At 45.6% G+C, this 72,089-nt stretch overlaps 1 pseudogene; it reads right to left on the reverse strand.

The window, feature by feature from the left end:
• Nucleotides 1-10,183: 10,183 nt before the first annotated feature.
• LOC120639828 lies at nucleotides 10,184-21,588 on the reverse strand (annotated as a pseudogene).
• Between the last annotated feature and the right edge of the window lie 50,501 nt (nucleotides 21,589-72,089).

Below are 72,089 nucleotides of genomic sequence, written 5' to 3' on the forward strand. Positions count from 1 at the left end.
GTCCCAAAGCTGCAGAGCAAGTGGGAAGGCCCGTTCGTCATCACGGAGATGCTTTGACCAGGTAGTTGCAAGCTTGCGACACCAGAAGGTGATGTGCTCCGGCACACATGGAACGTCGACATGCTTCACAAATTTCATGTGTAATTTAAAGTTTGAACTATCATGTATCCCGAATGCTACTAATAGCAACGTTTGTTATGATGCATCTTTTTTTTGAGACTCGTCCCAAAGGGTCGCTCCCTTTGGGACACAGCAGATACGAGACAAACGCAAGGGCGTCGACCCTTGGCTCAGCAGGCCGAAGGCATCGGCTTGCCCGAAGCCTAATCAAAAAGGCTAAAACCCCTGTAAGACGAGCATAGGCCTTCGGCCGCCCTTGCAGGATGCCGGGCCTAAGGGCACCGAGGACCTTCGTAAGACGAGCACAGGCAGTTGGCCTCCCTCACAAAAGGAACAGGCGATACCTAAGGGTGCCTTACCCATAAGACGAGCAAGGGTCGATGGGTCCTCGTTCGCAGGATGCCGGACCTCAAGAAGGTTCCGAAGAAAAATTTCCGAAGGCACCCTTCGGAAAGATACCATCGAAGCAACCTTATTTCAAAAAAAAAAGAAAAAGATGAGAAGCTCGCTCAATCAGAAGAAAATAATAACAGATCAAGAAGGCGGTTCTATTGAATCAGAAGAATCAGAGTTACAAGCGTATAATACATGTTCGGGAAAATCCCATTCAACAGCAGCTATTTTGCGGTGCCCCCGAGCAATAGATGCCCAAAGAGCCTCGTCTGCACCCTCAGGGAGGGGGCCACTAGAAGGACCCCCCGAAGAAGAACCCACTTCAGAGCGTCGAGAGCCGAACGCAATGCCTCGCCAGGGGTCTTCATCGGGTTCCAAATCTGGCATGCCTTGTCGAAAGGCCAAAGGCCGATCGCCACAAGGAACCCCTGAACCGACACCTTCGTTGGTGGGAGGATCCTCAAGGGGCTCCTCTTTTACAATCCTAGGCATCACTCCACCAAAGCGGCATCGAAATCGCCGCTGAGCCTTAACATCTTCGGTTACCTGCCTAAAAGAAATGTCAGCCTCCGCTCGAAGCCTCCGAAGGCGAGTCACGTGTTCAGGAAGAAAATCTCCTAGAACGCCTTCGGGATTCACCTTTTTCCATCGGGAGAAGGCATTTCCACGGATAAAAACGGACTCATCCGTGCTTCCGACAGCAGAGCCGGGAACCCATATGTTGATAGGGAGCACATCAAGAACCTCCACGCCTTCGGGAACGGAATTGGTTTATTCCGAGTTCGACACCGAAGCACCACCAAAACCCCCGTTGTTTTGGCCTTTGGAACTAGGTATTCCATCTTTTTCTTGTGAAGCAAAAGAAGAATCCTAGAAAACAAAACCTCAACAACTTAAAAAAGAGACAGAGCATAGCACCGGAGACCAAGCATTCATAGATGCCCCAAAAGTCCGTTCCATTAAGAACCATTCAGTTACAAAAGATAGCCTCAAAAGACCTAGTTACAAGCTACACCCTAAAACTAACCTACAACTAACCCGATGCCGAGCCCAATAAAAGGTGACTTAGTGTCAAACCTGGGCATCGGCGCCGGCCGGAGGAACAGCCGAAGCTGGCGCCCGAAGAGCAGAACGCTTCTGACACTCAACCGTCGCACGCCAAACGACCGCCCCTCCATGCGCCCTCCAAAAGCCAGAATGAAAAGCCTTGGAGGTCGCCAAGCCCGCCTTTGTCAGCTCGTTCATGTCTTGTTCTCCGCCCGGAAGCACAAAGGCGGAAGCGTTCTCGGGAAGAGAAGAGCCGTGCCGCTTGAGAAGGCCGAAGGCGACCCTCCAGCACTCCCGAGCGCAATAACCTCCGAAGACATCGGCCGCCTGCCGAACACAGCTACCGACGGCCCGAAGCCATTGGAGCCTGGACTCTGTGTCCGATGCCGGAGCCGAAGGAACCGCACCAACCGCTTGAAGACCATCCGTAAGAGAGTAAACAGCAAGACGAGCCAAATCTGCCAAGCTTTGTTCTTTCACCACCACCTTCTTTATGGTTTCGCGGGCATCAGCCAGCTGCTTCTCCGCCTTGCCAAAGGCAGCCCGAACCCGCTCCAGCTCCTCTTCGGCCTTCTGCCATGCCACCTTCTCAGGATCTAACAAAAGCCGGGTAGCGGTAAGCTCAGAGTTGGCCTCTTCACGGTCCTGGCGCTCCTGTAAAATCTGAGCTTGGCATAAGCGCAGGTCCTCTTCGGCCTGGCTACAACGACCCTCGGCGAGCTCTAGCCTCCGCTTCTCCTCAGCCAACTGAACCTTAAGGTTCTCAACACACGAAGAATCAGCTGCATTCGATTGGGCCGCCTTCAGGTCTTCGCTGAGGCTTCGGCAGGAAGACTGGAGTTCTTCAATGGTTTTGTGTGCTCGCTCCAGTTCCTCTTCGCGACTCCGAAGCCTCTCCAAACGATAGTTCCGGAGCATCCCACCTTAGAGAGAAAAATCATCAAAAACAACAGAAAAATAGAATCCCAAGACAAAAGGTAAAAACTTACCACAACAGAAAACTTGGCCTCAGCATTGCCAAGTTTGTCAGCTGACAGCTGGTTCAATAATGCCGAAACACCAGCATCAAAAGAACCTCGGCCGTCATACCTCACCTCCCTTTGAACCTCGTCCCGAAGCTTAAAATCCTCTAAGATCCAAGGAGTAGAAGGCAGATCACTCGGGAAGCGGAGGACCTTCCCGTCACGAGGAACCGCAGCGGACGAACCAGCTATCAAAACAAACAGTAAGGCAAATGACGGCAAAGACCGAATGGTAAAATATTACAAGGCGACTCACGGATATCCTCGGGTAAAACACCAACGGCTCCTTCGGCAACGTATTTCCCAGCAACAGCTTCGGCCTGGTTCTCGCCAAGGCATCCTTCGACCGAAGGAATCTCCCCTCCGGGGAACGGGTCAACAAGACAACCATCTTCCAAATCCTCGTCATCACTAAAACCTCGTACAACAAAAGGTGAAAAAGATGTGCCCGCCCCAATCAAGGGCACAGAAGCCGAAGCCCCAGGTTCTCTTGCGACAGCGCCTTCGGCAACATCAGCAACATCACTTGCAAAAGGCAAGGCATCCTCCTGCCTAGTCAGCACCACTTCTTCCCTCACGCCAACAGGATCTGGAAGGGCATCGTTCATGATATGTACATAAGCATTCTCGTCAGCTTCGCCCGAACCACCAGCTCCCGAAGCGCCACCTTCCGGAACCCCTACCGCAGGACTCGCATCCTCATCACTGACAACGTCATCAAGCCAATAATCGATAGCCCTAGCCTTTTTCGTGGTAGGAGCAGCATCGCGGTTAGCCGCCCTCTTTTTAACTCTTGCCCGAAACTCAGGATATGGCAGAACCTCCACTCCAAAGGCTTCATAAACCCGGTTGCGCCTAGGACCCTTGATCAACTGCCACCATTCGGTATCCTCTTGTTCAGTACGAGGACCTAGCATCCTGGACACCTCTTGATCAACTTCCTCAATCGAAGGCACTGAAAAACGAGACATAAAAAATCGAACGATCAAATAAATACCTTAAAAATATAAAGAAGGGAAAACAAGACAAAGGGAATAGGAGCTTACAGAGAAAGCCTTCGGGCCAACCAGTTGATTCGAACATAGCCAACTCATTCGCATCAAGAGTCCGATCAGGGAAAGGAACTTGAAGGGCCATTCGGCGGCCAGAGGAAAAATGCCTGCAGCACGGAACTCAGCAAAAAGCTCCCGCACGCCAAGGTTCCTCTGCACTCGGCGGAGTACCTTCCCGGCCGTGTCAGCTGCCTCCTTCTTTTCTAGCTTCAGCATGCGAAGGAAGTTAATTGGCCGAACGCCTCTATGAAGACGAGAAGATTCTGGCACCTCATGTTAGAACCAACGCTTCCACCATTGCTTCCCGGAATGGTTCTTGTACGCCCGAACGGGCTGTTCCCTGCGGTTCCGGTTGTCAAAGTAACAGCTGCCAAATTGGAGCTCCTTTTCTTCACCCCCTTCGATCACTATCTTTGGCTTCTTAATACAAAAATGAGTCAAAGTAAAACCCATGGCAGTAACAGAATAATGCTCCGAGTACAAAGACCAAATGTACGACTCTAACCGAATGAAGGCATTCAGAGAAAGGTGGCAAAGATCGACTTCAAAGTTAAAAAGAATCCTCTCTAGTAAGACATTGAAGGGGAGTCGAAGGCCTACTTCAAAATAATCTGTGAAAACCACGATCTGGTTGTTGCGGGGATGGGGTATCACCTCCGAAGGATCAGGCGCAGCAGCTCTTTCCCGGACAATCAAGCCGCGTTCGGCTAAGTCATCAAGAACGCTGTTCGTCACAGCGCTTCTCCCCAGCCTAAAAGTAGGAGGCGGGTTCTCTTTCGTCCTTTTAGGAGCCATGACTGAAGAATCAAGCTCAACAGAAAAGAAGACAGCTTTGATCGAGAGCCTTCATATGAGAGCCTTCGAGCGCGCGTGGGATGAGTGGAGAAATGAAAGCACAACAAACAAATGAAACAGCCGCGCCGTTTCGAAAAATAGGCCGCATTAAAAAGGAATCTGGAACAAAGATTTTTTCACGCGGATCTTAAGAAATGGACAAAACAATATAAAATGATCAAATAAAATTTCCGCCCTTTGAAAACCTCCCCTTCGGGTGCCCGGGGGGGGGGAAGCGGGACCCGGAGACCGTTCCTTTTGGGTCGCAGCTTCGGCCCCCTGAAGGGAAGTCCCAAACTGCGAGGGGCTACTGTTGGAGGAAAGGCCTCCGTACCCTGCTTCACACACCCTGGTAAGGTTTTTTAAGGCAATCGCCTGGGCTGAAGCCCGCTGGCGGCCGAACCATAGGTTCGGCCGAAGGCGCCCATCGAGAAGAAGACGGCGTCGGTCCTGGCACAACAGTCGCCTGGGCCGAAGCCCGCTGGCGGCCGAACCATAGGTTCGGCCGAATGCGCCCTTCGGGAAGAAGACAGCATCGGCCTCGGCCTCAGCGTAGCGATCGCCTAGGCCGAAGCCCGCTGGCGGCCGAACCATAGGTTCGGCCGAAGGCGCCCATCGGCAAGAAGACGGCTTCGGCCTCGGCGGCAGTGGTCACCTGGGCCGAAGTCTGCCCGTGACCGAACCATGGGTATGGCCGAAGGCTCCCTTCGGCGAGAGGATGGCTTCGGCTGGTAATATCAACACGTGTAAAGTAGGGTTGGAAATGTCCACTGTACCGCTGACTTTAGTACGGAAAGGTGTAAAAGGGGGGTTGTCGGAGGACATTATGCTTAGGCCACCTTTTTAGGGCTATAAATAGGGCACTGCCCTCTGTTGTAAACGAGATTAGAAGAATATACAGTGACAACTACACAGCTTGTCTAAGCCTTCGGCCCGCATCTGGGCCCGAAGGCCCATCTTACGTTCTACCAAGCCTTCGGCCCATATCGGGGACCGAAGGCCCCTCCCCTGTTCGTCTCTTTCCTACACGACAACAGGTCCAGATGCTCCAGTTCACACGCAGTTAAGTGATCAAAGTAGCCGTTGAGATCTGACGGTCGATGTTGAATAGAGGGCGACACGTGGATGGCCGAGGTTTGTCGGACTTGCGTGGCTTGGTTCAGACGGCCCCTAACTTGGTCCAGATGGACAGTCCGGATGGGCATTTCGTGCATAACAGCTAGTGGAGTTTGGGGGCCTCTATGAATAGATTTTGGCCTACTCTAGCTCATTCTCTTGGACAATTTGAACATTGTGGCATCCCTTTGAGCTGAGCAAACTCCCTCCCACTCATCTCTCTTGCTTGCTTGCATAATCTAAGTGAGATTGAGTGCATCCAAGTTCATTTGCTTGAGTGATAGCATCTAGTGGCACTTGGGGATCGTTCTTGCCGATGGATTTCTTATTACTCTTGGTGGTTGCTGCCACCTAGTCAGCTTGGAGGCGTGGAGGAGGATTGCAAGAGTGGTGATTGTTCTTGGCCATCTCCCGGTGATTTGTAAGGGGTCCTGTGCCTTCCCCAGCGGAGAGCCAAAGACAACTCTAGTGGATTGCTCCTGTCATTGAGCTAGCTCACTTGTGGGTAGGTTGTTGCTGTGTTCGTGGTTATATGTGGTGATTAGCATCTGAAGTATGGTTGTTGAAAAAAATAGCATTGACTTACAGCTGCTTATATGTGGTGATTTGCTTGGGATTGCTGTGAAGAGGTCCTCTCTCAGTCCATGCCTCCAATGCCTACTTCAACGCCGCCGTCCCCCTCGGCGAGCACGCCACCAGGCTGACACCGCAGCACTACCTGACGCGACGGGATCACCCTGCCGCCCGCCATGCTCACCTTAGGGGCATGCACAGTCCATCCACCGCAGTGGCGACGTCGTCGGCCAAGAGCAGGGTGATTCCCCATCCGCGATCTACATACTTCCTCCTTCGCCTCTCCCTCCCAGTCCACGTTTCTGGAGACGTTGAGGTATGGACAGCACCACGAATTTGATGTTTTCTCAAATTTGTTCTTCATCTAGGGTTTTCTGATTTCTGAAATTGGCAATACAAGCAGGATGGAATTATTCCTTAATCTAGCTTTTTGTGATTTCTGAAATTGGCAATACAAGCAGGATGGAATTATTCCCTAAAAGTTAAAACAATGTCACCTTCTCTTATATGATTCCATTCTATTTATCTTCAGTGGGATGATGCATTGGTTGAAGTGAGGCCAAGCTTACTTTCAAGTGAAGCAGAGAAATTCCTTTTTGAGGACATATATCAGGTGCGATGGCAGTGAATGCTCGATTCCCTTTCCAACATAGCTGTTTTTTTATTGTCAATATAAACATGTGGGAGAATGTATTACTTTACCTGGTGTACCACTGACTCTACTGAGGTGTACGGAACAAATATCTTTTATATGTTGGAGATGTGGTGCTTGATGAGAATGAATCTTTGATCGATAATGAACATGAACTGGTTGGGTTGGACAGCTTGGTATGCGAGCTATCTGCATTGGAACAAGATTCATTGATGTGCCATCAAACTGTATCTATTTATCGGATAATTTAGCATTAAACAACAACCTCTGTTGAATGTTTTTAAAGAGAGGCGGCACAATGTTAGCAAGGTGAGTCCATATGGTCTTTAAAGAGAGGTAACCTGCGTAACTTTATTTCCAAAAGCATTTAAAGATTCAGGTGTTTTTTAAGTTCCTTTTTTTATTCCTTGGGTGGGATCTGAGTTACTGGTCATACTTCGCAGTCCTATGGCTAAAATCTGGACTTTTGGCCAAACCAAACAAGGAATTAGATCCCACAGGCAAGAGCACCAAGAATATCTCGTTTATAAAGACGTCCTGCTACGATGAATCCTTGAAGGAGTAAGTCCATAAATTACAATTCCCTACTATATATGTTTCGAGCTTATATAATCCCCTATATGGTTTAGGTGCAAATCATTTTTTTAAATGTATGGTTCTCTATAATTTTGTCAGCTGCATAAATACTTTTTTCAGCCATGCTAGCTTTGGCCTGCAACAACTTTGGCCTTGCAAACTCAAATTGAATCTCACCAGTATCTTATTATTTAGAGAACCAGAAAGGAGTAGCTAATGAGTTCATGGAGGCACTGGAACTTGACCCGGCAAGTGAAGAGATCAGGTCAGTTTTTACGGATTGCACTATTCTTAAAAAAAGGAATCTCTTTCATTGCAGGCTTTCATTCTGGATGATACTTGCAGGGAGGTCACTGGGGCTCTGACGAGCGCTGCTCACTTTGAACAACAACACAACCCTTGAGATGTGCTTGCCAGCATATTTCTTTTCGTTTGGCTGTGGGATTTATAGATGTTTGAATTGCTTTGATTCTATTTTCGTTTGGCTGTGGGATTTATTATTTTATTAGAGCCTTATCTCTCAGACCATACATGAGATGGATATTCTTTTTATCCCCTTCAAATGCACATAATGCATTGGTACTCCATTTCTTCAATAACAGTTGGCTAATTACGTTTGTTTTTCAGTAAAAATTGGCATAATCTGCTCAAGTTTGATTCCTTGCCGGTTGTTATTATTTTTAATTCCTTAATCACCAATGCCCCTTCATCTCTTGTGTCTTCGTTTAGTTGTCATAAGCATCACAGAAATAACGCCATGGCGTTAGCACTGGCATACAGTTATTATTAGTAGTCAAGTATTTGACATACGGGGCTCTAAAGTCTCGCCCGCCCACAGGGCATTGGAGGTTTGGCTCGACTGGCAGGTGTAAGGAACAAAAGGTCATTCCCAATATTAGGGCATGTACAGCTCACAGACAGGGACCTATCTACACAACTAAACATACATGTTATACAACCCACAGACATGAGTCGTCTGTTTAACTGTCGGCAAGCGATTTAATGCTTACATATTGCCATGATCAATTATGAATATCATTCTTATAGACCATTGTGTTACTAGTTGATACAAAACAAATCAAACATAAATTCATTCAATATGATTGCAATATTTTTTTTAAAACCATCACTTTTTCACACTATCAGCATTCAGCAAGCAGTGCACACTATCAAGCAACCATTCACACTGAAGCCGACCAATGCTGAAAGTACTTGGTTTACTAAACTCTATATTTTCAGAATCTGAAAACAGTTAACACTTGTGGATAAGCTAGTACTTGGTTTCTGTATTTTCAGAATCTGAAAACAAGCTAGTACTTGGTTTACTAAACCGAAAGGCTGGTAACAACTAGCACTTCAACAGCCAGCAATATTGTGCCAGCCAAACAAAAATGAAGGAGTTCAAACGTTCCCTGACAAAGAATAGCACTGGGAATTTAACAGACATTCAGACAAGTCTGCTAACACCTCAAAAACCATTTACAGAGGCTTAACTGATCTGCAAGTCGACGATGCTAAAACATAGAGACAGAACTTCTGATCTACAAGTATGAACACACATAAAAGTGACATGCATCCCAACCATGATTCTTCCTTTGGCCGAGCCTTTCTGCCAATTATCAACTGCTGAACGAGAACGAGATCACTAGTACTTCCAAAGTTTCAGACCCCCAAAAGAATTGACCACTAGTACTAGTAGTTCTGAGGAAAGAGACGATAATTTTGACTAGCATTTGCCATTGACCTGAACAAGAATCAGAAGATGCCAAAGAAGAAAGGGCACAAACAAAGAGGGAAGATGCTCATGAACAATGTGTGTCATCAGAATAGTTTAATCACCTGGGAGAAACACAGCTCAGGCTGTCCGCACTCATCGACCTCTAAATTCGACCTCTAATGGAATAATCAGCACACTCTCCAAAAGATTCTGTACTTCCAGTTCAGTTCGTGTGTGGACGTGGACCTCTAAATCGGACCTCTAAATCCAATATTTTTATTTTTTATTACCCTCCCCTCTCCTTCCCCTCCACCGTCGTCATCCCCGCACGAGACGCGGGCACCCGGCACTCACCGAATCCAGGCAGCGCTCGCCAGATCCGGCACCGGCCGACCTCCTCCGCCCACCGCGACGACGCCTCGCCGGCCGACCCCCTCCACCCTCGCGCCTCGGGCCTCCGCCCTCGCCCCTCAGCCCTCGCCCGCCGCCAAAGTCGCGAAGTCGCCGCCTCCCGACCTCGCCGCGACCTCGTCGGTGACTTCGCCTCTCGCCGGCGACTTGCCTCGGCCTCCGCCCACTACCTCGCCTCCTCCACACACCCCGCGAACCGCCGAGGTCGGACCTGGGCGGGCTCCCTCGTCGTCGACAACACGGCGGGACGGCGACGGACGTGGCGGCTCACGGCAGTGGACGGCGAGGCCGGGCAGTGGCGGACGGCGAGGCGCGGGCTCCGTATCCCCTCTCTCCTCTCCGCTCTCCCAGGCCCGCGCGCGGTGGATAGCGGTGCTACAGTGCACCGCTCAGTTTTGTGGTCCACTGTATCTCGTGAGACGCGACCTCGTCTGGATTCCTGTTCGTGAGGGGGCTTCTTGGAAATATACCAAGATGCAGACGGGTCGAACCGATGGGCTGTACATGCTCTTAGGCTTTTCTAAAAAATAATTAAACAGTAACGGCAGGTACGAAGGCAACTGCCATAGTGAAATTAGCTGTTTGGAAATGATAATAATTTATTACAGTGCAGAAACACATCAGAGATGCACAATGATAATAATTTAATAATTTATTGTGCAGATAAACATCTATCAGAGACACACAATGATAATAATATAATAATTTATTACAGTGCATAAAAACATCTATCAGAGACACACAACGATAATATAATAACTTATTACAGTGCAGAAAAAGCATATATCAGAGACAACGATAATATAACTAGATAGATAAAAGCAGTCGGGAAACCAGGCGGCAGTAACCCATCATGGTGCAGTAACCCATTTATGCCTGGGATAATACGAGTAGAAAAGTATGCATAAGTCAGTGATTGTACCAACTGAAATATAAGAGAGAATCTGAGAAACCTTGCTTTCTCTTTGCTAGTTACACCACGAACAAAAATATAATGCAAGGTAAAGTCATTTATGACTCAAATAGAGGCGTCACTACAATAATAAACGACAACTGTGACTAAACTTCAACTGGGTCTAATTGTGGTTGCAATGCTCGGCGTTCTGAATGCTCTGTGCTTTAGGTGGATTGGTGGCTGACCCGATTGTGTTGTGTTCTCGTATATCAAGGCCATTATTTCTATGTCCTTTGGTAGCTCTCCACAACCAGATGTGAGACCATTTTCACCTATAACTAATAGTCCATTTGTTTGTTTAAGTGCAAATGCAACGATGAATGCAACAGCCCCGCCCAAACTAAAACTGGCTCAAGTGTGCGGGCCCACACTTTACAGTGTTCTGCATCGCGCACACGTGAAACAGTTCAAATCTGGGGGTTTTTCGGAACCAATTCAGGTCCGGAGCTGTTCAAGCCTCAGGATCTAACACAGTGTTACCGCAACTGCGGCCTGTTGCACATCACAACTCGTCCAACCATTATATTACATCCATACATAACGAATTCAGATGTTCCAATTATATTCAGAGTCTCACTAGCAGCGGAAGAACTTACAGCAAGAAATAAATGTCGTAACAGAAAATACGTGAACCGAACTTACAATTACCGTCTTGAGCCCAGCGAGACATGTAACTCTTCACGCCAAACGCCTTCGTTGTCGGGGTAGCTTGAAGCAACTCCTTCGGTTAGAAATCTAAAAACGTTAAATAAACAAGCTTGAGTGGGGACACTCAGCAAGACTTACCCGACTAGGACTTATAATTAATGGTCCGACTTTCAAGGGTATGCTGGATAATTTTTGAGTGGAATCTGACCTAAAAAGCCTACAGCTTACTAATGATCAATCCTTATTTCAAGTTTTAGCAGCAATTAAGTGATTAACCTATAGTTGTAAGTTTTGCACCTGGACTAAGATTCAAACAAGTTCAATCAAATTTGATTGTAATTCAAACCATCATCATAAACATCATTCCTTCCTATTCTCATTGTTACTACGAAGTCATGCTGAGGGACCAAGTTTCTCTGTGCCGAGAGTACGGCGATTCGAATCGATTTTAAATCTTGCAAGATTAACCCATTGCACGACACGTTGCATCTCCATGCACCGCGGCCACCATTCACACCGCGAGTTACGAAATGTCATTGCAACCGCTCAACCCCTGAAGTAACGACTCCACTCCGCAGTGGGACTCGAACCACACTTACGCAAGCTTCTGCGCCATACTACTCCACGCAACCAGATCCACCTACAGGGCGGAGCGCGTTCCAGGTCTTCACCTCGTAACCCTCCACGGAGTTACATAGGTTTCCCGCCCGTAGGCAGTGGTATGCAATTGGTACTGTTCTAACTCGGTGTGAGCAACGTCGCGTCCAGTCCTTAATCGGTCAAACGAGGCTGATATGCGAACCGTGTTCCATATCATTCACGCACTCGCTCGAACCTCAATTTCATATCTCCGTTCATGTCAAAATAATTCAGGTTTCTCAGTTTCAAAAATACAAAAATAACCTATATCTCGCGATAGCGGACTGACAATCCAACCATCGACTTCTACCGTTTGCAAAGCCATAGCATATGAAAACGTGTCCTACACATACTACAACAGGATGGGTACGAGTATATGTAGGTTGGCTCATGCAAAGGTTCTCAATCAACTCCTAGACCACATAAATGCACAACATAGTATGGACATATACAATGCATATATATAAACCTAGCTTAAATAGAGGTGATGCACCGGGGCTTGCCTTGAACCGAAAAGGAAGACGACGGAGGGTTAGTTGGGTCTTCAAGCATGGACTCTTCCGTAACAGCAACACCATCTTCTCAGGTACGCCTTCTGGATCCTGTTCAGACGAAGCGTCTGCGCGTCAGAAGCGTTGGAACCTACGTAGCGTATTAAAGATTTTTGAGGTTACAAGCCGAAGGCGAAACAAGAGGGTCGAGGATTAGAGCAAAGTTAACACACCATGATTTGCATAGTGCAAGGCAATGCCATGAATGCATGAGTTGAAATTTGGAATTTGAATTTGGAATTCAAATTGAATTTTAAATAAAAGAAGCCATATTTTAAGGGAATTTATTTTCTAAAAATGTGTAAATAAGTTTGACAATTTTTCTGGCATTTAAAGAATATAAAACAATTATTGACAAATTTTCATTAATTTTGGAAAACAGAAACTAATTTAATTAATTAGAACAAGTATACAAAGTTAAACAAAAATTCAATTAAAATGTTTAATTAGGGTTTCTGGTCTTGAGAAATTTTTGTGGTGAAACATCTTTACTTAATACATTTTTAGTGAAGGTTTGATGCACTCAAGATAAACAATTAAATTACAAAGAAAATAACAATTTTCAAGACAAGAAAATGTATTTATTGCATTTAACCTATGAAAAATGATTTTCATGCAGTGATAAATTTTGTACAGATCCAACATATTACAAGGAGATTAAATAACATTTTTGCATATTTTTCAGAAGACTCTAAACATTTATACACAAAGAAAAGATTATTTAAACCTTCAGAATTTTTCCTGCAGAAATAAATCATTTTCATGTGCGAAAAAATTACAGGATGATAGATCATGGTATGAGGAGTACACCATAAAAATTTCATGAATTTTGGATCAAAGGAAATATTTTTGGTGAATTTTTGGAAGACATATGCAATTTCTGGAATTAATTAAAAGATAAAAGGTTGAAAACAACAGTGGGCCGGCTCGGGAAATTGGGCCCACTACCGGGAGGCGGCCCCGAGGGCGAGTGGGGGCGATCGGGCCGTGAGGGGGAGCGGGGCGGGCCGGAGGCGCGCGGTGGTGGGCCGCGGGGTGGCTCGGGCCGGGGGCAGGAGGCGGCCCAAGGGGGAGGTGCGGGCGGCCTGGCTTGGTTGGGCTGGCAGGTCGGGCCGAGCGCGAGGTGGGCCGGAGCGCTGGGCCGAGGCAGGCCATCGGGGAGAAGCGGCTCGGGCGGCGGAGCCAGGCGGCCGGGCGCCATGGCCGGCGAGCTGAGCTCGCACCGGCGGCGAGCTTCAGCGCGGCGGGCAAGGCTGGCAGGCCGGGAAGAGAGAGGGCGGCGCGGGGAAGGCTGGGGCGGTCTCGGCTCGGCCGAAGGAGGGCCGAGGCGGGCTGGCGACGTGCGCCACGGCCGGCGGCGGCGGGCGGCCGTGGAGGCGGCGGTCGGAGCGGTGAGGCAAGAGGGCGAGGGGTGGGCGAGATGGCCGGTAGGCCGGTGATGCTCACCGCGAGGGCTCGAGGCGGGAGGTGGACGGTGGCGGCCAGAGTGGCGGAGAGGACGTGGGGAGGCACGCGCTGCAGTGGGAAGCTCGGGCGCCGGAGGGAGATCAGCGGCCAGGGAGAGCGAAGGGGGACGTGGTGCAGGCGCGAGGGCGCTCGCTGCGGCGACGGCCGGCGGTGCGAGGAGGGGCGCCGAAGGGCATCGCCGGCGGCGGTGGGCGGAGGGCCGGCGCACGGCATGGTGGAGGAGAGCGCGCACGGGAGTGAGCAGAGGAGAGAGGATCGAGGGGAGAAATATTGGGGTCGTCCAAAAATATCTGGCTCGGAGGGATGACAAGTGGGCCCGGCAGAAGTTTGTGATTTTTTGGTGATTTTTGAAACAGCAGAATTCAAACTCGAATTTGGTGGATCAAATGGATTCCAAAAATTGTGCAAAAATACTCTTTGGATAGATCTTGGAAAACAGAGAGTACTCAGGCAAAATTTCAAGGCTTGAAAAGAAACAGAATTCAAGATATGGCCTTTCCAAGTTGACAAAAATTCCAACTTTGAGGAATTATTTGAGGAGCTTAAACTTGAGATAAAATCATTGAAAAATTTGTAAAATCTTTATTTGACAAGAGAAACATCACAGAATTTTTGGAGGGGTACTTGTTATAGGAAATTTTGGAGTTTCTTGAGAAGGTGCCATTTTTGAATAAATTTGGATCAAATTCAAATTTTGAAAACTCAGTTTGACCAAGCCTCAAAAGTAAAAATCTGAGGTTTGACGAAACACAAAAGTTGTAGAGAAAATTTTAAGCCACAAGTTTTATTTGGATAAAATTTTGAGTTCAGTTCAAATTTTGAGAGTTATTTCTAAATTAAAATTGAAACTCAAATTGCTTTTAAATTTAAACATGCCCTGATTATGCAAAAGCAGGTGTGATTAAGATTTTAATTGGGTTTAATAACACGGGGTGTTACAATGAACATGTAATAATCTTATTTTCCTCACTGAATATGTTTCTTCCATATAGGCCAGAAACACATGTAAGCAATGTGACCAAACAATTCATATGCATTATGACAATGGTTTGTACGCCCTTTGTTCCAAATTACAAGTCATTCTGACTCAGCAAAAGCAATGTATCTAGACATAATGTATACATATATATATATGCATAGCAAAAGCTATGTACCTAGAGACTTGTAATTTGGAATGAAGGGAGTAACAAATACAAACAAAGCTTTTCTTCTCTATATTCTGACAAAAGAGACAATCACCACTAATACTACCTCCGTTCCAAATTGAAGCTATTTTAGCTTTGTCCTAGATCAAACTTCTCTAACCTTTGACCAAAGTCTAAAGAACAAATGCACAAACATCTACAACATTAAACTGCATTCATTAGATTAGATATATATTTTTTGATAGTTCTATTGTTTGAAATTGTAGTTGTTAATAATTTCTTTTCAATAAACATGGTAATAGGTCATAACGAGATTGAGATTCTAGAAATTGTAGGTGTTAATGCATTTCTCTTTGATAATTAAATTCATCATCAAGTTCAAAAAAATAAGTTAAAAAAGGGGTAATAAGTTATAGTGTGAGTGACTAGACACGTTCGAGGAAAAAAAAAGTCAGTGATAAAAAAGTGAAGAAACTAGAAATGTCAGCCAATACTAAATTTCAGTGCATGCTAATTGTGGCTGCAATGCTTGGAGAGGTAGCTAAGAAGACAGTGCACTGAACATAGATGCTCTCTGCGTTCAGGTAGAAGGATAGTTGATCGAATTGTATTGCAGCTTGACATCAAGGCCATTAGTATTACTTTCCTGCTCTATGGATTAGAAATATTTTTCATGAAACCTAAGTTCAATGTTGTTGTGAGATCATTTTCAACCTGCAATCCTGCATGCACCAAAGGTTGGTCACAGGGGTCTGGGTCAAGGCATGTTCCATGGTCCTAGAACATCATCAAACATCTCGTTTCTGCTTAGGTCGTCACTTGAGTTGCAGAAAGACATACCATGGATCGATGGGCTCATCAAAAAACTGTGGAGGAAAGGAAAGGAAAGGAAAGGAAAATGATAGGCCTTACTGTTGCTTCGATGTGGGAAGCAGCGTTGAACAAGAATACCACTACCTACAACCAGCAAACAGGAGTATGCGACTTTAGGACTATCAGCCACCACCTAAAATTAACCCATAGCACATGACAGGAGGTGAGGAAGAGAGCAACAAGGGAGAAGGCCTAGTAGATGTTGTTAGGGTTAAGTTAGTGGCTATTAGGCTCAATGGACGCTGAACAATTTAATGTGTCTTGTACTTTTTTGTTTTTATAATACTCTATTTATTTTCTGTAACTAAAAACACGTGGCATAAAAAAATTCATCAAATCAGATTAGTTTGGACTACCCCTTGAACCCATGTTTTACTTTTTAGACACTCACGACCTGGCTGAAAGATTTCTGTGCCTATGGTTGTGATTAATAAAAGTCCATGTGTGGTGAAATGCAAATACAAAACTGAACTGAGAACATCTTATTTTTCTCATTGGATATGTTCATTTTGTAGCCAAAATTTATAACATGTTAATAATTTTACCTAAACATTTTATCTTCATAACAACACTAAGTAATAATTATAACCAATACCAATAAAAAGATCAGTTCATTTTTGACAAAGTAGGCAAGCACCACTGGTGAATACAGACAATTTTTGTGAGGTCCTCTCTTGTGATTCTAAACTAATCCGGAATTATCGGCCTTTCCTGTTCGAAGTACGGTCACGAAAGCGTTCGTATGAAAATTTTCGTGTCCGAATCTCAATCCGGACGACTCGATTGCAAGTTCGTACAGAAGAAAGCCCATATGAGCAAACCTCCGTGCTAATTGCAATTCGGATCATCCGATTTCAGATTCGCACAGGAAAATAACCATTCAAAACTTTCTCGTACCCGAACTTCAAATCGGAATACCAGAAATTCCAACAATAGTTCAAAATCACAAAATCGCATCGGACAAGATATACACATAATGCATGAAATAAGTTCAAGTGCGAGAAAAGGTTATTACAAAGTTGATATTACATCAAATATACAAATGAATTCAAGCTATTGCAAAGTGAAGTTTTGCACCAACGATGATTAATACAACATTCATAAATTTACTTATGGTGTAGCGGAATTACGTGGGAACCCCACCCCAGGCAACACTTTGGACAAGCAAACTATTCTTCGCCGCCGTCTTGCACATCTGCCTCGTAGAAGAATCATACACACAAGGATTGCTGCATCTAAAAACACTCAACAATAGCACATGAGTACGAAGGTACTCTCCAGACTTACCCAATAATATAAGCAAGGAATATGCATGGCATTGGACAAGGAAGGCATTAGAATAGTTTTTAAAGAATTGATTGCATGAGCATAGCAATGTAATAGGACTTGAAGTAGCACATATGAGTTCATTATTACAACTTATCCCATTAGCCCAAGATGTTTCTCATCATCCAGAATTAAGCCAAAGGATCAATCCCAAGCTCCACGCTTAGGCCATACATGCTTCACCAAGCACCATACCACAAAGATCATCTACGAGATCCAAAACTCGAGCTAGCCATTTAACCGATGGCTCGGCTATTGCAACAGATTTAAAACTCCCGAGAGATGTACCTCTTTACCCACACGATGCATATCACCCAACGTGAGTCATGCACCAACAATTCTCACACATGTCCAAAATATTTAATGTAAATCCCCAAACATGAGCCAAAGGCCAACTCCCACTGCCGTGGCGATTTGGACACTTTGCACCGGGATAGCTATCCACTCAAGTCGAGTCGACGCACCAAATATCCAAGGCATGTTGAGAAAGGCTTGCCAAATTCGCACTGGCATGTGGTGGTACGATAAGTAACACATTGCTCAAGAAATTGAAAACATCAAAACGGTCCTTAAGCGATCGAGCGAGGACCGGGAAAAGCAAAGGCAAATCCAAGAAGACCGGCATAACTACCCTCGCTCAACCATCTACAACATTTTATTAACCAAGCCACATGATCCAGGCTATAAGAATTGTTGGAAAAAACCTAACAATGCGACTGACGGCCAACACCCGATCAGCCGACTTCTACCGTCATTTAGCATGGCTAAGCACTATTTTAGCGGGTCACATTTTAGTGTTTGACCAAGTGAGCTACTAGGATTACCTGGGGTATCCTTAAATCTCTAAGAGAGGAAAATGCAGTTCTTAGGGTTAAAACCAACCCACAATTCTAATGCACCCACATGTGATTACATATAAGGTCTAAGCATCATTATCATTCAGAAAGTGAGGAATATAGGATGATAGGTGCTTGTCTTGATCAACTGCAGGATCTACTACATCACTTGCGAAATCCGCGTTGTTCTTGTTTCCGGGTTCCTCGGCGACGGGTTCGGACTCCACGTTCGCTAACGGGTGCAATGAGATAAGAATGAGTGCATGCCATGATGTGACATGATGCTAGGATGCATAAGGATGCAAGCATAGGAGAAAACTAAGGTTACGAAGAAAAACGGAATTGGAACCTATACGAACATGAAAAACTACGATACGATTTCGAATTCGTACGGTAAAACGACCGTATGAACTAGGGTTTGAAATTAAAACCTTGAAAACAGAGCATAACCTATTTTTTCCTTAAAGAGCAACAAAAACTAGGAATTTTAGAGGTGGTTTCACTAATTTAGCATATACGGATTAAACATGGCAAAAAGATCAAATTTAAACTCTAATTAAAGCTACTATATCAAAACAAGGATCAAATTACTTCAACTATATGAGCCAATTTTATGGTGAGCTACTTACGGCATACAAGATTTATGGGAAATTTTCCAAGACTTTTGAAGATCATTATGGAGCTCAAATGACACTGACAGAGATTCCAAAGATCATATGGAACAAGGTATGAAAATAACTTTGCCATGAAAAAGGGTAGCATCATTAGATAGAGGATGACGCAAGGGTCACAACAAAACTTGAATCACTAATTTTGGAACTTCCTAGCTAAAGATACAAATTTTACAAGTTTGGTTCAAAATTTGGAGATTCAAAACATCGGAGAAAAATGCTAGGGTTACCCAAACCCTAGAAAGGAAATTGCTACGAGTACCCAAGGTGCACACGGGAAATTCGGCCAACCGGCGTGCGCCACGCGGCCGGGCCCATGCCAAGGGGGCCTTCTTCCACCTCCAGCCCTCCTGCGCGCGCAGGGAAGGAGCCCGCCGGAGGGAAGCGGTAGGGGCACGGCCCGGGGCCCACCGGCGGGGGAAGGAGGGCGGCGCGGGAAGCTCGCCGAGGCTTTGGGGAGCCCATCCCCGGCCAGGGAAGGAGGGCGGCGGGGGAAGCCCGCGCGGGGAGAAGAGCAGGAGGGGAGAGAGAGGGAAGGGAAAGGACCGGGAGGTTCACGCGAGGGTGAGGGAGCTCACCGGCAAGGCGGCTCAGCCGGAGGAGGGACGACGGCGACCAATTTTAGCCGGCGGCGGCGACGGCCACGGGAGCACGGGAATGAAAGTTTAGGGTTTGCAAATGGGGAACGGCAAAACGTGCGAGAGTGAACGCTTGGAGACCGAGTAGATAAGCTCACGGTCCACCCCAAGCCTCTGGAGAGCCCAGACACAAACCCCAGACACTCCGGCGATGTCTGTGCTCACCAGAGAACGAACACGTCCAGCGGCCTCCTCCACAGTGAACAGTGCGATTTCTCTTTTTTTTTGGATTTTTCGAAAACAAGTTTTCCACAAACTTTGGACCTTGAATTGAGGGGGTAAAACTTGCCTAAAAATTATGAAACTTGGTAGGTTGATAGAGTAGAGGGAGATGAACACAACCATGGTGGTCTTGTCTCATGAAAGTTCACAGAATTCAAGATTTTTAATTTTGAAAATGGAAGGAATTCAAACTTCCGGGATTTATTTGGGGGATCAAACGAGCTCCACTTGGGATGAAATTTTGACTGAGTAGCACGTGTTCGATGACAAGCACACATATTTTTCGGAGGTGCACTTGTTATAGAGAAATTTTGAGTTCCTTAAGAAGGGTCGAATTTGAACCGAATTTGGCCGAATTTGGAAATTTTCAAGGAAATTTGAAATCTTTTTGTAAACTATGGACACAAGATACTAATGATGACTTAATGACATGGTTTTCACCAAACTTGAAAATTGGGGTGTGACAATTTTTTGGCAGTTTACCAACCCCAGTAGAGAAAGGTTATGTCGTATGAGTACATATTGCCACATGATACAATTAAAAGCAATTTGAGACTGCTCTTTGTCACTTGATACTTTATAAATCCCAAGAAAATAATTAACTGTGGTGAGCCTTTGTAGAGAAGAATTTAGTGAAATATGTCACTCTTGCTGCAATAAAAAAAAACTTTGCTACTAGACACTAATATAACATTTTGTATATTTGCTGCTACACAGGATTAATTGTCCTCTAGTAAATGTTTTAAAAAAAACCCATTGAGGACATTAAACCATGTTTATTGTGTTCTGCAGCAAAGATGAGTTTTTTTGTGTCTTTCAGCAAAAAATGGCAAGCTTTTATTTAGTGAAATATGGCATCCCCAGCAGTAAAACCTAAATATGCATAAATAAAATACAACAGAATCATTGCACTATAGGTGAGACTCACCCCATAACGAAATTTTTTCTTCACCTTCCATGTGGGCAACTCCTTACATAATATCTTCCCTTTGTTCCTACAGCAGAGAGGAAAGGGGGAGGGAGGGAGTGAGCTTGCATAGCAACATAAATAAAATGATCAAGTGAAAGGAACAATCGCAGTTTACTAGAACAAAGATTGAAAACTGGGCACCTACCAGTATGAAGGAGAGCAACAGGTTATGATATGGCACATGATGCTATAAGGACCTGGAATATCTTTTTCTTCTGCAATTACTCCGTCTGTTGCTTGTGATAATGTGACATTACAGAGGTGGTATTGACTAAGATAAATTTTGGTCTCTCGCATGACAATGGTATCAGGAACAATGGTAGGGAACACCTTAGAGCTGACACAGAGTGACCTCCTACCAATGAAGGGTGCACTGCCATCTATGGATGTCACATGGACAATCCTTCCCAGCATAAGATCAGCTAGCCTGTAAACTGAATAGTAAACTGCATCCCATTTTGTGCTAATCACCAAAATCTCTGAGTTGCATTCTATCAGACGGTAGTAATACAATGAATAGCTTTCATCGCTTGTTGGCCATTTAAATTTTGCAATCAACTTTGGTGATGGCTCCGATAAAGAGCCAATGTCCATACCTTCCTGCTGGGGTAGGTCGATCTGTATGACTTCATGCTCACCTCTCACTGAATTAGGTCACAGCAACACATAAAGCTTTCCTTGGAATGGCAATGTAGAAGAAAGCTTGCTGCGCTCCAAGGTTGTTGTGACCCTCCATTGCTGATCACCAGAGGTAGCAAAACATATATTCCACACGTCATTTGGCCGCATCATTACTCTGACGAGTCCATCTGCACCCACGCTGATGCTGGCACCACAGATATTTCTAAGAGAGTACCACCGAGACCCCTCCGAGCGGCAACGCACTTGCGGCAAGAGGGTCTCCAGCGGTGGGAACTCTGCGGTATCACCGGTGAAGGGGTGAAGGAGGCGGATGGCAGTGTCATGGTCCCTCTGCAGCAGGAGGATGCCATCGACGGAGTAGCGGACGCAGTGATCCTTAAAAAGGGGCAGCCTGACGCGGACGAAGGCACCAGTTGACAGGTTGAAGAATCCGACGTAGCCACGGAGCTTACCGTGGCCTGGGTAGAGGCCGCGGCCCTCGGGCAGCAGCATCCACCCGTGCGGATAGAAGCGCGGGTCAAGGATGCTGCGGCCACGCGGGCAAGTAGTGCTGGACCGCCAGTGGGGACATATAGCTCAGAAGCAGATGTAATCACGAAAGTCGCTGGCTTGCACTCGCCATCCGATTAGGCTCACCAAATCCTCGTGCAGAGACGCCCATGAGGATGAATCGCCGGCGTTAACCTTCCGCCGCCGGCACCTACTGCTGCACACAACTAAGGGCGCTGGGTGATCCTGAGAACACCATAGAGACATGCCACTGCAACAAATAGCAGATCTAGTTCACCAAACTAAGGGTCACAAGATGGTTTCATCGATTCTAAATTCGCCGAAGGAACAAAAATACAATTTTATTAGGGAATCACCTGGCAAAGTACCAGCGGCAGATGCACACGAGACGAAGGGAGGATCGGTCACCTTCGTGTTCGCAGCGGCGGCATATCAGATGGGGTAGGAAGCCCTAGGGCTACTTTTGCCCCGGTTTTTAGAATCCAAATGCGCCACAGTGCCAAAAACCAGCAGCTGGGTCGGGGACGCTTCTCCCAGCTTCTGCCACAGTGCCACCCCCGACACCCCCGGCGCGCCGACCTCCAGATCCATCGACGTCGGTTCCCTCCCCCCCCCAACCCCGCCCGACCGCTCCGCCCCTACGCCGCTCCGCCAGGCCCCTCCGCCGCTCCGCCCCTCCGCCCGGCCGCTCCTCCGCCCCTCCGGTGCCGGCCGCACCTCCGCTCCTCCGCCCCTCCAGCGCCCGGCCGCTCGGCCCCTCCGTCCAGCCCCTCCACCCGGCCGCTCCGCCCGGCCCCTCGGGCGATGCGCATGGTTGCTCCGCCCGGTCACCCGAGCTCAGATCTGGCAGCACATTGAAAGCCACATGGCGGTGGATCGGCTGTGGCCACATACGATCTTTTGTGCCCACCTTGCGACCCTCCGTGTGGCATGTTTTTGGTTAAGGGTGGATATCCAGCGAGGTTTGCGATGTTCCTGGTATAGAAACTCACAATGCATGGATAGAATGGCTAGCAAAAGAGAGGTACACAAAAATACGGAATGGTCAGCTTCTTAGTCTCGTACCAAAGAAGATAAATCCTGAATTAATTTACTTGAAAATAATTCTTGCTCTATGGTTTGTTATGATATATCATTTAGGCTTGTAGAAGGGTAGAGCAATTGCAAAAGGTATCATTGACAAGGTTAGCTCAAAATTAAATCCAAATTAAATTTTCCTTGACAAGCTTAAGTAAGAGAGCAAGAGTAAAAGATATGGGTCTTAATTTATCATAACCTCCACAATTGAATTAGCCAGTATTTAATTAATTTTCAGATCATGTTAGAGAGAGCATTAGTTTAATCATGCATAAACCAAGCACAAGAAAGTAGACAAAGCAGCAATGATCATCATATTTTAACATGGCACAAACTTTCTATCATCATTACTAACCATAACATTAAAGTGTGGGTGATGCATTTATTTATCATGGTGATGAAAACAAAAGAAAGCAAATTGCACACATGCTGAAATAAATAAAAAAGAAAATTGCTACGCACACACAAGCTTGCACATATGCTGAAAATAAATGAAAAGAAATAGAAAATCCAAACCACACGTGCGAGCATTTTATTCATGGTCATGCCATCGATCAATCTCCTTGATTTGCTCTTGCGTTGTATCCTTGATCATAATATTGCTGAAATGCTCCTCCATTAAATTGTTCCGGTGGCGCCAGGCCTAGAAGTCCCATTTGATATGCGATTCCCGCAGTTCCATCTTCTAGTTGGGTTGTATGCCTCCGGATGGCATCTATATCTTCCATGTTTTTTCTCGCATAAGCACCCATAATTCTCATTCCTTGTTTTGGTTGAGGGAGGTCAAAATATTGTGCTCCAAATGACGGGTCGGGCATCTCTCCTTGATATGACGAGGGTGGGTAGCCGTAGTTGCTAAATGGTGGGGTTGCCGCCGCAGCGTGCCCCCATGCTTGTTCTTGGCTTCCTTCCCATTGACTTGTCCATCCTTGCGGGTATCCCTGTCTACTTGATGCACCCTGAAATTCATTCCTCCAATAAGTAGAACTTGGCGGTGGAAGGTTTACTTCCAAGTCTTCTTGTTGTGCCGATGCCGATGTCCCTTCAATTAACCTTCCTTTTATTGATTTCTTCACCTTTTTTCCAATATTTTCAACACGCCAATCAGTCCTCCCTCTTGCAAATAATTTCAGCCTTTGATCGGGGAGGGAAATATCCATCTCAGAAATAGTAAATCTCTTCTTTTCATCCCCTCCGATATAATGGCCTTGCCTCAAACGATCAATCCCAATATCTCTTCCCGGGACATAAAATTTTTGGATCACTCGTAACCTCGGATTCATGGCTCGGGCTATCATTGTGAGATAACACCCCGAACCAACTTCTCCCATGCCGGATGATGCTTCACAAAGCCACCTTTCAACCATGATGTTGGTGGGATCAATTACTTGCTTCTTCACCAATGCAGCATACATCCAATTTAATTCTTGGTCGGTGACCTTCGATTCTCTCATCCTCCCGAGAATTCTCTTGCTCAACCAAGAGTGGAATATTTGGAGGGTCACATTACTTATATTCTTCCTTTGGCGGTTGACATCTTTTGCTATTTTTGTCCAAAATTCATCAAGCTCTCCATCTTCAACTTGCACCATTTCATATGCATTATTTTTGAATCCGAGCAAGCTTCCTATTTCTCCATAGGTGATACTTTCTCTTCATTCTTGAGCCTAAATTTCAGACATGGAACTTCTTCATCATCCACCACTTCCGTTGATTTTTCTAATGTCATGAACATCTCAAGAGCCACTTCTTCTTGCATATCAACCGTGACACCGTCGGAAAATAACTTCCAACTGATGTTCTCCAATAGCTCATAGATGTCATGATGAAATCCCAGCTTCACCAAGCTTCATCATCAAAATCATAATTTGCTCGTAGTCTTCCCTTCATGAACTTGAGCCTTTCTTCTTCTTCCTTCGACAAGATAATAAACCCATATTCTGAATTCTTGGGCTTGTATGGTGGTGGTGCGGATGACCTTGTCGAATGCCATGGAGGAGGTGGCATCCCTTCGGTCAATCTCATGGAGGAGCTTCTCAGGTCTCTCATCCCACCAAGGAGCAGCATGTCGCTCCTCGGTGCGGGGTTGTCTTCCTCCATGCTCCGCGGAGACTCAGAAACCGAGTGCCTCCGCGAAGAACTTGCCGATGCGTCGGATGTTGATGAACGCGTCCTTCTCCTCCCGGCAATGAACTTCATGAGGCCACTCATGGTGACTCCTTGCTGCACACACTCAAAAACAAGCACACCGGGGGTTTCTTGCTGGCGGAAGAACAATATATCGAAGAGTGGAACAAACTAGGAATTGTGGTGAATTTTTTGAGATTTTTGGAGTAGATTTTGGTGGACGAATTTTTTCAGAGCTCTAACTAACGATTCTGGGCGAAGAACTTGAAGAACATAAGCAAGGAACTGAGTGAGGAGTATACCTACCAAAGGGGAGCACCAGAGGGCATAAATAGGGGCCAGGCTGGCCGGCCTAGGGCATTTCTGGCTCCTCTCCACTTCAATTTGCTCTGGTGGCTTCCTGGTGCAATTATTTGCTTCTGTCCAGTACATCTTGTATGCTTTGCACCGCCCAAATCATGTGAACCACTCCTTCTTTGCCTTTGATGTCCACTTGCAACATTATTTCTCCACTTTGTGTCATTCACCTTGTCCCATGCTTAATCATTCATCACATGGTGCCATCTTTGCTGAAAATCACTTATCCTTCCCATGCATGGCTGCTCCCTCCTTTGAATTATTTGCATGTGGTGGTAGGTAGAGAGCACAACCCTTTCCCGTGAACTCACTTTGATCAATGGTGGTTAATCAAGCACATAAACCCTTTCCAAATCATGCTTAGATGTTTAATCCTCCTCTAACTTCGAAATTTCAGAATTGACTCAAAGCATGCAATGAGTTTAAATGAATAATTAGAGGGGAATTGAAACATCTTTACATTTGTAAGTCGAAAAATATTTCCCGACTACATTAATTTTGGTTGCATCGGAACCGTTCACTTTCATGAATTGATAGTGAACAATCTTGAATTCAACCGTGGGTATTGGGTTTAGGTTCTAATTTTTGCTAAAATGAGAGAGAGAATTTTGAAAAAGAGAATAATTAAAGTTAGGAAAATTCTAGTCCTATGGTGATGAAACTGAAAATTCTCTCTATGTTTGTGCGAACCTACACATCAAGAATTTAAGTAATATAAACATAGCACGGCTCTACTCGTGTGTTTTATCTCAACTTGGTCCGGCCGTCATGGACAGGACGGTCGCCAAAAATAGGTATGGAATTTTGGATGTGGCTTTCTCAAGAAGAGGCAAATAAATCATAGGATGGCTCATGTCATTGGTTTAAAATAAGAAATAACATCGGAATGACTGAGCGAATAAAATCCAAATCGAATTGTTTGACCGAACTACCAATTGTTCAAAAGTATATCATGTTCTTGAGTAGCAAAATTCTCGACTCACTTACCTAAACTTTTCGCGGGTTGTCCTCCCGGCAGCTTATTCTTGACTCGACGAACGGGTTGAACTCCCAGCAGCTTTATTCTTGACTCGACGAATGGGTTGCCTCCCGCAAAGCGCTTCGTTTATAGTCTATAGCTAGACTTTCTTCTTCTTCACTTCGGACCAACGCTCGGTGATTTCGCTGCAGTCTTGGGTACCCACTTCCGCACGATCCTTGGTGCGGGTTTGTCTTCTACGTTAGTCATCTTTTTGGTCTTCACAGGCGGGCCTTTAGCTTTCTTCTTGACGGGTGCAACGATCTTCTTTGTCGCATCCAACGCGATGACTTCTATCTCCTTCTTCGCTTCCTTCTTGTTCGGCTCCTCTTCTTTCTTTGGCTTCTCCTCTGTGACACGGCGGTGAGGCGGAACATATTTGACATTGATCATGTTGCATACCTTGAGGCGTGGACAAAATTTGAATTCGCTTGTGGTGCAATTGATGTCGAACTTTATCTCCCCCTTGCCAACATCGATGTTCGCCCTTGCGGTCTTGAGGAAAGGCCTCCCAAGTATGAGAGGTGCCTTGCTCCCTTCTCCCATATCGAGAATCACAAAGTCAACGGGGACTAAGTGTTCTCCAATCTTCACGGGCACGTCTTCGGCGATTCCCAAAGGATAGCGAACGGAATTGTCCGCTAACTCTAGGCACATGGCAGTGGGCTCCGGCTCCGGCAAGCGTAGCTTCTCGAACACATTCTTTGGCATGACGCTCACACTTGCATCGAGATCATAAAGTGCTCTTTTGAACATAAGAGATCCAATGGAACATGGGATGGTAGGACATCCGGGGTCCCTTTTCTTTTCAGGAGCTTCATTAGCGATTGCCGTGCTACATTCCTCGGTTAGCTTGACAGTGCTTGGCGGTATCTCGCGCTTGTTTCCCATGATGTCTTTGAAGTAGCGAGAATACGTCGGAACTTGTAGAGCGTCCAAGAGCGGCATATTGATGCTCAATGTAACACCCTAATTTAATTTTCCTAATTAATAATAAATTTAATTGGCTTTAATTAAATTTCTAAGGTTTATTGTGTTTAGTTTGGCAATTAATCTAATTCTTGTTCCAAAAGTAATTAAAATTTATCTTAGGGTTAAAATGGTTGTTGCATTCATGCTGGAGCATCTCTTTTATTTGTTTGAGTGTTAGAGTGGAATTCAAATTCAAGTTTGAATTCAACTAGTTTTGGTTGAGTTTAAATGGGAATTAGAATTAGAAAAGAGAAGGAAAATAGAAAACCCCAACCCAACTTGAAACCCGGCCCAAAGCCAACCACCAACCCAACTAGCCCAAACCCAGTTGGCGGCCCACCCCGCACCCCTCACCCTTTTTCCCACTCGGCCCGACCCAGGCAGCCAGCACAGCTCCGCCCCGGCCCAAGCACAGCAGCCCAGTTTTCCTCCGTGCTCAGCCCGCGTCGCGCGCGGCCCAGCCTCCGGATCAGCACCCCCGGGCGCCCAGGCCGCTCCCTCAGCGCGCGCTCGCCCGCTCTCACCCGCCTGCCACCGGGCCCCGCTCGTCAGATGCCTCCCCCCACGCCCGCGCTCGCCCGCGTCCCCGCTGTCGCGCCAGGCCCAGCAGTCAGCGTCCCACGCCGCAGCTCCGTCGCCCCGCAGACAGTGCACGCCCGCTCTGAGACTGACAGCCCTGGCCCACCTGCAGCTTCTTCTTCCCCGCTTCCTCCGCGCGCTCACCGGCCACGCCGAAATCCCCGCCGTGATCTCCGGCGATCCCCTACCATCCCGCACTCCCAGATCTCGGGCCCCCTCTTTAAACCGCCCCGCAAACCCCCTTTCTCCCCATCCCCTCATCAGCGCCGCCCCAAGCCCTAGCCGCCGCGCCACCACCGCACCGCGCAGAACCTCTGCGCCACCGAGGTCCCGCACACCCAGGCCACCTCCGCCACCAGGAGCCGCCGCAGGAGCTCCTCCTTGGCGCCAGGATCCTCCTCGAGCCCTCCTTCCCCGACTTCGACCCCGGCAGTGCCCTCCTCCGCGAATGCCGGTCCACGCCGCGCCGCCGAACCTCACCGCCAACCCCGCTGTGACACTTTCCCGTCCAATTACGGGCGCGGTGAGCACCCACGCGTCCTTCTACTTCCGTTACGCTAGACGTCGTAGCCCACGGCGCAACCTTGTTGCCAGTACACCGGCCACCGGCGCTCCGCTGCCGCCGCGCCATGGCCAGACCACACTCCGCTGTGCTGAACCCCCCGCACTAGGCCCTGTGAAGTTTATCCATGCCGCGTAGATGCTTCCCGTAGCAAAACCCGACCCAAACCTCAGCCGGAACCGCGCGACCGTGCCACGCCGGCGAACCAGGGCCGCCTCTCGCCACGGCGAGCCTCGTCGGAGCACAGAACCGCCACCCTGCGTGCTCCAATGAGTTACGCGTGTCACGCTCGTCCTTTTTCACCCGACCGCAACCCAAATGGCCCCCTGGAGCGCCGGAACGGCCATCTCCGGCGAACTCCCGCCGCCTCCGCTCGCCGCCGGCGAAAGGCCAGCAGCGCAGCGCCGCCGCCCGCGCCCCCAAACCCCCTTGACCGCCCGATCCCAAATCCACGGCTCGGATTAGATCGGCCCGAAGTCAAAACGAAAAGATAACGGTCAGCGCCGTCCTTTTCACAAAAGAGTCCCTGCTGTCTTTCAAATTCAACCCGCAGTCCATACCAAGTCAAAATAAGTTACAGTTTGGCCCAGAAACTTGCAAGGACCCCCCTGAGCTTTTCCCTATTAGAACCCGCCGTCCAGGCCTGTTGCTTTTGCGAGTTAGACCCCAGAGTTAAGGTATAATTGCGTTTAGGTCCTCAATTTTTGCAGAAAAACCCCAGAAACTTAGTTTTTCTTGCAAAAAAACCCCTAGACCTTGTTTTTGCTCTAGTTTTCGCGTTCTAGCTCCGTTTTAAGCGTTCTTTATGTCCACGCGATCGTTGTAACGCGTAGAATAGTTTTAGCTTAGTTTTTCTTGCTGTTTTTATGTATTGATGTACTGTTTCTCAGCTTTTGTTAGTGTTTGCTTGTATGCTTATTGTTGTGCCTTGTTTTTGGCCACGTGTTCACGAGTAGACGTTGAGCTACCGGAGGAGCATCAGTACCAGTGCCAAGAGCCATCTTCAGGTCAGGTTGAGCAGCAGGAGAACTTTTGAGGAAGGCAAGTGTAACATGAACAACCTACCACTTTTAAATACATTTTCATACTGCATTTAATACTGTATGCCTATAAGGATTTCCTAGCCACTTTATATCCTTTATATATATCCTTTGGGGTTGCATTTTGGTTAGTTGTGCTAGGTGCCGCGCTATAACACATAATGGTCCTTGTTAATTAATTTGATTAATGGTATATGCAACTTAATTCTGAGAGTGGCACTCTGTGTGGCTTGAGTGGCTCACTTCTCGTTAAAATTGGTTTTTGTTAGAAACATGGTTTAGGGGGCCAGCACGGTGCTTACTGCCTGGTTGGCCACTCTCCATAAGGACTGGTTCATAGAGCGACAACCTGGGACAACAGCGCTACCACAAGACTGGAATGGGACGGTCTTGGCTTACTAATTAGGCCATCTTGGTTCGGGAGTAACTTACCAACGGGGCAAGAGGGGAGTCGAGCCTCAATGGTGCCCAGGCTACGAGGCTTGATGTGCGTACCCCTCGAGGTGGGTACCATCGTTGCATTGCCTGAATCCTTAGCGGTTACACCTTACCAACGTGTCCTTTGTAACGGCCTCGTAGTGAGTTTGCTAGTCATCTCACCTAAGGAAGTGTGATGAACAACTGGCGTAGCTCACGACTTGTGGGTAAAGATGTGCAGCCTCTGTAGAGTGTAAAACTGGTATACTAGCCGTGCTCACGGTTATGAGCGGCCCAGATCCTCCTTTTGATTAGTGGGGTTAGCTCCTTCCGACGAGGGGGTGTCTCTCGGGGTTACCTTGGTGGTTTCGGTTTGGTTCTCAGTAGTTTCTTAACTAATTCTGATTAATTACTATGTAACTGGGTTAAAGGTAATTCATCAACTTGTAGTAAATAGCCTTAATAAAATTTTGCCAAGACTTAAAAGCTAATGCAGTCAGTCAGCCAACCTAGAGCCTCGTAGTTTGTGTTATACTTGTTGAGTACAAGTTGTGTACTCACCCTTGCCTCTTCTCTACTTTTTCCTCTTGGATACGCTACTGCTGCTCAGTTCCTGCCGACGCGAGGGAGTTCGCTCAGTGCTACCGGACTACGAGGACTTCTAGGCGTTCGTCTCCCAGTCGACGTCCCTGTGGCGCCCTGCTCAGCTTCGGAGAGTTCTTTTATCGTATTTGTACTTCACTTCCGCTGTATCAGACATTTTGTCATTATTGTAATAAATAAAATTCGTATTTCAATTTATTATGTCTTATTCGTGATATGTGCTGTGATATACTATTCATTCTATTGTATATACGTGTGACTTGATCCTGGCACGTATATGATTGCTCGGTTTATGTCCTTTTATAAACCGGGTGTTTTACTCAACCTGCGTACCATGTCAACAAATTTGTTGAATTGCTCATCTTCATGTTTACCTTTGCGGTATTGTGGCCTTGGCGGTAGAATCTTGGTGTCTATATCATCTAGCTCAAACTCCGGCTCTTCGGTGACTATCTCTGGCATAGGAGTAGATGCCTTCTCCTTGATGATGGTTTCCACTTCAACTCTTGGCTTAGGCTTCCTTGCTCCTGCTGCATGTTCGGGTTCTTCGGTCTCCTTTCCCGAGCGAGTTTGAATTGCCTTAGCCGTCTCCAGACTTTGAGGTTGCCCGGGCAATTTTCCTTCGTTGCTAGATAGGCGTCCGACGAGCTGGGCTACTTGTGTTTCTAGCATCTTCATCATGTTGAGTACTTGAAGGTTAGAGCTCCCGATCTCTATCACCTTGCCATCAATGTTCTCCAGGATCTTGTCCATAGCCTTGAACTTGGTGACGGTGTCCTTGTTGATCTTGCCTTGCTCTTCCATGAACTCCTTCAATTGTATATGAAGAGGCACCGAGTTTTGAATGGAAGAGCTTGCATTAAATTGGGGTCTACCTTGCCCGTAGTGGAAGTTGGTCGGCAGAATCCATTCTCCCTTCTTCATGTAGTCGAGCATCTTGGCTTCCTCCGGCAATTCTTTTGTACATGGTCGTACTCTCCACATTCTTCACATGTGGACCTTGCTTCGGCCACCTTCAAATCGATAGCTTGGGCTTCTCTCTTTTCCACTTCCATCTTTTGCAACCTTCTCATGAGCGAGTCGATCTTCCCTTCTAGCACTTCTTCACATTCCACTTGTAATACACTCTTCGCGGCGCCCACGGCTTGGAGTGGTTGTAGGCGCCCCAATGATGCCCATGTGTCATTGTCCGCCACCTTCTTGAATAGCTTGAAAACTTGAGTAGGCGTGAGCTCAATGATAGAACCTCCGGCCGATGCGTCAATGATCCCCCTTGATGCAGTAGTGAGGCCTTGATAGAACTTCTGGACCACATCCTCCCTTGAGAACTTGTGATGAGGTATGGCACGGATGTAGTCGTTGAAGTGCTCATAGGCTTCCGCAATAGTCTCCATCGGGGCTTGCGCGAATGTTGCAATCTTGTTGCGCAGAATCTGGGTCTTGCCCGGCGAGTAGAACTCCGTCATGAATTCTTTCATCAAGGACTGCCAATTTTGCACCGTGTGCGGTGGTAGAGAATGAAACCATTGCAGCGCTCTCCCAAGTAGAGAGAACGGAAAGAGCCTCGCTCTTATTTGATCTCGAGTCATCCCTTGCATGTCGAAGGTGCGGCATAGTTGGAGGAACGCTTGAAGGTGTAGATTAGCGTCTTCTTTTCCAGCGAAGGGCGAGCTTTGCACCATCCTTTTGATTGAAGTCTTGATCTCGAACGGGACTCCGATGTTGTCGAGATTTTGGATCGGCAAGTCCCGAACGTCCGGAGTGCATAGCTCTCCGATCGTACGCTCCGGCTCCGGTAGCGCCATCCCTTGGTGAAGTGACGCCTCCTTTGGACTTGTTGGTGGAGTTGCTTGAGGTGAAGACGATGAATCGTCGGCTTCAACTTTTGGATCTACTAGTTCCGGCTTCCTTGATCGTGCTTCTCGTCTCCTTTGCCTGTAAATTTTTTCTGGATCATCCACAAAATTTTCGGGTTTGTTGGAGAGGCTCCCGTCCATCTCCTGTTAGGGGTTAGTGAAAAAGAAAAATATATACGAGATCTAAAAGATGAATATACAAGATCTAAAACATAAAAGAAAAATAAAGCAAAATCTAGATTAGATTGATTTTCATGGAATAGATCTGTTTTTTTAGTTAGCTCAGAAAAATAAGAGATCTAAAAAGGTCAAAAAGAAAAATCAAGAAATATTTATGAATGCAAGTAAGATTGGATTTTAAATCGATGGTTCCCCGGCAACGGCGCCAGAAAAGCTTGTTGACGCTCCTTAGCGCCCCCGATTTATATACCGCAAGCGCACGGTTTCGTGTAGCTTTTCCCTTAGAGTATTCCCCCAAGGTTTATCAATCCACGGAACCAAAGAGACAAGAAACAATCTACTAGCATAGAGATTCCTTTGTGTGAGAGGGTGAAAACGAATCTAATCTACTAAAAACACGACAAACACCGAAGGTAGCAAGAGAAAGTTAGAGATAACCAATCTAGATCACCTAGATCATGCATATGTTGTAGTTCCAGCTAGATAAAGTGAAGTAAGATAGATGTGAATCTCAATGAAAAGCCTCTTTAAACCCAAAATCTCCCCAAGTCTTCTCGAGTCTTCTGGAGTTTATACCTTTCATGATTGCACCCCGTTGGACGTCATTATCTTCGAGATTTCTTCATGGGAAAGGATAGGACGGAGAATCCTTCCTTAAATCTCTATTTGCTTTGCTTAGCCCCGAAGTATCTCGATCTCATCTTGCGGGCTTTGTCCATTGGGCTTCATTGGAGGGTGGATGTGCATGAACGAGCTTCTAGTCGTCATGGCCTTTGGTCCTTTGTTTGGGCTTTGGCCTTTGTCTTTCTTTGTGTTATTGCGTGATCATGGGCCTCGTCATTTCATGCTCCAAAATTGGTCAAAAACCTGCAAAAACGAAGTACCTCCAAAATATATGTGCAAATGTGAAAACGACCAATAATCGGGCCGAGGTTAGGATGGTTAGTGATTTTGATATTAAATTCATGCCATTATCAAAGTTAAACAGGGGATAAAATGGATACTTAAGGAGCGCCAACATTCCCCCCATGCTTAAACCTTGCTCGTCCTCGAGTAAGTCTTTGATAAAAATCAGTATTGCCTTTCAGTGTCCAATCCCTGCACTTGATCATACATGAGAAAACACAATGCTCCCAAAAATATTTTGCAGTTAACAGTTCAAGTTGTAACCTGCTTTTTCAATGTGGAAGGTAGATACAAGTTAAATGCTTCACCACAATTATTAAACACATGCTCTCAAAATTAAACAAGTCTCAAAATTAAGAAAGTAAGTTCCATCAATAATGCTAAACCAAGATCAATAATTTAAACCTCATTGCAATTTGCTCATGGAAACTCTCAGCTCATCTTGTCTCTCAAACTTGCTAGAACTTTCTCCTTTCTTTCTCTCATATATATGTGTGAGGCTTTATCTGGAGCTCTGGAAAGGTTAGTCCTAACAAAAGATATTATAATCAAGATATTATCAAAACAAGAAATACTTCTTATGGATTTACCGAGACTCGTCGAAAAGACCATTGGAAAATAATTTCTTTGTGGAGAGGGAGAGAATGGAACACACACTTTAGATGGTGGACATGTGCAAATGGCAATGGTTGATCCCAAGGCACAACTGAAGTCCTTGTTATCGGATTGCACATGGTTGGAATAATTGAGTATAGAATAATCTTCAAAGTACTTGGAGTTTAATGAAGCAAGCGGAACCGAGGAGCTTTTCATCATCATTTTTTTTCTTTTCTTTTTATTTTCTTTTTTTTATTTTCTTTTCTTTCTTTTTGCTCCTCAGAACCGTTGGCAATACAATGCACTTACTCCACCTCCCCCCCCATGCTTGAACGTTTGCTTGTCCTCAAGCAATGAAGTGATGATAATCTGATGGAGTGAGTGCACACAACTCATATCAATTCTCTGGACTCAACTTTGAAAGTCAATGGGGCATCTCCTCATAAAAGATTGAAGCCAACAGAGGAGGAAAAGGCCCAAGCCGGCCGGCCTAGGGGTGTTGGGCCGGCTGGCCTACTGCCTGTAGGCCGCCACTTCTTCGGATTTTTCTGCTGTGAACTCTTTGATGCTTCCCAAACTTATGTTTTACTGAATTTTGCTCTTGATTCCATTGTTTTGCCGTCGAAATAACAATATATACTCAATATATAGGTTGTGGTCAAGGAGGTGTTTCACAAAAAGATATTTTTGGTTAAGGGTGGATATCCAGCGAGGTTTGCGATGTTCCCGGTATAGAAACTCACAATGCATGGATAGAATAGCTAGCAAAAGAGAGGTACACAAAAATACGGAATGGTCAGCTTCTTAGTCCCGTACCAAAGAAGATATTTCTTGAATTAATTCACCTGAAAATAAATCTTGCTCTATGGTTTGTCCTGATATAACATTTAGGCTTTTAGAAGGGTAGAGCAATTGCAAAAGGTATCATTTACAAGGTTAGCTCAAAATTAAATCCGAATTAAATTTTCCTTGACAAGCTTAAGTAAGAGAGCAAGAATAGAAAGATGTGGGTCTTAATATATCATAACCTCCACAATTGAATTATCTAGCATTTAATTAATTTTTCTGATCATGTTAGGGAGAGCATTAGTTTAAACATGCATAAACCAAGCACAAGAAAGTAGACAAGGCGGCAACGATCATCATATTTTAACATGGCACAAACTTTCTATCATCATTACTAACCATAACATTAAAGCGTGGGTGATGCATTTATTTATTATGGTGATGAAAGCAAAAGAAAGCAAATTGCACACATGCTGAAATAAATAAAACAGAAAATTGCTACGCACACACAAGCTTGCACACATGCTGAAAATAAATGAAAAGAAATAGAAAAATCCAAACCACACGTGCGAGCATTTTATTCATGGTCTTGTCATCGATCACTCTCCTTGATTGCCTCTTGCATTGTATCCTTGGTCATAATATTGTTGAAATGCTCCTCCATTAAATTGTTCCGGTGCCGCTAAGCCTAGAAGTCCCATTTGATATGCAATTCCCGCGGTTCCATCTTCTAGTTGGCTTGTGTGACTCCGGATGGCGTCTATGTCTTCCATATTTCTTCTTGCATAGGCACCCATGATTCTCATTCCTTGTTCCGGTTGAGGGATGTCAAAAAATTGTGCTCCAAATGACGGGTCGGGCATCTCTCCTTGGTATGATGGGGGTGGGTAGCCATAGTTGCTAATTGGTGGGGGCGCCGGGTACACCGGTGGAGGCGCCGCCATCCCATGCCCCCATGCTTGATCTTGGTTTCCTTCCCATTGACTCGTCCATCCTTGCGGGTGTCCTTGTCCACTTGATGCACCTTGAAATTCATTCCTCCAATAAGCGGAACTTGGTGGTGGAAGCTTTACTTCTAAATTTTCTTGTTGGGCCGACTCCGATGTTTCTTCAATCAACCTTCCTCTTTTTGTTGTCTTCACTTTTGCGCCAATGTTTTCAACTCGCCAATCGGTCCTTCCTCTTGCGAATAATTTAAGCCTTTGATCGGGGAGGAAAATATCCATCTCGGAAATAGTGAATCCCTTCTTTTCATCCCCTCCGATATAATGGCCTTGCCTCAAATGTTCAATCCCTATATCTCTTCCCGGGACATAATATTTTTGGATCACCACTAACCCCGGATTCATGGCCCGGGCTATTAGTGTAAGATAACACCCCGAACCAACTTCTCCGTGCCGGATCATGCTTCACAAATCCATCTTTCAACAATGATGTAGGTGGGATCAATCACTTGCTTCTTCACCAATGCTGCATACATCCAATTCAGTTCTTGGTCGGTGACCTTTGATTCTCTCATCCTCCCGAGAATTCTTTTGCTCACCCAAGAGTGGAATATTTGGAGGATCACATTACTTATATTCTTCCTTTGGCGATTGATATCTTTTGCTATCTTCATCCAAAACTCATCGAGCTCTCTATCTTCGACTTCCACCATTTCATTTGCATTGCTTTTGAACCCGTGCAAACTCCCTATTTCTACATAGGTGATGACTTTTTCTTCATTCTTGAGCCGAAATTTCAGACATGACACTTCTTCATCATCCACCACCTCTGTTATTTTCTCTAGTGTCATGAACATCTCCAAAGCCACTTCTTCTTGCATGTCTACCGTAACACCGTCGGAAAATAACCTCCAACCGATGTTCTCCAAGAGCTAGTAGATGTCATGATGGAATCCCAACTTCTCCAATGCTTCATCATCAAAATCATATTTTGCTCGCAGCCTTCCCTACATGAACTTGAGCCTTTCTTCTTCTTCCATTGACAAGATGGTAAACCCATATTCGGAATGCTTGGGCTTGTATGGTGGTGGTGCGGATGACCTTGTCGAACGCCATGGAGGAGGTGGCATCCCTTTGGTGAATCTCATGGAGGAGCTTCTTGGGTCTCTCATCCCACCAAGGAGCAACATGTTGCTACTCGGTGAGGGTTGTCTTCCTCCATGCTCCACGGAGACCCGGAGACCAAGTGCCTCCGCGAAGAACTTGCCGATGCGTCGGGTGTTGATGAACGCGTCCTTCTCCTCCCGATGACGAACTTCATGAAGCCACTCATGGTGACTCTTTGCTGCACACACTCAAAAACAAACACATCGGGGGTTTCTTGCAGGTGGGAGAACAATATATCGAAGAGTGGAGCAAACTAGGATTTGTGGTGAATTTTCTGAGATTTTTGGAGTTGATTTTGGCGGACGAATTTTTCAGAGCTCTAGCTTATGTTTCTGGGTGAAGAACTTGAAGAACACGAACAATGAATTAAGTGAGGAGCATACCTGTGAAAGGGGAGCACCAGGGGACTAAAAAAGTGGCCAGGCCGGCCGGCCTAGGGTGTTCCTGGCCCTCCTCCACTTCATCTTTCTCTGGTGACTTCCTGGTGTAATTTCTTGCCTCTGTCCAGTACATCTTTTATGCTTTGCACCGTCCAAAACTCATGCACCACTCCTTCCTCGTCCTTGTTGTCCACTTGCAACATTATTTCTTCACTTTGTGTCATTCACTTTGTCACATACTTCATCATTCATCACATGGTGCCATCTTTGCTGAAAATTTCATGTCCTTCCCATGCATGGCTGCTCCCTTCATTGGATCATTTGCGTGTGGTGGTAGGTAGAGAGCACAATTCCTTCCCGTGAACTCACTTTGATCAATAGATGTTAATCAAGCACATAAACCCTCTCCAAATCATGCTTAGATGTTGAATCCTCCTCTAACTTCGAAATTTCAGAATTAACTCAAAGCATGCAATGAGCTTAAATGAATAATTAGAGGGGAATCAAAACATCTTTACATTTGTAAGTCGAAAAATATTTTCTGACTACATTAATTTTGGTTGCACCGGAACCGTTCACTTTCATGAATTGATAACGAACAATCTCGAATTCAACCGTGGGTCTTGGGTTTAGGTTCTAATTTTTGACAAAATGAGAGAATTTTTTGAAAATGGGAACAATTAAAGTTAGGAAAATTCTAGTCCTATGATAATGAAATTGAAAATTCTCTCTATGTTTGAGCAAGCCTACGCATCAAGAATTTAAATAATATAAACAAAGCGCGGCTTTACTCGTGTCTTTTATCTCAACTTGGTCCGGCCGTCATGGAGAGGACGGTCACCAAAAATAGGTATGGAATTTTGGATGTGGCTTTCTCAAGAAGAGGAAAATAAATCATAGGATGGCTCATGTCATTGGTTTAAAATAAGAAACAACATCGAAATGACTGAGCGAATAAAATCCAAATCGAATTGTTCGACCGAACGACCAATTGTTCAAAAGTTTATCATGTTCTTGCGTAGCAAAATTCTTGACTCACTTACCCAAATCTCTCGCGGGTTGTCCTCCCGGCAGCTTATTCTTGAATCGACGAACGGGTTGAACTCCCGGCAGCTTTATTCTTGACTCGACGAACAGATTGCCTCCCGCAAAGCGCTTCGTTTATAGTCTATAGCTAGACTTTCTTCTTCTTCACTTCGGACCAACGCTCGATGATGGCACTGCAGTCTTGGGTACCCACTTCCACATGATCCTTGGTGCGGGTTTGTCTTCCAGGTTAGTCATCTTTTTGGTCTTCACAGGCGTGCTTCTAGCTTCTATCTTGACGGGTGCAGTGATCTTCTTTGTCGCGATGGATGCGATGACTTCTTTCTCCTTCTTCGCTTCCTTCTTGTTCGACTCCTCTTCTTTCTTTAGCTTCTCCTCTGTGACACGGCGGTGAGGCAGAACATATTTGACATTGATCATGTTGCATACCTCGAGGCGTGGATGAAACTTGAACTCGCTCGTGGTGCCATTGATGTCGAACTTGATCTCCACGTTGCCAACGTCGATGTTCGCCCTTGCTGTCTTGAGGAAAGGCCTCCCAAGTATGAGAGGCACTTTGCTCCCTTCTCCATATCGAGAATCACAAAGTCAATGGGGTCTAAGTGTTCTCCAATCTTCACGGGCACGTCTTCGGCGATTACTAAAGGATAGCGAACGGAATTGTCCGCTAACTCTAGGCACATGGCGGTGGGTTCCGGCTCCGTTAAGCTTAGCTTCTCGAACACGTTCTTTGGCATGACGCTCACACTTGCGCTGAGATCACAAAGTGCACTTTCGAACATAAGAGATCCAATGGAATACGGGATGGTAGGACATCTGGGGTCCCTCTTCTTCTCAGGAGCTTCATTAGCAATTGCCGCGCTACACTCCTCAGTTAGCTTGACGGTGCTTGGCGGTATCTCGCGCTTGTTTCCCATGATGTCTTTGAAGTAGCGAGAATATGTTGGAACTTGTAGAGCGTCCAAGAGCGGCATGTTGATGCTGAACCTGCGTACCATGTCAACAAATTTGTTGAATTCCTCATCTTCATGTTTACCTTTGCGGTATTGTGGCCTTGGCGATAGAATCTTGGTGTCTATAGCATCTATTTCAAACTCCGGCTCTTTGGTGACTATCTCTGGCGTAGGAGTAGGCGCCTTCTCCTTGATGATGGTCTCCACTTTAACTCTTGGCTTAGGCTTCTTTGCTCCCGCCGCATGTTCGGGTTCTTCGGTCTCCTTTCCCGAGCGTGTTTGAATTGCCTTTGCCGTCTCCGGACCTTGAGGTTGCCCGGGCAATTTTCCTTCGTTGCTAGATAAGCGTCCGGCGAGCTGGGCGACTTGTGTTTCTAGCATCTTCATCATGTTGAGTACTTGAAGGTTAGAGCTCCCGACCTCCGTCACCTTGCCATCAATGTTCTCCAAGATCTTGTCCATAGCCTTGAACTTGGTGACGGTGTCCTTGTTGATCTTGCCTTGCTCCTCCATGAACTCCTTCAATTGTATACGAAGAGGCACAGAGTTTTGAATGGAAGAGCTTGCATTAAATTGAGGTCTACCTTGCCCATAGCAGAAGTTGGGTTGCGGGATCCATTCTCCCTTCTTCATGTAGTCGAGCATCTTGGCTCCCTCCGGGCAATTCTTTTGGACATGGCCGTACTCTCCACATTCTTCACATGTAGACCTTGCTTCAGCCGCCTTCAAATCAATAGCTTGGGCTTCTCTCTTTTCCACTTCCATCTTCTCCAACCTTCTCATGAGTGAGTCGATCTTCCCTTCTAGCACTTCTTCACGTTCCACTTGCAATACACTCTTCGCGGTGCCCACAACTTGGAGTGGTTGTAGGCGCCCCGATGATGCCCATGCATCATTGTTCGCCACCTTCTTGAATAGCTTGAAAACTTGAGTCGGCGTGAGCTCAATGATCGATCCTCCTGCCGATGCGTCAATAATCCCCCTTGATGCAGTAGTGAGGCCTTGATAGAACTTCTGGACCACATCTTCCCTTGAGAACTTGTGATGAGGTACGGCGCGGATGTAGTTCTTGAAGGGCTCATAGGCTTCCGCAATAGTCTCCGTCGGGGCTTGCGCGAATGTAGCAATCTTGTTGCGCAAAATTTGGGTCTTGCTCGGCGAGTAGAACTTCGTCAAGAACTCCTTGATCAAGGACTCCCAATTTTGCACCGTGTGTGCCGGTAGAGAATGAAACCATTGCAGCGCTGTAACACCCTAATTTAAATTTTAGTAATTAATAATAAATTTAATTGGCTTTATTTAATTTTCTAGGATTTAATTTGCTTAGCCTTGCATTTATAATTTATTTTTTCTTCATAAAGTAATTAAAATTTATCTTAGGTTCAAATTGTTTGTGCATTCATGCTGGTGCATGGCTTTATTTTGTTTGAGTGCATAGGAGTTGAGTTCAAAGTTTATTTGAATTCAAAATAGATTTGTGTAGTTTGGAAGAGAAAAATAGAAATAGAGAAGGAAAGGAATTAGAAAACCCAAGCTCAAACCCGGACGGCCCATTCCTCCTCTTCCTCTCTCCCGCACCGGCCCACCTCCAAACCCCGGCGGCCCAGCCCGCTCCCACTCCTTCCCTTTCCCGCTCAGCCCTTTCTCCCCCACACCGGCCCACACGCCGCGGCCCAGCTCCCTCTCTCTGCGCGCTCCCGCAGCCCAGCACCCGCGCTCCCGTGCGCCCACTCGCCCGCGACGCGCGCCCCCGACTGACAGGGCGGGCCCGCTTGTTAGCTGCGCCTCCAGCAGCGGGTAGCGCACACCCGCGCCCTTCCTTTCTTTCCCAGAGTCTGACAGCCTGGCCCCACCTGCAGCTTCTCCAGCTACCTCGCACCCGAGATCACCGGCGAGCCCGCCGGGATCCCTTTCCCGCAGCCCAGCGCCGCAATCACCGTCCCACCTTCTTTAAACCTCCCCTGCGACCCCAGTGCACCACACATTCCTCTCTAGTGCCACCCCGAGCCGAGATCCACCCCGCCACTCTGCTCCACCGCGAAGAGGCCTCTGCGCCGCTGTGTATTCGGTGTTCCACCACGCCTCCGGCACCACAAACTGACCCAGGAGCTCCGCCGTGGGCCCATGATCCTCGCCGAGCTATCCTTCCCCGACCCTGGCCCCGCTGCACACGGGGATTCTAGTGGAGGAGCTTCGTCGAGCCACCTCTGCGCCACCGCAATTCCGCACCTACACCGCCGATCCTTGACTTCTGTGGACGGCTACCGCTTCACGTGGGGGTAATGACCACGCCGTGCCCCTTTCCCCTTTTCTTCTCCCTCTGCGCGTGCGAGGATTCCTCGCCGTTGTTTGGTAGTGCCACCACGCCGTGGTCGACCCGCCGCCCTGCTGTGCCGTGGCCCATGTTAGACACCAGGGTAGTTCACCGTGCTGCGTTGTTGCTCCCAGTAGCAAAGCCTGACCCAAATCAGGGGCCGGAACCGCGTTATCGCGGCTCACCGGCGACCTAGGGCCGCCCCTCACCACGGCACGGCCCACCCGGGCTCTGACCCACTCCCTTGAGTGCCCAGAATGGTACTCCCTTGCGCATACTCCCACCCAGGCCAACCCTCGTCCAGAACCGAGCCCGGACGACCAAGATCGGCTAACTCCGGCGAACGTCCGCCGCCTCCGCTCGCCGCCGGCGTAAGATCAGCAGCACAGCGCCGCCGCCCACGCCTCAGTGCGCCTCTGGCCGCCCGATCCCGCGTGGACAGATCAGATTAGAAGCCGCATACCCCTTTGCCATGGCTTTTTTCTAAAGAGCCCCCGGGTTTCCATCGAATGAACCCGCAGTCCTTGTCAGTTGAAAAGAAATTCCAAAACCGCCCCTGCTTTTATGTTTTAGACCCTGAGTTCCTTTAAAATGGAACCCGCCATCCAGACCTGCTGTTTTTGCATGTTAGACCCTAGATCTATCCTTTAATTACATTTAAGTCCTCGGTTTTTGCACAGAACCCCTAGAACTTTTAGTTTTCTCACAGTTTAGCCCCTGGATCTTGTTTTTAGCGTTGTTTTCGCGTTCTAGCTCCGTTTTAGGTGTTCTTTATGCCCACGCGATCGTTGCAATGCGTAGAATAGTTCTAGCTTAGTTTTGTTTGCTGTTTTTATGTATTGTTATACTGTTTCTTAGTGATTGCCTTTGTTTGCATGTATGTGTATGTGCTGGACTTGTTTTGGCGTTGCGATCGTGAGTAGACATTGATCCATCTGAGGAGTAACAGGAGCCATCTTCAGAGCAGTTTGAGCAGCAGAAGAACTTTGAGGAAGGCAAGTATAACATGAACAACACCTATCACGTTAAATACATTTTCATACTGCATTTTAATACTGTATGCCTATAAGTATTTTCCTAGCCACTTTATATCCTTTATATATCCCTTGGGCTACATTTTGGTTAGTTGTGCTAGGTTTCACGCTATAACACACTTGGTCCTTTTTAATTAATTTGATTAATGGTATATGCAACTTAATTCTCGGAGTGGCCCGTTTGAGTGGCTCACGTCTCGTTAAAAATTGGTTTTTATAGAAACATGATTTAGGGGGCCAGCACGGTGCTTAGTGCTTGGTTGGCCACTCTCCATAAGGACCGGTTCATATAGCGACAACCTGGGACAACAGCGCTACCACAAGACTGGAATGGGATGGTCTTGGCATAATAATTAGGTCTTTTTGGTTTGGAGTAACTTACCTGCGGGGCAGGGGAGGTAAGCTTCAATGGTCCCTACTCCTCTGGCTTGGTCTGTGCACCTGTGTCATGTACCCCTGTGAGGTGGGCCCCATCGTCGCCGATCCACCCTCGTGGTTACTCCTTACAAACGAGATTCTTTGTAAAGGCCTTGTAGTGTGCTTGCTAGCCATCTCACCTACGGAAATGTGATGAACAACTAGCGTAGCTCACGACTTATGGGTAAAGATGTGCAACCTCTGCAGACTGTAAAACTGGTATACTAGCCGTGCTCATGGGCATGAGCGGCCCAGATCCTCCTTTTGATTAGTGGGGCTATCTTCCTTTGATTAGGGGGTTCCTCGGGTGGTTGGTTTGGTTTGGTTCTCAGTAGTATCATAATTAATTCTGATTAATTACTATGTAACTGGGGTATGGTAACTCATCAACTTGTAGTAAATAGCTTTAATAAAATTTTGCCAAGATTAAAAGCTAATGCAGTTAAGTCAGCCAACCTTAGAGCCTCATAGTTTGTGTTATACTTGTTGAGTACAAGTTGTGTACTCACACTTGCCCCCTCTACTCCTTTTCCTCTTGTCCTTTTTGGGGATACTCTACTGCTACTCAGTTCCTGCCGACGCGAGGGAGTTCACCCGGAGCTACCAGGAGTACGAGGACTTCTAGGCGTTCGTCTCCCAGTCGACGTCCCTGTGGCGCCCTGCTTCCGAGAGTTTCTCGTATATGTTTTTACGCTTCCACTGTATCAGACATTTTGTCATTAATGTAATAAATAACATTCGTATTCCCTTTATTATATCTTTTTACATGATATGTGCTATGATATATTGTTCATTCTGTTGTATATATGTGTGACTTGATCCTGGCACGTATATGTTTGCTCGGTTTATGTCCTTTTATAAACCGGGTGTTACAAGCGCTCTCCCAAGTAGAGAGAACGGAAAGAGCCTCACTCTCATTTGATCTTGAGTCATCCCTTGCATGTCGAAGGTGCGGCATAGTTGGAGGAACGCTTGGAGATGTAGATTAGCGTCTTCTTTTCCAGTGAAGGGCGAGCTTTGCACCATCCTTATGATTGAAGTCTTGATCTCGAATGGAACTCCGATGTTGTCGAGATTTTGGATCGGCAAGTCCCAAATGTCCGGAGTGCATAGCTCTCTGATCATACGCTCCTGCTCCGGTAGCGCCATCCCTCGGTGAAGTGGCGCCTCCTTTGGACTTGTTGGTGGAGTCGCTTGAGGTGAAGACGATGAACCGGCGACTTCTTCTTTTGGATCTACTAGTTCCAGCTTCCTTGATCGTGCTTCTCGTCTCCTTTGCCTGTAAATTTTTTCTGGATCATCCACAAAATTTTCGGGTTTGTTGGAGAGGCTCCCGTCCATCTCCTGTTAGGGGTTAGTGAAAAGAAAAATATACGAGATCTAAAAGATGAATATACAAGATCTAAAATAAAAGAAAAATAAAGCAAAATAAAGCAAACTCTAGATTAGATTGATTTTCGTGGAATAGATCCGTTTTTTTAGTTAGCACAAAAAATAAGAGATCTAAAAAAATCAAAAAGAAGAATTAAGAAAAAGAAATATTTACGAATGCAAGTGAGATTGGATCTTAAATCGATGGTTCCCCGGCAACGGTGCTAGAAAAGCTTGTTGACGCTCCTTAGCGCCCCAATTTATATACTGCAAGCGCATGGGATCGTGTAGCTTTTCCCTTAGAGTATTCCCCCAAGTTTTATCAATCCACGGAACCAAAGATACAAGAAACAATCTACTAACATAGAGAATCCTTTGTGTTGAGGTGATGTAAAACGAATCTAATCTACTAAAAACAGCAAACACCGAAGGTAGCAAGAGAAAGTTAGAGATAACCAATCTAGATCACCTAGATCATGCATATGTTGTAGATCAAGCCAGATGTAGTGAAGCAAGACAGATGTGAATCTCAATGAAAAGCATCTTTAAACCCAAAATCTCCAATCCGATCCTTCGATACCCCATCTACTAAAGCAACGCCCTGTCACGACGCCCCCCTTTGGACAAAAGTACCCAGAAGCAAGTCGAACCCCCTTTGGTAGTTCCACCATGAACCTCTAGCCACCATGACTACAAGATCATGCTAAGCAATCTATCTCGATAATAGATCTAGGATGAAGCAAACCCAAAGAAAAGAACGAAATCGAAAGAGAGAACATGGTCGCTAAAGATTCGGAATCACAAGTAACTTCACCATGAATGATTATACATCACAAGATCACAACTGGGACCCTACCTTGATCTTGATGATCCTAGCTCCAGAACTCCGATGTGGTCTTCCTTGCAAGGTTCCCACGTCGGCTAGGGAAGCCCCTAGACAACTAGCATGACCCTCGGCTCTCCGAAAGGTGTCCCTCTATCTTCTCTGCTCCTTGGCGTCGTCTCCTGAATTGATCTCTGCGTAAGCCTAGGGGAGGGGTCTTTAAATAGCCTCAGGAAACCCTAGGTCGAAGGGGAGGCCCAGACTCCCCGAAAAGGGCCTGGGCCGACCGACTCAATGGGCCCTGGCCAGCTGTCCTAGCCCATTTTCTCACCGCCTCGCGTCCTCCTTTCTCCCAAGTCTTCTCGAGTCTTCTGGAGTTTATACCTTTCATGATTGCACCCCGTTGGACGTCATTATCTTCGAGATTTCTTCATGGGAAAGGATAGGATGGAGAATCCTTCGTTAAATCTCTATTTGCTTTGCTTAGCCCCGAAGTATCTCGATCTCATCTTGTGGGCTTTGTCCTTTGGGCTTCATTGGAGGGTGGATGTGCATGAACGAGCTTCTAGTCGTCATGGCCTTTGGTCCTTTGTTTGGGCTTTGGCCTTTGTCTTTCTTTGTGTTATTGCGTGATCATGGGCCTCGTCATTTCATGCTCCAAAATTGGTCAAAAACCTGCAAAAACGAAGTACCTCCAAAATATATGTGCAAATGTGAAAACGACCAATAATCGGGCCGAGGTTAGGATGGTTAGTGATTTTGATATTAAATTCATGCCATTATCAAAGTTAAACAGGGGATAAAATGGATTATTAAGGAGCGCCAATAGTGGGTCCCATTGTCGCTGATCCAACTCTTTGCGGTTACGCCTTACCAACGAGATTCTTTGTAATGGCCTTGTAGTGTGCTTGCTAGCCATCTCACCTAAGGAAGTGTGATGAACAACTAGCGTAGCTCATGACTTGTGGGTAAAGATGTGCAACCTCTGCAGAGTGTAAAACTGGTATACTAGCCGTGCTCACGGTCTTGAGCAGCCCAGATCCTCCTTTTGATTAGTGGGGTTATCTTCCTTTGATTAGGGGGGTTCCCCGGGTGGTTTGGTTTGGTTTGGTTCTCAGTAGTTCATAATTAATTCTGATTAATTTCTATGTAACTGGGTTTATGGTAATTCATCCACTTGTAGTAATTAGCTTTAATAAAATTTTGTGAAGATTAAAAGCTAATGCAGTTGAGTCAGCCAACCTTAGAGCCTCGTAGTTTGTGTTATACATGTTGAGTACAAGTTGTGTACTCACTCTTGCCTACTCTACTCTTTTCCTCTTGTTCTATTTGGGGACACCCTACTGCTGCTCAGTTCCCGGCGTCGCGGAGGAGTTCACCCGGAGCTACCAGGAGTATGAGGACTTCTAGGCGTTCATCTCCCAGTCGACGTCCCTGTGGTGCCCAGCTTCGACGAGAGTTTACGTATATATTTTTACGCTTCCGTTGTATTAGACATTTTTGTCATTCATGTAACAAATAACATTCGTACTCGCTTTATTATATCTTTTTACGTGATATGTGCTGTGATATATTGTTCATTCTTTTATATATACGTGTGACTTGATCCTAGCACGTATATGATTGCTCGGTTTATGTCCTTTTGTAAATCGGGTGTTACAGACCTGCACTAGCCAAGTTCATGGCAATACCGCACTATGTTTACCTGCTCCTCAAGATGCCAGGCAACACAGGAGTCCTTTCATTACGTGGAGACCTCCTCAAGTCTTTTGAGTGTGACAAGGAAGCAATAGATCATGCCTCCACTATCCGGGTTCCTAGCTCTGTCAGTGAAATACTTGCCGCTGCCAAAGAACTCTCACTCAAGGACTCGATACCTTCCAAGAAGCCAAGTCATCCATCAATTAAACCAACCGGTGACGTAGGCACCAAGACTATCCAGTTGCAAGAGGGAGACGACTCCAAAACAGCCATCATCAGAGCAGGACTGGGTGACAAATAGGAACTCGAGCTCGTCAACTTCCTTAGGGCCAACCGAGACGTATTCGCGTGGAAACCAGCAGATATGCCAGGGGTGCCCAAGGAGTTGATCGAGCATGCCTTAAAAGTCGACTCTAAAGCCATACCAATGAAGCAACGGTTGCGGCGGTTCTCACCGGACAAGCATGAAGCTATCAAGAAAGAGCTGTCAAAACTACTCACAGCAGGGTTCATCAAAGAAGTCTACCATCCTGATTGGTTGGCCAACCCTGTACTCGTCCAGAAGAAAAACAACAATGAGTGGAGGATGTGCGTCGACTACACTGATCTAAACAAGCATTGCCCAAAGGATCCTTTCGGGCTACCACACATTGATCAAGTAATTGACTCAATAGCAGGATGTGTCCTGTTATCTTTCCTCGGCTGCTACTCAAGGTATCATCAGATCGCCCTAAAAGAAGAAGACCAAATCAAGACGGCCTTCATCACCCCTTACGGGGCATACGCCTACAAGACCATGTCCTTTGGGTTGAAGAACGCTGGCGCCACCTACCATCGTGCGATACAGCTGTGCTTCTCCGATCAGCTACATCGCAATGTTGAAGCCTATGTTGATGACGTCGTTGTCAAAACGAAGACCCAGGATCAATTCATTACTGACATGGAAGAGACCTTCAACAGCCTCCGAAAATTCCGCTGGAAGCTCAACCCAACCAAGTGCGTCTTCAGTGTACCCTCTGGAAAACTACTCGGATTCATCCTCAGTAACCGAGGAATTGAGGCTAACCTAGAGAAGATCAATGCCATCATGGACATGGACGCTCCAGCCACCATCAAGGACGTCCAGAAGCTTACAGGCTGCATGGCAGCCTTGAATCAATTCTTGTCCAGGCTTGGCGAACGGGGATTACCCTTCTTCAAACTCCTAAAGCGACAAGACAAATTCGAGTGGACTACAGAAGCCGCGGAAGCACTCGAGAGTCTCAAACATCATCTCCAGTCACCGCCGATTCTAACTGCCCCACTACCTAGCGAGGAATTACTCCTCTACATCGCTGCGACTACCCACATAGTCAGTACGGCGATAGTAGTCGAACGACCGGAGGAAGGCCACGGTTACGGTTTTCAGAGACTAGTCTATTTCATCAGCGAAGTACTCTCTGAATCAATGGTTAGATACCCATTAATTCAGAAACTTCTGTATGGAATTCTAATCACCTCAAGGAAGCTCCGGCATTACTTCGACGAATATAAGATCTCAGTCATAACTGACTTCCCATTGGGGGATATACTCCACAATCGGGATGCCACTGGACGAATCTCAAAGTGGGCAGTTGAACTGGGAGCCTTGGAAATCAACTTCAAGCCATGAACAGCAATCAAGTCACAGGCACTAGTCGACTTCTTGGCTGAATGGCGGGAAAATCAAATTCCAGCACCCCAGAATGTTCCAGAACATTGGGTGATGTACTTCGACGACTCACTCAAGATCGACGGAGGCGGCGCAGGAGTTTTGTTCATCTTCCCCAAGGGATAACAATTGAAGTATGTGTTCCAAATTCTGTTCAAGGTCTCCAACAATGAAGCTGAATATGAGGCATTGCTACACGGCCTCCGGCTAGCAGTATCTCTCGGCATCAAGCGACTACTTGTTCATGGCGATTCACTACTCGTCGTTCAACAAGTCAATAAAGAATGGGACATCAACAAGGATACAATGGATGCATACATTGCAGAAATAAGAAAGCTTGAAAACAAGTTCTCAGGATTGGAGATCCACCACATCGATCGCAACAACAACGTGGGAGCTGATGTCCTCTCCAAACTTGGGTCCACTCGAACAGTTGTTCCACCAGGAGTTTTCATCCATGAACTTCACCACCCATCAGTCAAGGAACAAAGCCAACAAGCTACTGACACGAAGGCCCCAGCCACAGTCAGAGAAGTGCTGATGATTGAAGCAGACTAGCGGACTCAGTTTATCGACTTCATCAAGGAATTCAAGCTTCCACCACATGTCGATCACAAAAGCGCTGAAGCTGCCAGCATCATCAGGCGTAGCAAGGGTTTCGTTCTCATCGGCGACAACCTATACAAGCGCTCTGCTTCTAGCATCCTCATGAAATGTGTTACCCTTGAAGAAGGCAAAGACATCCTCAGGGAGATACATGAAGGAGTTTGCGGAAACCACGCCGCGTCAAGGACACTAGTCGGCAAGGCTTACAGGTCAGGATTCTTCTGGCCAACAGCCGTTTCAGATGCAAAAGACCTTGTCAGATGATGCCCAGGCAGTCAATTCTTTGGCAAAAGGACTCACGTTCCAGCACACAACCTAATAACAATCCCTCCATCATGGCCGTTCGCCTGTTGGAGTTTGGACATGATCGGACCATTAACCGTAGCTCCAGGAGGATTCAATCATGTGCTTGTAGCAGTCGACAAATTCACCAAGTGGATCGAGTACAAGCCTATTTTCAAGATCTCATCAGATCGAGCAGTGGATTTCATATCTGACATCATCCACCGGTTTGGTTTTCCTCATACCATCATGACAGATCTTGGCTCTAATTTTACGTCTCAGTCATTTTGGGATTTCTGCGACAACTCTTGCATCGAGGTCAATTATGCCTCAGTGGCTCACCCTCGAGCAAATGGTCAAGTAGAGCATATCAATGGCCTAGTACTCGATGGCTTGAAGAAAAGACTCTACGACGCTAACACCAAGAAAGGTGGCAAGTGGATTAAGAATTACCCCATGTGGTCTGGGGCTGCGAACGCAGCCTAGCAAAGCAACCGGACAATCTCCCTTCTTCCTCACCTATGAATCAGAGGCTATACTACCCGCAGATATCATGTGGAAATCTCCAAGAGTAGAAGCCTATCAAGAAGGAGAAGCAGATGAAGCTCGACAACTTGAGTTAGACTCAGTCGAAGAGGCCAGAATCAATGCCTTAACTCAATCGGCTAGATATCTTCAAGGAGTCAGACGCTACCATGATCGCAATGTCCAGCAAAGATCTTTCAACAATGGAGATCTAGTACTATGCAGGATTCAGATTGAGACAGGACTGCACAAGTTAAATTCCAGATGGGAGGGTCCATTCATCGTAACCAAGGTTACAAGACCAGGATCATACAGAATCACTGATGCAGACGGCAATGAGGTACCGAACTCCTGGAACATTGAGCACTTGTGCAAGTTTTATCCTTGATCCAAGCTGTTTAATGGTGTTAGAAGATTTCTTTAATAAAGCGAGGACCCTTGTTGGCATATCGACTACTTTAAATGCAATCTGACAGCATCACCAGTTTAGGATAAGCTTACACAGTTCTCCATCAGAACAACTATACAAGCCGCATCCTTTCCCTTAATATAAGGGCACAACCTACTCGCCTAGCTCGAGAAGGTGAATGGATACCTTTACTAGTTGTCCATCTTGGGTAACTCGACGGAGTTCATCCTAACAGGTCAGCTATGAGGTACTCCAGCCTTGTTGTAAAGGCAAAACTACTCGCTCGCTCGAGTACGTCCTAGATACCTTTACCAGTTGTCCATCTTGGGTAACTCGATGGAGTTCATCCTAACAGGTCAACTATGAGGAACTCCATCTTTATTGAAAAGGCAAAACTACTCGCTCGCTCGAGTACGTTGTGGATACTACTACATTTTGTCCATCTTGGGCAACCCGACGGGGTTCGTCCTAATAGGTCAATCTTAGTAGTTACTCCAATCTACAAGTTAGACACCTTACTCGCCTCACTCGAGTAAGTTTCAGATATCTTTTTGGCATTTACATCTTGGAGAACCCGACGGGGTTCGTACCTAACAGTTTTGCCTTAAGGATTACTCCAGTCCGTGGCTAAAGGACACCTTACTCGCCTTGCTCGAGTAAGCCTTGGATATCCCTATGACAATTATGTCTTGGGCAACCCGACGGGGTTCGTACCTAATAGTTTTGTCTTATGGATTACAGTCCTTGATAAGGACACACTACTCCCTTGCTCGAGTAGTTTATGGATACCTTCACAAGTTTCTCAAATCGGGTAGTCTGACGGAACCTATCCTACTTGATTAACTTTAAGGATCACTCCACTCAAGTATTCTACTCGATTAATGTGGCGGAACCACCCAAAACTACTGGGCCCGGGTGCACTGATCTTTGTTGCTAAGCAACTCTGACCCAATTTGGCACTCTCCGGTAGTTCCTTGAGTGAAGCCTCGATAAAAGCCACGCTATTCCAGGATCAGCAGACAACACTCACACGAAGGTGAGCCCAGAGATTACAACACAAACCAATTCATACATCTCAGAGTGATTGCAGCGGAAAGAAATTTTATTACAAACCATGTTCAGAGTAGCAAGTATTGCGGAGTTACAACTACTCAATTATTTAAGTCTCATGTTCAGCGAAAGTAGTAAAGATAACTAGCGAGATAACGTGACGCATCGGTAAAGCCCGTACGAATGCGTCACTCAGCGGGAGGATGATTAGCACCAGCTGAAGGGCCATCCCACTCAACAGACCAACCCGGAGGCAGAGTACAAGGCCAAGTAAGACTCGCAAACAGATCTTCAAAGTTAGTACCTGAAAAACAGTGCCACAAGCAAGGCTGAGTATACTAATACTCAGCAAGACTGACCCGTCTCCAGATATAACATAGTCCGATAACTAGACATGCAAGGCTTTTTTGGTTGGTAGGGTTTGTTTGCCAAAAATGCCGCTAAGTGTTGATCCTTACTTTCAGGTTTTACTTAGCCAGATTCTAGTGGAATTAACCATTCTAAATTTGCAACTAACTCTACTCAAACATGGTAGAGCAACCATTTAATCAACCAGCAGTATTTTCATCATCATATTCCACTTGTTACTCTATGTGACCGAAATTATTAAGCAATCTCATGCCGTGAGAGGCGGACGATTCCGAATCGAATTTCAACCTGGCCAGGGGAACCTAGACCACACGCATGGGGATTGACTTCGCTCCCGCCCATGCTACTTTTCCCCTTTCTTTCCAGTCCGTGGATCCGGAACACCCTCCCCGACTACAGAGTCCGACCACTCTGCACCCGTACGTCGCGACATAAAAATAAACCCTACTTCTACCAGGAGGGTGCGAGATTGTTCCACTCGCCGGTCCAATCAGGTACTTAAGCTTACCGATTACCATATTTCTCGGTATGTGGCTAGTACTTTCAAACGCTTAACGAAATGAGCCACACACCTCGACCTTAGCCATTTTTGACTACACCAGCGGGGTATCACAACTACACAACCCCGCCCGTTTGTCCTTACATTTCAACAGGAATTAAAGTCAGTACAATTCCTATTTGCTCGCGAGAGGCAGAAAACCACTCGACTTCTACCGTACCTATTTAGCATGGCAACTAGTCGATAGAGAGATCCGGTATCAAACATAGGTTCCTATGGATCATGCATCTAGGGTTTTCGATCAACGCCTAGAGAACTTAAATGCAGAAAAACCAACTATTACCATACATTAATAAATAGATAGCAGAATGATAATTCGGAAAAAAATAGTGGGATTATGCTCCGGGGCTTGCCTTCTTGGGCACTGTCAGGCAGAAAAGCTTCTGGGGCTTGGCCCAGGTCTTGAGACAAGTTAGTACAGTTCAAGGAGACCTCCTGATCCGCACGAGAGTCCGCGGGCACCAGTTCGTAGTCACCGTCCGCGAGATTAATCGTTTCTATATGCCATGCAAGATTATGAGTTATTCATGGATAACAATTTCTTTCCTTCACTATAAAGTTGTAGTCCAATGAAAGTTAATTTAGTGACGATTTTCACATTTCAATGCATGGGCAAACGTTTATAGAGTAGTAAACATAACTACGTTTATTCATGAATGGGTGGGGTTTTGGGTTTTCATTTTTAATTCAACACATAGCATGCTTTCATTCTTTCTAACAACACAACTACTAAAGAGCTAGTGATGTATAAATTTCAGCATCTATCATAGAGCAAAAACTATAACTATTCATGCAAATGGATTACTCTAGTTGCTTCATCTTTTTGTACAGAATGTTCAACATGGGTTCTGGTGCTGCAAATTTTATGGGAGCAACTTCACAGCATATAATCAGCACTGAAATTTTTCCATATTTTATACACTTATACAGCAGAGGTGATAAAAAGAATAAAAAACAGCAAGCCATTAACAAAGATTAATTCTACAGAAAGTTTTACTAAGGATTTAGTTCTCAAATTATTACCAGAGACTAGTCTTGAGTTAAACATACTCCAGAAAATTTTTCAAGATTTAACTCACTATGATAAATTAGTTATTCAGTTAACTTAACATGAGTTTGCATAAATTTCTCAAGATTCATTTGACCAGTATTGCATCTGAACTTTTTATCACAGGTAGAACATACTCTAAACAAGATCATGCCCAAAAATAATGATCAGAAACATTGTAGATTACTCAGAACAAAAATAGTAAATCTAGCCCTAAGATGCTAAGCATGATTATTCGACAAAGCCAAACTCAGTAACTGCAGCTCAAATTTTTTTTGACAGGAACACAGAGCTAAAAAGAGACTCCAGAAATAAATATGGATTTTTCTGAGCATAAGAACTATATATGAGGAATTAAGTTGATTAAACATGCATAAATCATGGTATATAGCAAATAAACTCTAATAAATCTAAAATTTAGGTATTAACAGTGTTTTAGTTTTACATGCACGCAGTAAAAATTCCAGGGCAAGTTCATGTGCATATTTTCCAGAATTAAATCGAGAAAGCTAACAACAGATTAGAGAATCTTGATTGTTCCAACATGATAACTGTTTTGGGTTGGTGTCATCTTTTCACTGTGATCTTAAAATTTCATTAGTGATAACATATCCAAAAATCAAGGTCATTTGATGAGCAGAACTTCATGAACATGCATAAGGTGGTTTTCTTAATCTTTTCCCTAAATTAAACTCGGTTGAGTTTCTGCAAATATGAATGTTACAAAATTTGTATATCTTGTTACAAGGAATCCAGATCAGTTGAGTTTGCATTTTTCCGATTTTTCTGTGATTTGTTTCGCATTTTAGGAGTTCACTGGTATACACTGAAAAACTTGCAGAAACACCCTTAAACAAAAAAAACAAATTACAACCGGGTCCTTCGGCGGCCTTCTCCGCCGTGGCATCTTGCCGGTGGTGTTCTGCGGTGCAGGGCTTACCGGGGCTGCCACGGGGAGGCGCGTGGGAGAGAAAGGTTCGAGGAACACCTACCCTGGTCGACGTTCGAGCGTTTGGTGCACGGGTTCAAGCTCGTCGGCGTTGATGGCGGGTCGGTTGTTCGGTTCGCCGGCGCTGGAGGCGAAGGAGGGCTCGGGGTAGGGGAACAAGGCGCGCACGAGCACCGCGTGAGCTCGTGGATGCTTCTGGGGTAGCTGTCGGGCTCGGTCTCCTTCGGAGCTGGCCGGTCCGCGGTGAGCCCGAGCTCGCCGGCGGCGGCACAAGAGGGGAACGGCGTCGGGAGGGGGTTTGGGTTCGATTCCGCGCACGTGGAGCGTAACTAGGAGGTGGAGAAGCTTCTGCGGTGGTCGGAGGGGGCAATGTGGGGCTGGGCTAGCCGGCCCGCGCGAGCTGGATCTCGGCGGCCATGGTGGAGCGGCGGGAGGAGGAAGAAGAGGGAGAAGGGGCGCGACTGTGGGGTGCTGGGGGTCTTTATAGGCCAAGGAGCACCTGGGGGAGGAATGCAGTGACTGGGGGCAGTCGATTTGGCCCTTGGCGACTCGACGGCGAGCGGGCGGAGGAGGCAGCGGCGCGGCGCATGGCGGAGGGTGTCGTGGCGGCACGGGGAGCGGCCTGGGACGCGTGTGCGCGCGAGGAGATGCCAAGGGGCGGGCCAGGTGGCGCTAAACGGTTTCCCCGGGTCCATTTGGCCGTGGGCGCGCGGTGGACGAAGTCCACCGGCGGCGTACGGCGGGCGGCGCGAACAGAGCAGGCCGGGGGAGAAAGAGATGGAGATAAGGGCATATTTGTGATTTCTGAAAATCCAGGGACCTCTCGGTAAACTAAAATTATCTCCTAATTGGAGGGCTCAAATGGAAAAGTGTTGAATACCATTTTTGCATAACTTTTCAAGATCTACAACTTTTGTGTTATGCAAATTTTCGTTTGAAACTCACATGTTGAACTATTGGTACATTTGCATATTTGCACAAAAGGACTTTAGTTTTATTCAGTTTTTGACTTGATTTTGGCTGAAGTTCAATTGAGCACATGTCAATTGAAACACCTCTCATGAGCCAACAAAAATTTTGTGCACATTTTTGAATTAAATTTTGAGTAGCTTTTCACTCCTTTCTCTTTTTCCTTTAATTTCTTTTGTATGATTTGTATTTTATTTGGTCCTTTCTCTTTGAATTAATTTCTCAAATTTTTATTTTAACTTTAACTAAGGTACATTGATTGTATTTAAAAGTACTGACACCTGAGGTGTCACAACCTACCCCCCTTAAAAAGAATCTCGTCCCGAGATTGGATGATTGAATTGAGGCGGGGAAAATGATATACCTGAGGTGGAGCTAATGAAACCCGGATAATGTCGATTAAGATAATCCTCCGTCTCCCAGGTGGCTTCTTCTTCAGTGTGATGGGACCACTGAATTTTATACATTTTTACCACCTTTCAACGAGTACCTCTCTCTTTTTGATCCAGAATTCTGAGTGGATATTCGGTATATGAGAGATCGGGCTCCACTAAAATTTCCTGTTGATCAATGATTTCCGTAGGAACTCGAACACATTTCTTGAGTTGGGATATGTGGAAAACATTATGGATGGCGGCAAGTCGTGAAGGAAGTCGCAAACGATAAGCCGCGGGTCCACATTCTTCAATGATTTCATATGGCCCGATATAGCGAGGTGCGAGCTTACCCCTGACTCCAAAACGTTGAACGCCTCGAGTTGGGGACACTCGTAAATAGATGTGGTTACCAACCATGAACTTCAAAGGATCCCTTCTTTTATCGAAATAACTCTTTTGCTGAGACTGGGCTGCTCGGAGATTTGCTTGTATTTTTACTTTCTCTTCAGCCTCGACCACTAATTCAGGTCCAAAGATTTGGCGTTCTCCAATCTGGGACCAACTCAAAGGGGTTCGACACCGTCGACCATACAAGGCCTCGAAGGGTGCCATCTTCAGACTGGCCTGATAGCTGTTGTTATAAGAAAACTCAGCCAAGGATAAACATTTGTCCCATTTTTTGTCATAATGGATGACACATGCTCGAAGCATATCCTCAAGAATTTGATTCACCCTTTCGGTCTGTCCGTCAGTCTGTGGATGGTAAGCTGAGCTTCGAATTAATTTAGTTCCGAGAGCCTCTTGAAGTTGCTCCCAAAACCTTGCCACAAACTGAGGACCACGGTCCGATATAATTGTTTTTGGTATACCGTGTAGGCAGACAATCCGATCAATATAGATCTCAGCATATTTCTTGGCTCGATATTCAGTATGTACTGGAATAAAATGAGCGGTCTTTGTGAGCCTATCAACAATGACCCAAATGGAATCATGGTGCTGAGAAGTATTTGGTAAGCCTACGATGAAATCCATGCTGATATCTTCCCATTTCCAAGACGGAATTGGTAGAGGTTGGAGAGTTCCAACAACTTTCAAGTGACTAGCTTTCACTCTCTGGCAGGTGTCACATTCTGCGACATATTTGGCAATCTCTCTCTTCATGCGAGTCCACCAAAAATTTTGTCTGAGATCTTGGTACATCTTGGTGCTACCCGGACGAATAGAAAATTTAGAGAGATGTGCTTCGTCCAGGATTTGTTTCCGCAGCTCATGATTCTTTGGAACGACTAGGCGATCCTCGAACCACAAAATCCCTTTATGGTCTACTCGGAAACACTTATATTTATTTTCACCTTCTACTACTTTCTGCTTGATGATACCAACACTTTTGTCGTATAATTGTGCCATGATGACCTTGTCATAGAGTGTCGGTTCCACCGAAATATGATTCAAAGAACCTTGAGGGATGATCTCCAATTTCAGCCTTTGCATTTCAGCACACAATGTGTCATTATACGACTCCACTGAAAAGCAATTGCAGTGAACCTTGCGACTGAGCGCATCGGCTACAACATTCGCCTTGCCCGGATGATAATGGACCTCCAGATCATAATCTTTGATTAATTCCAGCCATCTTCGTTGCCTCATATTCAGCTCACTTTGAGTGAAAATGTATTTGAGACTCTTATGGTCGGTATAGATATTGCAATGAGTACCCATAAGGTAGTGTCTCCAAAGCTTGAGAGCGTGAATAACGGCGGCTAGTTCAAGATCATGAGTGGGATAATTTAGCTCGTGTGGCCGAAGAGCTCGGGAAGCATACGCTATCACCCGATTGTTTTGCATTAGAACACAACCAAGACCAGTGCCTGAAGCATCACAATAAACGTCGTATGGTTTATTGTTGTCAGGTTGAGCCAAGACTGGTGCAGTGGTTAGATGTGCTCTCAAAGTATGGAATGCTTCATCACACTTTGCGTTCCATTTAAACTTGACATCCTTCCTTAGTAGCTCTGTCATGGGCTTAGCGATTCTGGAGAAGTCTGGAATAAATCTGCGGTAATACCCCGCCAAGCCGAGAAAACTGCGGATCTGATGAACTGAAGTAGGAGGTTTCCAGTCCATCACTTCTTGTACTTTGCTGGGATCAACTGATATGCCTTCACTAGATATAGTGTGACCCAGAAATTTGACTGTGTCCAGCCAGAATTCACACTTGGAGAATTTTGCGTATAGCTTATGATCTCTGAGACGTTGAAGAACAATGCGCAAATGTTGCTCATGTTGTGCCTCATCTTTGGAATAGATCAGAATGTCGTCAATAAAAACCACGACAAACTTGTCAAGTTCCGGCATAAATACCGAGTTCATGAGATACATGAAATAGGCCGGAGCATTGGTGAGACCGAAAGACATAACCAAGTACTCATAGAGTCCATATCTGGTTGAGAAGGCGGTCTTGGGAATATCACAAGGCCGAATTTTAATTTGATGATAACCCGAACGAAGATCAATCTTGGAGAAGATCTTTGCTCCAGCCAATTGATCAAACAGTACATCAATGCGGGGAAGTGGATATTTATTTTTGATGGTCACCGCATTGAGAGGCCGGTAGTCAACACACAACCTCAGACTGTCATCCTTCTTCTTTACGAATAGTGCTGGGCAACCCCAAGGTGAAGCACTTGGGCGAATAAAACCCTTGTCCAGCAGTTCTTGCAGCTGGATTTTTAATTCGGCTAATTCTTTAGGCGGCATTCGATATGGCCTTTTTGAAATAGGGGCTGTACCAGGCTGAAGTTCAATGATAAATTCGATATCCTGGTCTGGAGGCATACCAGGTAAATCATTCGGAAACACATCTGCATATTCACGGACTACCGGAATATCTTCGAGACGAATATCTTTCATGGCATAGGCACAAGAGTTGTTGCATTGGTGATGAGGTAAATATAGAACCGAATGACCATGAGTTGGAGAATTTAATTCAACGGCTCGGGAAGAGATATCTAACATTACCCCATGTCTTTTCATCCAATCCATTCCTAGAATAATGTCCATACCTTCTAGTGGCAACAATATCAAGGTGGTAGGAATGGTTTTACTACCCAAACTAAGTGGCGCATTATGAACGATTTGGTTTGATGCGACTTTACCACCCGGAGTAGATATCATGAATGAACCTTTCGTGTGACAGAAATCTAATCCAACCCTTGCTCCGAATTTAGAACTAATGAAGCTATGAGAGGCACCAGAATCGAATAAGATAACTGTGGGGTGTTGGTTTATAGAGAATGTACCCGACATGATTGGTGCTCCCTCGGGTAGTTCAGCAAGGTTGGTGAAGTTAAGTCGGCCCTGCCTGACTTGAATGGTTTGCCTCTTGCCCTTGTTCTGATCATTTCTGCGAGAAGCCTGCCCTTGAGATTGTCCCGCCTGGGGGCACATCTTGGCAAAGTGATCCGGACTCCCGCATCTAAAACAACGGTTACTGTTATCCGGGCGAGCGGCTGGCTGAGCATTCGGCCTAGGGCCGTTCTGCTGCTGCTGAGGTGCAAATCGAGCTTGCTGGGGAAGCCCGAATCGAGTCTGCTGCTGCTGTTGAGGAGGCCGAATAATCCAACGCCCTGGCTGAGGGGCCTTCTGAGAGGATGCGGGTGGGTTATTTTGCACAATACGATACCTCGGTGCAGAGGCACTCGAGGGTCCAGCAGGTGCCTTGCGCTTCTTTTCAGCGCGGTGTGCAGAAATCAGATCCTCCTGAGATATAGCCATATTCACCAATTCATTGAATGAGTCTGCTCGGACAAGATTTAGCCTCTCCTGTAATTTGGTACTAAGGCCTCGACGGAAGCGTTCACGCTTCTTAGTGTCAGTGTCCGCGTGATGTCCAGCATATTGACACAATTGATGGAATACTTGGGCATACTGCACCACAGTACGAGTGCCCTGAGTCAAGGCCAAGAACTCGTTGAGCTTACGGTCAAGAAGTCCAGCTGGAATATGATGATCTCGAAAAGCCAATTTGAATTCATTCCAATTCACCACATGATCAGCCGGTAGCATCCCGTGGTAATGATCCCACCACATACGAGCTGATCCACGAAGCTGCTGCGCGGCATAGCGAGTCTTGTTCGCTTCGGAACAAGGAGTAGTCAATAGAGAAAACTTGGACTCGATCGTGCGAATCCAAGCGTCCGCGTCCAGAGGCTCATCCGCTTTATTGAACAGCGGAGGCTGAGTGCTGAGGAAATCTTGGTAGCTCGCCTCTTGTGCGTGATGAGCATGATGCCCACCCCGCGGTTGTTGCTGAGCTTGAACCAGCTGCCGCAAAATTTCCGTCTGGGCGGCAAGAACCTCAGCGATACCCACTGGTGGAGGAGGTGGAGGTGGATCGCCATTCCCCCCGGCTCCAAAACCACTAGGGGTACCTCGAGTCGATCCCACCATCTGAAATGTGAGTACTTTTGCATTAGACCCATCATTATCATCATCTCGAATGGGAATTTCAACTCAAGATGACATGTAAATATTCGGAATTGCTTAAATCACGTCGTGCAGAAAATCAGTGATACAAAAAACGTTCATAACTGGAGTTCTGTACATGATATAAACTTGAAATTTTCACAGGAGATAGATAATTTCATGATCTACAACTTTGGTAGTCATCACAAAGTCAGATTTCCAGAGTAGGGTAGTCGAAAAATTCATTTACTCCTCCTCTGGTTTTTCTGTTTCACAGAAAACAGAGCTTCTGTAATTTGCGATTATCTCCTGCGATACTGATCCGTTTGGGCTGAAATTTTGCGAGCAGGTTCCCGATGAAATTTGGAACAATTTTGGTATTCAACTCAGGAGCTAAATCCGAAAGGAAAAGAGGATAAAAATTCGAACTAGCTGCTGCTTTCAGCTTTTCACAGTTCACTGATAATTAACGCTAGTAGCATTAGGGGTTCATTACATCCATCGTTCTCTCATTTCTACTTGGTCACTCCTAACATCAGTACTAAGGGGGTTACTCAACTCTAGGTTAGCCTAGTAGCCATGATCCAAAGGTAGGCCACACTAAGAGGAGTCTACAAAAGCTAGACAACCGCGCCTCGGTCTACATGTTGACCGATGCCTCACTCGCCGCGGGAGTGTGAACCTCAACCGGTGCGGGCTGCGGCGCCTGGTCCTCGGAGTCCATCTCTGAAACGCCCTCGATCTCCTGGGGCTCGTCCTCCTCGTCCACCTGCATCTCGTCGGGAGGTGCGTGAAGGGCATCCTGCGCGTGCTGTATCGCGTGGAGCTGCCCCTGGGCCTCGTCCATCTCAAGCTGCAGGTCGTGAAACTGGTCCTCCAGAAAGTTGATCGTAGCGTCACGATCCGACACAGTGTCCTGAAGCTCGTGAACCTGGCCGTGGAGCTGGGCAATAAGAGTAGACCTGCTCTCGAGCTCGGTACTAGCCTCCTGAAGCTGCCCATCTCTCAGCTGGACCGCCAGGTGCAGGGCCTGAGCGTGGTCCACCAACTGAGCGACGGCGTAACTCTGGTAAGTGTGAAGTCTGTAAAGGCCGTCCAAGCACATCGCTGTTGTCCGAAGTGCCCCGACCGGGTCAAGGGTAGCGACCACGTCCACGTGTGCCATCCGGTCGAGCCAAAGCGGGTCTGCCGGGTCAGGTGCAGGGAACAACCCGAACGCGGTCAGAACCACCTCCAGAGGGTGCGAAGAGCAAAAAGCGGTCATCGCCCTCATGGCGGTAAGCTCCCAAGTGTCCAGCAGGTAGTGACCGACCACCTGGGTCTCGATCGGCTCCCACCCGTTGAGCGGGTGCTGTGGGATCACCATCGTCACACTGCAGCGACGAACTCCGTCCTCCACAAACTCGTGGCCATCGTAAATCGGTGGCTGGAGGTAACCGGCTGCACTCAAAAGCTCCCAGAGACGGCGGGGAAACCCGTCCCAGTGCAGGCAAGCGGAGTGCACGTGTCCCTGCGCGTCAACGACCAGCAGCTCTTCCATCTGTCCCAACAAAAGACCGATGGATCAGCTGATGGTAACAAGAACTACTAACTCTGGAACAGTGAAAGAAATGGCCAAAACTGTAGAGAACTTGCTTCAAAAATTCTCAAAAATTTACACAAGATCCCTCTGATGTTAAGGAACAATTCACCTAGTCATCACTAAGCTCAATTCGGATTCCATGGGGTGATATGCTCAGGTATTCAGAGTGATGTCAACCAGGAAAACTGAGTGTCCAGAGAGGGTGTATTTTGACTATAACTCTCAACCCAGACGTCAAAATTTTTTCAAATTTTTATGGTAAGCTCATAACTTAGTTGTATACAACTTTGATGTTGAACGATTTTTAGTTTGAACAACTTATAAAGGTCGAAAAATTTCAGTTGTATAGACTGTTCAGAGTTAACAGTTTTACACAGGGTTGATCCAAAAATACAAATACCATGCTAGAAGGCTTCAAAAATTTTCAAATTTTTACAGAAGCTGGATAACTTAGGAAACACCATTTAGTCTTACTACCCCAAGTCGATTTGAGTAAATTAACAGAAGGTTAAAATTCGTGGAAACCAGGTTGCAGACTTTCTGGATACTCCTTAGGATAGTGTTTTAGCTGATTTGCTTGCGATTTCTCCAGAGATTTATTTGCTAACCTTTTTGAGAATGAATGCAGAACCTATACGTCCTCACCAAGGAAAAAAAAATTGCCAAGTAACCTTGGTCTTACGCAATGACTTTGGTGGCATACCTATTACGTCTCTCACTATATAGCTACTCGATATAGCTAGATAGCATATAATTCGATTTCGAGTTAGCGTACCTGTAGAAGATTGACAGTATATAAAATGAACCTTTCGTGCCAGCACTCACGAAAGCGTCCTCATACATTACCGATCACTATAGAATCGGCATCCATACCATTACCGCCGTATGGACAACGTTAAGCATACGTTATCGAAACAACGTATTGACTGAGTACCGTCTTTGACGGGGAATTGAATTCCAATTTCGAACCATTACTCCCCATATACTCAACCGAAGTTGGTATATGGGCAGCAGCTCAAGTAGGCCACTGCTTGAGCTCCAGCGTTCGGCTCGCATCACCGACGGGAAGGTCAGACTCCCTCAGCTGACTGAGTAAGCATACCTTCGTGGCGATGATGTAGTTGCAGAATTTAAATACTGAAAAGTAAGGTGCTAGAAGTTAGCCATACAAAATAAGCCACCTGATTATACCCATAAGATTCCCTAGGGCTTTACGTCCTAGACTTGTCCTTGGAGATCCTAAACTCTTTCAAAAACTTTAGTAGCTTTGAAGTCAAGTTTTAAATTGTTGTTTTGAAAACCGAGGTTGCCATCTCTGGTAGGCTGTCTGCGAGCTCTGATGCCAGCTGTGGCGGAACCACCCAAAACTACTGGGCCCGGGTGCACTGATCTTTGTTGCTAAGCAACTCTGACCCAATTTGGCACTCTCCGGTAGTTCCTCGAGTGAAGCCTCGATAAAAGCCACGCTATTCCAGGATCAGCAGACAACACTCACACGAAGGTGAGCCCAGAGATTACAACACAAACCAATTCATACATCTCAGAGTGATTGCAGCGGAAAGAAATTTTATTACAAACCATGTTCAGAGTAGCAAGTACTGCGGAGTTACAACTACTCAATTATTTAAGTCTCATGTTCAGCGAAAGTAGTAAAGATAACTAGCGAGATAACGTGACGCATCGGTAAAGCCCGTACGAATGCGTCACTCAGCTGGTGCTAATCATCCTCCCGCTGAGTGACGCATTCGTACGGGCTTTACCGATGCGTCACGTTATCTCGCTAGTTATCTTTACTACTTTCGCTGAACATGAGACTTAAATAATTGAGTAGTTGTAACTCCGCAGTACTTGCTACTCTGAACATGGTTTGTAATAAAATTTCTTTCCGCTGCAATCACTCTGAGATGTATGAATTGGTTTGTGTTGTAATCTCTGGGCCCACCTTCGTGTGAGTGTTGTCTGCTGATCCTGGAATAGCGTGGCTTTTATCGAGGCTTCACTCGAGGAACTATCGGAGAGTGCCAAATTGGGTCAGAGTTGCTTAGCAACAAAGATCAGTGCACCCGGGCCCAGTAGTTTTGGGTGGTTCCGCCACAATTAAGTTCATATTTATCCTACGGTATCAGTTCATGCTTCTGAAGATGCTCCAACAAGATACTTATTATGGACAACGAGAAGAACCCAATGAAGATTACAAGAGTTGTTACAAGTAGTCTACTCTGCCATGTTCTTCAGGATTTCCTCCGCAATCACTTCTGATTCCTTACAATACTCTCGGAATTTCTCATCAGAGCAACTGGGAGCTATTGCTTTAGCTATTGGAGCTAAATTAAATTGAGGCAAGTACGACTTGACAACTCCTATCATGTGAGTTAGATAATTCTTGGAAGTAGCCGTCATAACGTCAAATATTTTCTGGGGAGCTTCTTCCAAATACTCCACCAAAGACTTGCTACTCGACGACTCTTCTTCAGAATCAACCACATCCACAAGAGCTTGAGCTGCTGCAACTAGTCGAGTATGGTCTCCTGGAGAACTTGAAAGATAGATATTTCAATAATTGTTGGCGAGGCAGAAAACAAGACAAAAGATCGAGTGCTTATAGGTCTGGGCAGTCTGCAATTGCTTTTGTAGCCTGGAGTTTTCCTCTTGAAGCTTTGATCTTTCTTCTTCAAGTTCCTTAATCTGGCGCTTCATGCCACAAACCTCCAGATGATGCTGCTGACTTGCTTCACAAAGCTTGTTCCGAGCAGCAAGGGTCTCATCCAGTCGTTTGGCAATTATGGCTTTCTGTTCCTCCAAGATCTTCCGATTGTCTACTGTCTTGTATAAAGCATGAAACTTCAAGAAAGATCGATTGGCCACATCCTGTTACATCCAAAGCAAGTCTGGTTAGCCATCAACAAACTACTCGACAAAGACAAGTAGCGGCATGTTGGCACTCCTTAAGTACCCCTTTTATCCCTTGTTTATCCTTGATAATGGCATGAATTTAATATCAAAATCACTAACCGTCCTAACCCCGGCCTAATTATTGGTCATTTTCACACTTGCACATATATTTTGGAGGAACTTCATTTTTGCAGGTTTTTGGCCTATTTTGGAGCATGAAATGACGAGGCCCGTGATCGAGCGCTAACACAGAGAAAGACGAAGGCCAAAGCCCAAAGAAAGGACCAAAGCCCATGTTGATTCAAAGCCCATTCATGCACATCCATCCTCCAAGAGAGCACAAAGGACCAAGCCTACGAAGATGAGATCAAGATACTTCGGGATTAAGCAAAGCAAATGAAGATTTAAGGAAGGATTTCCTATCCTATCCTTTCCTCAAAGATATCTCCAAGATAACGACGTCAAAAGGGGTGCAATCGTGAAGGACATAAACTCTAGAAGATGCGAGGAGTATGCACGCGAAAGGAGGACATGAGACGGCGAAGGTATGAGCCAGGCCGGCCGGCCTAGGCCCATTGGGCCAGCCGACCCAGCCCTTTTTTAGGTCGGTTCGACCTCCCCTTCGACCGGTGGCTTCCTCGGCTTATAAATAGCTCGCACCTTATTCAACTCGAAGCATCCATCCACCCAAAACTCGACGAAAACCTAGGGTCAAGACCGGAGGGAGACGACGGCTGCCGCAAGTCTTCGAAGTTGTCTAGGAGATGGCTTAGGCCGACCCTAGCCGCCGTGGCCTCCCTGCGTGGTTGTGCCATGGCGGAGTTCAAGAGCTGGTTGGATTCATCGATGGTGTGCACATGGCGGTGATGATCCAAATGAATCTATTATGTGAGTAATGATAATCATGTCTTCCGAATCTATTAGCGATCATGTTCTCTCTTTCGATTTCGTTCTTCTCTTTGGGTTTGCTTCATCTTAGATCTATTATCGAGATAGATCGCTTAGCATGATCTTATAGTCATGGTGGCTAGAGGTTCATGGCGGAACTACCAAAGGGGGTTCGACTTGCTTCAGGGTATCTTGTTGAAAGGGGTGGTGTCGTGACAGGCCGTTGCCACTAAGTAGGTGGGGTATCGAGGGATCGGATTGGAGATTTTGAGTTAAAAGATGCTTTTGATTGAGATGCATGATTTATCCGCTCGTTAGCTTGAACTACAACTAGATGACGATAGGCCTAGTCATATCTTTGGTTTTGCTATGATTAAGCCTATGTTCATGGATGAGATCAACTTTCACATATCACTCATATCTATTAAAGGTTTACCCTTTATATGCAATCAATGCTTCATGTTAGGATAGATCCATTAGATTAGATGGAAAACCTTAGGTAGTTCTTTGTCGATCCACGGATTGATAAAACCTTGGGGGGAATACTCTAAGGGAAAAGCTACACGAACCGTGCGCTTGCGGTATACAAATCGGGGCGCTAAGGAACATCAACAAGCTTTTCTGGCGCCATTGCCGGGGATCGGCAACACGAACCCTAGGGCAATCTATCTAGTTTTTGGACTAACCCTAATTTTATTATTGCATATATCCTATGTTTCTTGTTTGTGTCCATGAATGCAGGTAAAACCCTAGACACAAAGCGATTGAGAAGTTCTCAACGTCCGTACTTTGACAAGTCCAATCTCACTCAAGCAAGTTGATGGCTACGTGAAGACCCGCTCTTTAGTGGTAGGTGCTAACTTTTGTTAGTGGCCCAGCATCCGCTATCGAGTCCCCACTCCCCAAATCAAAAGATGATAAATAAGGTATGCCACCGTGTCAATTGATTTTAAAGACTAATGTTTTTGGAAAAAAATTGTTTGTTCAAGCAATAGGTATGAAGCATGCCCGCGAAGAAAATCGTGCGATCGGATCATCATCATCTCCAAAGTGTTACTGTTGTAATGAGTTTTTCATCCAAGGTCAGAGAAGTACCATGAGAAAATAATAGATTATTTTGAAGCTCCATCAAGTCTACTTTCCAAGGCATCAAGAATCGTGAATTTTGGAGATCGGTGTGAAGAGTTTGGTAAAATCTTTCAACGCTGCGCGTTCTGAAATGTCTCTGGACAGAGCGTAGTGCCGGAGTAAAACGACCATAACTTCTTCATCCGGAGTCTGTTTGGGATCAATGACCACTCGTTGAAAAGGTAATTTCATAAGGCTTTCCATGGAGTAGAATTTTGGTACATGTTCTGCGCAGGATGATCAAGGAATTCAATGAAGAAGATGCAGCAACAAACAATGGAGAAAGTGATGATGATGTCGCAAGATGTTTGGAGAACCTTGTGCACAAAAGTTGATGATTTGAAGTTGACCAACACTAGAGGCAAAAAGATTAGAGGAACCATGATGCCACCCATCTTCTCCATGGGGTGCTCAAGAAGCTTCTAGTCAAGTGCAATCAAGGAAAGAGACCGCTCTGATCATCGACACAAAGCACGGGAGCCTCCTTCGATCCCGACACCTTAGGCAAAGCAAGAACCATGGAGACAGACCATTGGAGCCATGATACTCGCTAGTGAATCAATGGTGATGACCTTGAAGCCAAGGATGCACAACAAGACGCTCCGAAGACCACAAGATCAAGATCATCGACATCTTCGGATCGATTCGTAAGAAGTCATTGTTATCATCAATATTCTGCTCAACCTTGGAAGAAAATAGCAGCATATTTTTAGATATTCAAAAGCTCCACGAAGTTGCCGTCCTAATGAATCAAGAACCAAGTGAATCGGAGATTCCTACAATCGGGTATGGCCAAAACAGTGAAGGTTGTGCACTCTGGAAATTTCTGGACAGCACGCAGCGCCAAAAGTGAAACGGGCATAACTCCCTCGTTTGGACTCCGTTTAAAGCGAATGACCATTCATTGGAAAGGTAATTTCATAAACATTTCAATAGATCTATATTTTGGTATATGTTCTATTGAGTATACAGGAGAGATTCCATGAAGAAGAGGCAGGAGCAACGCGATGAGAACAAGATAGAGAAGATGACGATGACAACAATGAAAAGGAGCTTGGGCGAAGTTTTCATCAAGCGTACATGATAAAATTCAGAGGCTTGGAGCAGAGGAAGAACCCCAATGATATTGGCAAAAGAAGGCACAAGCGGTCGACCTTCGACAAACAAGGATGTTGCAAACAAACCACGACGGATTACAAGAGCTCAACATTCAACACATGGAGACGTGAGAAGCAAATCACGACGGACCACGAGGAGTGCATCAAGATGACATCTCGCACAAAGCACCATGACTCCAATGAGTATGAAAAAGCTCCGAGGCTAAGGTATACAGTGAATTCTCAAGCTTCTATTGGTTTTGTTGATAATCATTAAAAATCTCATGCTCGAACCAATAGTCGGAATGAAAGTTTAAATTCTATGCCTTGTTCTTTTCATGATGATAGGCTAGAGTTTCTTGAGAAGGTCGATTTCATGCTTAAAGAACCTCTGCCTAATAATGAGTTCCGCGCCATGCAAGAAACACATGCTGCATTTAATTACACCATGTCTTGTTGATGATGTTTAATTGAGGATGTAATTATGTTGCATATATTTACAAATAATTGCAAATCTCGATCTTGCTTTGCGCTTGGTCAAGCTCATGACCCTAAAAGAGCACATGTCGGGAGAAGCCACGAATTTCACTAACCATGCAGGACATGAAACTCAAATGATGAGGAGGGAAACTGTGCCCAAAATTTTGAACACCATCATCAACATCTTCAAGTTTCAAGAACGGACGTCGCTAAGCCTCATCAATTTTGTGCACAAGTAGAGAGATTTACAATGAAAGAAAGTTGAATATTCACGATCTTCATCAAGTCCTCAGTTCAATGCATCCATGATCGATACAATTGAAGACCCACGGGAGGAGCTATGTCTCAAACATCGGAGATGCACGTGCTGAAAACAGCACGGGGAAGATTGCAGTGACGGGAAAAAGGGGCATAACTCTCTTAATTGGAATGTGTTTTGGGCAAATGAAGACTTGTTGGAAAGAAGATTTCGTGCACCTTGCATTGGTCCAATTGTTTGGCACAATTCCCAATCTGGACAGAGAGGAAAACCCATGAAAAAAAGGTAGCGACAAAGGACAACAAAGAAGGAGGTGACCATGATGTGAGAGATGATTGGGCAAGTTTTCCATTAAGCGTGATTGATCATGTCCAACATGGGAAGTGGAATAAGAGCTGCATGGAACACCTTCACCTCTTGCATGAAGGACCATGGCTTCGCATCAATGAGAAGGTATGTAAGAAAGTCGAGCTCTATGACTCTAAATGAAGCGCTTTGCGGGAGGCAACCCGATCTTTTATTTTATATATATTAATAGGACCGTCTACATTGCACTCTTTAATCGGAATATCAAGTAACATTGTACCATTGCTCTAACAAAAACCACAACTTCATGTTGTTTATTCTAAATGTTATTGAGGGAGCACTTTGTTATTTGATCTTGGGAAACTTGTAGACCTTTTTGTGTGCCTATTAGTGATTAGAGTCTTTTTCTTTGTGTCCCTTTTAGAGAGATTTATGAAGCATTGGACCACCCTTTGATTCTAAACTTGTGGCTAGTCAACTTAGGCTAACTTTTTGTTTTGTTTTAGACCACCTCATCATGTCATATCATTTTGTTCACCCACCCCGTGTTGCATTGCATACCATGTTGTTCGTCTCACCCTTGCATTGCATTGCATGTTGCATTAAAAAAAACCTTTTCTAAAAACATTGACTAGCCTCGCTTTTGAGATCCTAAAACCCTTAGGAAAACCACTCAGAACAATCCCAAAACCATAGGGTATGTTTTTTTTATCCAAAAAAAATCTAACTTTTGTTTCTCTCTAGTTTTTTTGAAACCACATTAGATAGAATTTCTATACCCAACACTCTCTATTCAAAATTTTTGTTTTAAGACCAAAATATAGGAACCCATAAACCTACTTCTAAAACCTTGTTAGCTCGGTTGCTTGATCCTTTTTCGATAAATAACCTTTTCATTGACAAAAGCCTCACTTCTTATGAAGTGTCGCGAAGGCTTTTTGTCACTCTTAGCAATTGTTTTTGAATAAACTAGTTGCGGAACAACATCAAAAGGTCCTTTCAACCCTGCTAACACTTGTTTTTGCTAACATTGCATTTGCACTTTGCATCCATTCCATTGTTCATGCCCTCATTTTGCTAGCTTAGTCTCAATCTTATTGATGTATGCTTTCCTATCCATGTAATGCTTGTCATCACATCATTTACCTTTTGCAATCTTGTGTAAACATGGTGTTTAAACTTGTTTGCGGACTTCCATCTTTAAGCTCTTTTGACCAAGATAACAATCCATTTTGTTCTTATGTTGCATTTGGTTGGTTTATAAGCTTTGCAATGCGCTTTATTTTTTTTCTTGTGCTAGGAAGGCCTATTGATCTTGGGATAGACATGGTGTTTTGACCTTGGTTAAATAAGTCTTTTTGGCTATGGAGAAGTTTGGCAACCTAGTTGTAAACATGGTGTTTGGAACTAGGTGTAAACATTGTCTTTGTTTATATACCTTCCTCTCATTTGCATTTACACTAGCACACACGTACATTCACTAGGTTTTTATTTTTTTTCTTTGCTAAGCAAGCTATGCCACAATTTGAGATCTTAGGAATGGTAGGTTTGTTGGCAATTGTCTCTACTCCCGACTGTCACCTTGGGGGTAGATTGTGCACTTGAATTGTTTTGCACGCATGACAAAGCGTTCCCATGAATTCGTGATCAAAGAAGAAATCAAATTCGTCAACATCTCCAAAGTTCGAGAGCAAGCCCCGCTGTTTTCATCTAATTTTGCACATGGACAGAGATGTACAAGGAAGAAAAAGTTGATATTCAGAAGCTCCATGAAATTCCCGTTCCAACACATCCAAGATCAATGAATTTGAAGACCCGTACAAGGAGATATGGCAAAAAGTTTGGACGCTGCGCGTTCTGAAATTCGGAACAGATTGCAGCGCTGGGATAAAATGGACATAACTCTCTTGTTCGGAATCAATTTTGAGCGAATAAGGACTCATTGGAAAGAAAAATTCGTGCACTTCGCAATGGAGCAATGTTTCAATATATGTTATGTTCTGGAAATTGGAAGAAAAAAATTCATGAAGATGAGGCAGCAATGAGACAACGAGGAATTGAGGGAGGCGACGACGATGAGAAGCAAGGATTGGGACCATGACTTAGTACAAGAAGAAGTTGAAGGAAATTGAGGCAACAGAGGTGAAGACACATTGAAGATGATATTCATACACATGAGGGAAGGACTTCAAGAATTGCAAGATGATCCATCTTCTCCTTCCACGCCTAGCATCATGCTAAGCATGGGGGAGGATTTCATGGACAAGGAAGAAAGATCTCATGGAGTAAGAGAATCACAGTTGCCACAAGATGCTCATGATTCTTCTTCCATGCTTAGCTCAATGCTTAACTATGGGGAAGGCCGCGCTACACTTCATTGCGATCATCGAGAAGGATGGTAATTCTTCCTCAACTCTCTCTTTTTCTAAATGCTTGTACATATATGCCTTCAACCACAGATGCAACCTTTGTATATATCTCTCAACCTATCACATGGCTTCTAGGAGGACAACCTAGTTTTGTTTTTGTTTTCAATAAGTGTAGGATCACCATCACTTTGTGCTCACCACATTGATACATTTTGGCAATGCCTTATGCTTATGGAAAAATGATGGAAGTTCCCGCTTTGTTTTACCTACGCTATGTTGTATATGACTTGACCATTTGCTCTCAATTAAATGGAATTAAAATGATTAAATATCGGCTCTTTTATTTGTGGAGGTTAAATGACTAAATTCTAAACCCACATATTCTATGTTGCTCTTTGATTTAAGTCTACCGATGACCTTACACCTTGTGATTGTTTAATTTGAAAACTTAATTCCTATGCTATCTACATTTGAGAATCTCTTGCAAAGTTCTACCCACCAAAACCTATACATACATATTCTTTCATGATGAAACCTTTAGATTGCAAACTTATATTTTGATGAGTTGGATTAAGATTGATTTTTTTGGTACGAGACTAAGAAGCTGGTCATTCTGTTTTTTTTTTGTGTAACCTCCTTTTTGCTAGCCTATTTATCCATGCATTGTGAGTTTCTACCTCGGGAATCTTACAAACCTCGCTGGATATCCACCCTAAACCAAAAATATCTTTTTGTGATTACCTCCTTGACCACAACCCACTTTGAGTATGGACTATCATTTTGACAGAATCAAAAGAATCAAGGGCATCATATAAAGAAAAGTTTTGGGAGACAAGGCTCCCCGAGATTCAAGTGGTTCTACGAAGAAGAAGGTGAATTTGGGATACTTACCCTAGATAGTTGGTTCTCCCACTATTCATACTCGAGGACGAGCATTCGTTCAAGCATGGGGGGATG

This window comes from Panicum virgatum, chromosome 7K (genome assembly GCF_016808335.1).
Source record: "Panicum virgatum strain AP13 chromosome 7K, P.virgatum_v5, whole genome shotgun sequence".
Classification (NCBI taxonomy): domain Eukaryota; kingdom Viridiplantae; phylum Streptophyta; class Magnoliopsida; order Poales; family Poaceae; genus Panicum; species Panicum virgatum.